This window comes from Ranitomeya imitator, chromosome 6, assembly GCF_032444005.1.
Source record: "Ranitomeya imitator isolate aRanImi1 chromosome 6, aRanImi1.pri, whole genome shotgun sequence".
Taxonomy (NCBI): domain Eukaryota; kingdom Metazoa; phylum Chordata; class Amphibia; order Anura; family Dendrobatidae; genus Ranitomeya; species Ranitomeya imitator.
Genome location: NC_091287.1, coordinates 405,592,488 through 405,664,576, shown reverse-complemented (window position 1 = coordinate 405,664,576; position 72,089 = coordinate 405,592,488). Strand labels below are relative to the sequence as shown.

Genomic DNA, 72,089 nt, shown 5'->3' with positions numbered 1-72,089 from the left:
GAAATAATAATCAAAACCTGTTGAATAGGATTACCAGAAGAATGAGGTTTCAAGGCCAAAAATAGCTTACAATTATTTCTGAAGCTCAGGAACTTAGTTCTGTCACCAAAAAACAAATCAGGAATCGGAATTCTTGGTTCTAGCATCGATTTCTGATCAATAGTATCTTGAATCTTTTGTACATTTACAACGAGATTATCCATTGAGGAGCACAGAGCCTGAATATCCATGTCCACAGCTGTGTCCTGAAGCACTCTAATGTCTAGGGGAAAAAAAAGACTGAAGACAGAGCTAAGAAAAAAAAATGATGTCAGGATTTCTTTTTTCCCTCTATTGGAAATCATTGAATGGCTCCTTGTACTGTTATGGCTGGCAATCAGGCAACACAGCGTGCAGTAATCAGCGCACATACAGAGATCTGGCAATAACCCAAAACAATAGGACGAGCTCTGAGACGTGGAATCTCTGTAGACTGCAGTACCTGATCTATCCTCACACAACTATAAGCAGCAGTGGATTGCGCCTAACAAGTACCTATGCAACTCGGCACTGCCTGAGGAGCTGACTAGCCTGAAGATAGAAATACAAGCCTGACTTACCTCAGAGAAAAACCCCAAAGGAATAGGCAGCCCCCCACATATAATGACTGTTAGCAAGATGAAAAGACAAACGTAGGAATGAAATAGATTCAGCAAAGTGAGGCCCGATATTCTAGACAGAGCGAGGATAGCAAAGAGAACTATGCAGTCTACAAAAAACCCTAAAACGAAAACCACGCAAAGGGGCAAAAAGACCCACCGTGCCAAACTAACAGCACGGCGGTGCCCCCTTTGCTTCTCAGAGCTTCCAGCAAAAGTTAATAGCAAGCTGGACAGAAAAAACAGAAAACAAACTAGAAGCACTTATCTAGCAGAGCAGCAGGCCCAAGGAAAGATGCAGTAGCTCAGATCCAACACTGGAACATTGACAAGGAGCAAGGAAGACAGACTCAGGTGGAGCTAAATAGCAAGGCAGCCAACGAGCTCACCAAAACACCTGAGGGAGGAAGCCCAGAGACTGCAATACCACTTGTGACCACAGAAGTGAACTCAGCCACAGAATTCACAACAGTCCTTGTCTGCATGTACTGAGCATGCCCAGCGTAAGGTCTCCCGTTGGAGATCGAGGGTCATGTGCTCAGGCTCTGCAGCACATTCCATTGGTCCTCTTGGCAGGTCCTAGAAGGGCAAAAGTGCTGTGGCCACTTCCTGGGCTGCTGCTATATAAACTGCGCATGACCGCACGGCCATGCGCTAGTATTGTTTTACAATTGCTTATGTGTGTATGTTGTGAGTGCAAGTCGTCCTTGGAAACCCCTACCCTATTGAATGTCTGTTCGCGGAAGGTGTATGGCTGCTACCTAGCGCCCGACTTAGCCTACAGCACTAACACACATCACAGCGTCCTGTAGCTGTGCCTGCCAGTACGGCGCCGTGCGCCTGCCTTGCGCTTTCCATACCCGAGTCTGGGTGGTTAGTGGCGTCCGTTAGTGCGGCATCGCTCGCACTCTTGTGCACATAGATTGCTTAAGGTTCTCTACACACCCAGTTGCGGTGTTACGCCAGCAAGGGTCTAATCGGGCTCCAATCCCTTCTGGGGTTAAGTCCGCTGACCACTTGCTCGTGCACTAGTGCGGTACTGCGGTCCTGTGAATTAACAGGATCGCTTTCTTCACGCTGGGTGAGGTTTAACCCACGCGTGTATACTTTAGTGTACCGCCATATTGTCTGCTAATTGCTAGCAGCAGGTTCTCACCTGCACGGTGGACCCCGGACTGCGAACCCACCTTTATCATCTGTCTTGGTGCGTTCCGCCAGTCCTAACACCCTGTGCCAGTGCCAATGCCAACGAGTGGGCCCCCCCTGCTTGCTCAGGTTCACAGCACTTGCAAAGTTGAAATACTTACCTCTCCCTGCTCCACTGCCGTGACGTGGTCCAGATTTCCTGGGCCCACTAATTACTTGAACCAGCCCTACCCACCACAACTTTAGCCAAATGACCCCCAATTTCAAATGCCTTCCAATTATTATAAGGTAAATTACGCTTGACAAGCTTCATTAAGAAGAATGGATGGTTTTGACATTAAAATGGGCACTCTAGGTGTTTTCCTGGCCCCCACTCACTGCCGACTATGCTGCCCCATTGACTTGCATTGGGTATCGTGTTTCGGTCGATCCCGACTTTACGTCATAATCGGCCGATTTCACTCGACCCGACTTTTGAGATAGTCGGGTTTCGCGAAATCCGGCTCGACTCTAAAAAGGTCAAGGTCGCTCAACTCTAGTCTTCGGGGTGAAGGGGTTAAAAACTACTTGGCCTGTTCCATTTTCCAAAAAATTATTGGTTCCAAAAATTGACTTATGTCATCCATACAGTTTAATGTGTTTTGGTTAAAATTACGTTGGTTTAAAACATTTAAAAACCACTTGACCTGCTACAGTTCATAAAATCTTTTGGTTTCAAAAATTGACTTATGTAATCCATACAGTTTTACGTGCTTTGTATAAAATTATTTTGATTTAACATTTTTAAAAAATTCTTGGCCTGTTCCAGTTCACAAAAATGTTTTGTTCCCAAAAATTGACTTATGTCATTCATACAGTTTAACATGCTTTGTGTAAAATTATTGTGGTTTAACATTTTTAAAAACAGCTTGGCCTGCTACAGTTCACAAAATCTTTTGGCCATCCATACAGTTTAACCCCTTCATGACCCAGCCTATTTTGACCTTAAAGACCTTGCCGTTTTTTGCAATTCTGACCAGTGTCCCATTATGAGGTAATAACTCAGGAACGCTTCAACGGATCCTAGCGGTTCTGAGATTGTTTTTTCGTGACATATTGGGCTTCATGTTAGTGGTAAATTTAGGTCAATAAATTCTGCATTTATTTGTGATAAAAACGGAAATTTGGCGAAAATTTTGAAAATTTCGCAATTTTCACATTTTGAATTTTTATTCTGTTAAACCAGAAAGATATGTGACACAAAATAGTTAATAAATAACATTTCCCACATGTTTATTTTACATCAGCACAATTTTGGAAACAAAATTTTTTTTTGTTAGGAAGTTATAAGGGTTAAAATTTGACCAACGATTTGTCATTTTTACAACGAAATTTACAAAACCATTTTTTTAGGGACCACCTCACATTTGAAGTCAGTTTGAGGGGTCTATATGGCTGAAAATACCCAAAAGTGACACCATTCTAAAAACTGCACCCCTCAAGGTACTCAAAACCACATTCAAGAAGTTTATTAACCCTTCAGGTGCTTCACAGCAGCAGAAGCAACATGGAAGGAAAAAATGAACATTTAACTTTTTAGTCACAAAAATTATCTTTTAGCAACAATTTTTTTATTTTCCCAATGGTAAAAGGAGAAACTGAACCACGAAAGTTGTTGCCTAATTTGTCCTGAGTACGCTGATACCTCATATGTGGGGGTTAACCACTGTTTGGGCGCACGGCAGGGCTTGGAAGGGAAGGAGCGCCATTTGACTTTTTGAATCAAAAATTGGCTCCACTCTTTAGCGGACACCATGTCACGTTTGGAGAGCCCCCGTGTGCCTAAAAATTGGAGCTCCCCCACAAGTGACCCCATTTTGGAAACTAGACGCCCCAAGGAACTTATCTAGATGCATAGTGAGCACTTTGAACCCCCAGGTGCTTCACAAATTAATCCGTAAAAATGAAAAAGTACTTTTTTTTCACAAAAAAATTCTTTTAGCCTCAATTTTTTCATTTTCACATGGGCAACAGGATAAAATGGATCCTAAAATGTGTTGGGCAATTTCTCCTGAGTACACCAATACCTCACATGTGGGGGTAAACCACTGTTTGGGCACATGGTAAGGCTCGGAAGGGAAGGAGCGCCATTTGACTTTTTGAATGAAAAATTATTTCAATCGTTAGCGGACACCATGTCGCGTTTGGAGAGCTCCTGTGTGCCTAAACATTGGCGCTCCCCCACAAGTGACCCCATTTTGGAAACTAGACCCCCCAAGGAACTTATTTAGATGCCTAGTGAGCACTTTAAACCCTCAGGTGCTTCACAAATTGATCTGTAAAAATGAAAAAGTACTTTTTTTTCACAAAAAAATTCTTTTCGCCTCAATTTTTTCATTTTCACATGGGCAGTAGGGTAAAATGGATCATCAAATTTGTTGGGCAATTTCTCCCGAGTACGTCGATACCTCATATGTGGGGGTAAACCACTGTTTGGGCACTCGGCAGGGCTCGGAAGGGAAGGCGCGCCATTTGACTTTTTGAATGGAAAATTAGCTCCAATTGTTAGCGGACACCATGTCGCGTTTGGATAGCCCCTGTGTGCCTAAACATTGGAGCTCCCCCACAAGTGACCCCATTTTGGAAACTAAACCCCCCAAGGAACTTATCTAGATGCATATTGAGCACTTTAAACCCCCAGGTGCTTCACAGAAGTTTATAACGCAGAGCCATGAAAATAAAAAATAATTTTTCTTTCCTCAAAAATGATTTTTTAGCCTGGAATTTCCTATTTTGCCAAGGATAATAGGAGAAATTGGACCCCAAATATTGTTGTCCTGTTTGTCCTGAGTACGCAGATACCCAATATGTGGGGGTAAACCACTGTTTGGGCGCACGGCAGGGCTTGGAAGGGATGGCACGCCATTTGGCTTTTTAAATGGAAAATTAGCTCCAATCATTAGCGGACACCATGTCACGTTTGGAGAGCCCCTGTGTGCCTAAACATTGGAGATCCCCCAGAAATGACACCATTTTGGAAACTAGACCCCCAAAGGAACTAATCTAGATGTGTGGTGAGGACTTTGAACCCCCAAGTGCTTCACAGAAGTTTATAACGCAGAGCCATGAAAAAAAAAAAAAATTATTTTATCAAAAATGATCTTTTAGCCTGCAATTTTTTATTTTCCCAAGGGTAACAGGAGAAATTTGACCCCAAAAGTTGTTGTCCAGTTTCTCCTGAGTACGATGATACCCCATATGTGGGGGTAAATCACTGTTTGGGCACATGCCGGGGCTCGGAAGTGAAGTAGTGACGTTTTGAAATGCAGACTTTGATGGAATGCTCTGTGGGCGTCACGTTGCGTTTGCAGAGCCCCTGATGTGGCTTAACAGTAGAAACCCCCCACAAGTGACCCCATTTTGGAAACTAGACCCCCAAAGGAACTTATCTAGATGTGTGGTGAGCACTTTGAACCCCCAAGTGCTTCATAGAAGTTTATAATGCAGAGCCGTGAAAATAATAAATACGTTTTCTTTCCTCAAAAATAATTATTTAGCCCAGAATTTTTTATTTTCCCAAGGGTTACAGAAGAAATTGGACCCCAAAAGTTGTTGTCCAGTTTCTCCTGAGTACGCTGATACCCCATATGTGGGGGTAAACCACTGTTTGGGCACATGCCGAGGGTCGGAAGTGAAGTAGTGACGTTTTGAAATGCAGACTTTGATGGAATGCTCTGTGGGCGTCACGTTGCGTTTGCAGAGCCCCTGATGTGGCTTAACAGTAGAAACCCCCCACAAGTGACCACATTTTGGAAACTAGACCCCGAAAGGAACTTATCTAGATGTGTGCTAAGCACTTTGAACCCCCAAGCGCTTCATAGAAGTTTATAATGCAGAGCCGTGAAAATAATAAATACGTTTTCTTTCCTCAAAAATAATTATTTAGCCCAGAATTTTTTAATTTTCCCAAGGGTAACAGGAGAAATTTGACCCCAATATTTGTTGTCCAGTTTCTCCTGAGTACGGTGATACCCCATATGTGGGGGTAAACTACTGTTTGGGCACATGCCGGGGCTTGGAATTGAAGTAGTGACGTTTTGAATTGCAGACTTTGATGGAATGCTCTGCGGGCGTCACGTTGCGTTTGCAGAGCCCCTGATGTGCCTAAACAGTAGAAACCCCCCACAAGTGACCCCATTTTGGAAACTAGACCCCGAAAGGAACTTATCTAGATGTGTGGTGAGCACTTTGAACCCCCAAGTGCTTCATAGAAGTTTATAATGCAGAGCCGTGAAAATAATAAATACGTTTTCTTTCCTCAAAAATAATTATTTAGCCCAGAATTTTTTATTTTCCCAAGGGTTACAGGAGAAATTTGACCCCAAAAGTTGTTGTCCAGTTTCTCCTGAGTACGCTGATACCCCATGAGTGGGGGTAAACCACTGTTTGGGCACACGTCGGGGCTCAGAAGGGAAGTAGTGACTTTTGAAATGCAGACTTTGATGGAATGGTCTGCGGGTGTCACGTTGCGTTTGCAGAGCCCCTGGTGTGCCTAAACAGTAGAAACCACCACAAGTGACCCCATTTTAGAAACTAGACCCCCCAAGGAACTTATCTAGATATGTGGTGAGCACTTTGAACCCCCAAGTGCTTCACAGACGTTTACAACGCAGAGCCGTGAAAATAAAAAATCATTTTTCTTTCCTCAAAAATTATGTTTTAGCAAGCATTTTTTTTGATTCACAAGGGTAACAGGAGAAATTGGACCCCAGTAATTGTTGCGCAGTTTGTCCTGAGTATGCTGGTACCCCATATGTGGGGGTAAACCACTGTTTGGGCACACGTCAGGGCTCGGAAGTGAGGGAGCACCATTTGACTTTTTGAATACGAGATTGGCTGGAATCAATGGTGGCGCCATGTTGCGTTTGGAGACCCCTGATGTGCCTAAACAGTGGTAACCCCTCAATTCTACCTCCAACACTAACCCCAACACACCCCTAACCCTAATCCCAACTGTAGCCATAACCCTAAACACAACCCTAACCGCAACACACCCCTAACCACAACCCTAACCCCAACACACCCCTAACCATAACCACAACCCTAATTCCAACCCTAACCCTAAGGCTATGTGCCCACGTTGCGGATTCGTGTGAGATATTTTCGCACCATTTTTGAAAAATCCGCGGGTAAAAGTCACTGCGATTTACCTGCGGATTTTCCGCGGATTTCCAGTGTTTTTAGTGCGGATTTCACCTGCGGATTCCTATTGAGGAACAGGTGTAAAACGCTGCGGAATCCGCACAAAGAATTGACATGCTGCGGAAAATACAACGCAGCGTTTCCGTGCGGTATTTTCCGCACCATGGGCACAGCGGATTTGGTTTTTCATATGTTTACATGGTACTGTAAACCTGATTGAACACTGCTGCGGATCCGCAGCCAAATCCGCACCGTGTGCACATAGCCTAATTCTAAAGGTATGTGCACACGCTGCGGAAAACGCTGCGGATCCGCAGCAGTTTCCCATGAGTTTACAGTTCAATGTAAACCTACGGGAAACAAAAATCGCTGTGCCCATGCTGCGGAAAAACTGCACGGAAACGCAGCGGTTTACATTCCGCAGCATGTCACTTCTTTGTGCGGATTCCGCAGCGGTTTTACAACTGCTCAAATAGAAAATCGCAGTTGTAAAACCGCAGTGAAATGCGCAGAAAAACCGCGGTAAATCCGCCATAAATCCGCAGCGGTTTAGCGGTTTAGCACTGCGGATTTATCAAATCCGCAGCGGAAAAATCCGCAGAGGACCAGAATACGTGTGCACATACCGAAACCCTAACCCTAGCCCTAACCCTACCCCTAGCCCTAACCCTAACCCTACCCCTAACCCTAACCCTACCCCTACCCCTACCCCTAACCCTACCCCTAACCCTACCCCTAACCCTAACCCTACCCCTAACCCTACCCTAACCCTACCCCTAGCCCTAACCCTAACCCTAACCCTACCCCTAACCCTAACCCTAACGATATTCTAACATTAGTGGAAAAAAAAAAATTTCTTTATTTTTTTATTGTCCCTACCTATGGGGGTGACAAAGGGGGGGGGTCATTTATTATTTTTTTTATTTTGATCACTGAGATATAATCTATCTCAGTGATCAAAATGCACTTTGGAACGAATCTGCCGGGTGGCAGATTCGGCGGGCGCACTGCGCATGCGCCCGCCATTTTGGAAGATGGCGGCGCCCAGGGAGAAGACGGACGGGACCCCGGCTGGATCGGTAAGTATGATGGGGTAGGGGGGGACCACGGGGGGGGATCGGAGCACGGGGGGGAATCGGAGTGCGGGAGGGGTGGAACGGAGCACGGGGGGCGTGGAACGGAGCATGGGGGGGCTGGAATGGAGCACGGGGGGGTGGAACGGAGCACCGGGGGGGTTGGATCGGAGTGCAGGGGGGGTGATTGGAGCACGGGGGGGTGATTGGAGCACGGGGGGAGCGGACAAGAGCACGGGGGGGAGCGGAGCACTGGACGGAGGGGAGCCGGAGCAGTGTACCGGCCAGATCGGAGGGCTGGGGGGGCGATCGGTGGGGTGGGGTGGGGGCACACTAGTATTTCCAGCCATGGCCGATGATATTTCAGCATCGGCCATGGCTGGATTGTAATATTTCACCCGTTATAATAGGTGAAATATTACAAATCGCTCTGATTGGCAGTTTCACTTTCAACAGCCAATCAGAGCGATCGTAGCCACGAGGGGGTGAAGCCACCCCCCCCTGGGCTAAACTACCACTCCCCCTGTCCCTGCAGATCGGGTGAAATGGGAGATAACCCTTTCACCCGATCTGCAGGGACGCATAGGCGTCATGGGTCGGAATGGCACCGACTTTCATGACGCCTACGTGGCGTCATGGGTCGGGAAGGGGTTAACATGTGTTCTGTAAAATTAAGGTGTTTAAAATTTTCAAAACCCACTTTGCCTGCTATAGTTAACTAATTTTTTTGTTGCAAAAATTTGCTATTGTCATCCATACAGTTTAATGTGCTTTGTGGAAAATTACAGTGGTTTAACCCCTTTCTGCCAGCTGACGGAATAGTACGTCAGCTGGCAGATCCCCTGCTTTGAGGTGGGCTCCGGCGGTGAGCCTACCTCAAAGCCGCGACATGTCAGCTGTTTTGTACAGCTGACATGTGCGCGCAATGAGCGCGAGCGGAATTGCGATCCGCCCACACCCATTAACTAGTTAACTAGCACTAACTAGCGATCCCGGCCGCGCGGCCGGGGTTACTCGCACCGCTGACCTCCGTCACATGATCGGGGTCAAAAGTGCATTGCCATAACAACCAGAGGTCTCCTTGAGACCTCTATGGTTGTTGATGGCTGATTGCTTTGAGCGCCACCCTGTGGTCGGCGTTCAAAGTAAACCTGCATTTCTGCTACATAGAGGTGATCTGTACTTCACCTCTATGTAGCAGAGGCGATCGTGTAGTACATTCTTCTAGCCTCCTATGGAGGCTATTGAAGCATGCCAAAATTTAAAAAAAAAAGTGTTTAAAAATATTAAAAAAATAAAAAATATATAAAAGTTCAAATCACCCCCCTTTCGCCCCAATCAAAATAAAACAATTAAAAAAAATCAAACATACACATATTTGGTATCGCCGCGTTCAGAATCGCCTGATATATCAATAAAAACAAAGGATTAACCTGACCGCTAAATGGCGTAGCGAGAATAAAAATCAAGACGCCAAAATTACTTTTTTTTGGTCGCCGCAACATTGCATTAAAATGCAATAACGGGCGATCAAAAGAACGTATCTACACCAAAATGGTATAATTAAAAATGCCAGCTCAGCACGCAAAAAATAAGCCCTCACCTGACCCCAGATCACGAAATTTGGAGACGCTACGGGTATCGGAAAATCACGCAATTTTTTTTTTTTTTTTAGCAAACTTTGGAATTTGTTTTTACCACTTAGATAAAAAATAACCTAGTCATGTTAGGTGTCGTAATGACCTGGAGAATCATAATGGCAGGTTAGTTTTAGCATTTGGTGAATCTAGCAAAAAAGCCAAACAAAAACAAGTGTGAGATTGCACTTTTTTGCAATTTCATCACACTTGGAATTTTTTTCCTGTTTTCTGTTACATGGCATGGTAAAACCAATGGTATCGTTCAAAAGTACATTTCATCCCGCAAAAAATAAGCCCACATATGGCCATATTGACGGAAAAATAAAAAAGTTATGGCTCTGGGAAGGAGAGGAGCCAAAAACGAAAATGAAAAAACGGAAAAGGTTCTGGGGTGAAGGGGTTAAAATTAAAAAACCACTTGGTATGATACAGTTTACAGAAAACAAAAATTGACTGTTATCATCCTTCCAGTTTAATATGCTTTGTGTAATCTTACGGTGGTTTAACATTTTTAAAACAAGGTTTGGCCTGCTACAGTTCAGAAATTTGTTTTGTTACAAAAATTAACTGTTATCATCCATACAGTTTAATGTGCTTTGTGTAAAATTAAGGTGGTTTTGACATTTTTAAAAACTCTTGGCCTGCTACAGTTCACAAACTTTTTTTCTCAAAAGTTGACTGATGTCATCCATACAGATTAATGTGTTTTGTATAAAATTACAGTGCTTCAAAATTTTTAAAAAACCAATTGGACTGCTACAGTTCACAAAAAATTTTGTTTAAAAAAATTTAATATTGTCATTTTTACATTTCAACCAGCTTTGTCTGAAATTAGAGTGTTTTGACATTTTTAAAAACCACTTAGCCTGCTACAGGTGAGCTATTTTTTGTTTACAAAATTGACTTTTGTTATCCATAGAGTTGAACATGCTTTGTGCAAAATTACGGTGGTTTCAAATTTTTTAAAATGCATTCTACAGGTGAACTATTTTTTTTTTTAATAAAATTTTTTAGTTTCAATTAGTCAAGGATACTTGTTTTCCAGAGAACTAGCAGAAAGAAAAGAGAAGGCGTGCGGTAAGGGATCGGAACATGGAAGTGCTGATGACGGTGTTCATAAATGGTGAGGACATGGGACAGGTGCGACTGCACCTGTTGCTGGAGCACAAGCAACACACCCATCTACGACATATAGCTTCCTGTAGCACTTTGCAGGGAGACACAGGACACAACTTCTGAAGCAACACTAGTGCAAAAAAGTGGTCGGTTGTATAGCAGATAATGCTTCCAGTATGCTTGCCAGCACCACCCAGTCTTCCACATGGTCCAGTCTCACCAACAAAGAGTCAGGATCACTTAATTCTCACCCTGATCCTCCTTCCTCCCACCATGTCCAGTCACAGTAGACCAATGATCCCAAACTAGGACACTCTGAGGAGCTCTTTACATCATCATTTCTTGATTGTGGCCTCTCACCCTGTATGATCCAAGAGGGACACAAGGACATGCTGTTTAGTGATGCACAAAACTTAGAGCAGCCACAGCCATAGGATGATGATGGTTGGGAACAGTGAATTTTGTCTATAGAGGTAGATCATAATGAGACCCAGTTGACAATAAGTCATGTTGTTATTAAGTCATCAAAAGTGGTGGGCAAGCCCTTGGATGTTCAGGTTCAGATGAACAACTAAAAAAAAGTTCAGTTCGGGTACCAGAACAGTACCAGAATCTGAACCAGGACACCATTCCAATAAATGCGAAGCCGGAATATATGTTGTTGGCCATGTTGTCATCTGCATGACAGCGTGGCAAACACTGCTTCTGATTGTTGATAAGATCATTACAGCCAGTCAGAGAGCTACGGTACCCATGCTGTCAGATAAAAGCATGAGCTAGCAGCTGTGACCGGCAGTAAAAAGGATTCCTCCAGTCACAGAGATAGAGAGTACAACTCCATTAGTCTACCTCTCCTGATACTAATAACAGTGAGAGCCACATGGGTGATGGGAGTATTCATCAGCCTGCACCTGGGCTATAAATAAATTTTAAAAAATTGACATAGGGTCTCTCTATTTTTTATAACCAGCATGGCAAAACTGACAGCTCTGGGCTGAAACACTCAGCTGTCAGTTTTATCATGGCTGGTTATCAGGAATAGAGGGGCCCCATGCTGTTTATTTTAATTACTTAAATAAATAATTAATAAAAATGGCCCACATTTTTTACAACCAGCCAAGCTAAAGCAGACAGTTTGGGGCTGGTATTCTCAGGCTGGAGAGGGGCCATGGATGTTGCCCCCCAGCCTAAAATAGCAGCCTGCAGCCACACCAATTCTGGTGCTTTGCACGGTTCTTCCCACTTGCCCTGTGGCAGTGGCAAATGGGGTTCATATTTGTGGGGTTGATGTCACCTTTGTATTGAAAGGTGACATCAAGCCCATCAGTTAGTAATGGAGAGGTGTCTAGAAGACATCTCTCCATTACTAACCCCATAGTAATATGGTCAATAAAAAACAGCCAGAATTAACTCATTTATTTGAAATAAAAACACACTGTTTTACAAATGTATTTAAAATTAACAAACAGTTATACTCACCATATGTCCATTCAATTCAAGCCCTGGTCCCCTGTAAACAAAACATAAAACAATAAACAACAAAAATGCTCACCTAATGCCCATTCCATCAAAGCTCTGGTCTCCTATAAAAGAAAAAACAATATCTCTCACCTGTCCAACATACTGTCCCATGCCGTAATCCATGTCTGCGATAATTGATTTTCAATCTGGATGTTGCCAAGATGCGACCATCCAGGCTGAAAAAGACAGAAGAATGAGTTGCCGCGAGCACAATGTCAATAACTATCGGTGACGTCATCGAGGTTACCGTAGGTCACTGAAACTGTGTTCCCAGCTCACTTCAGTGTGAGGCAGGCCGATCAGCTGTGGTGACCTCAGTGAGGTCACCAATAGCACCCTGAGAAAAGGTCTCAATGAGTTCATCGCAGTTCGCCATAAGAAATGTATTATTGTGCACTGCAGTAAACTCACTGAACTCAGCGCTGCATCGTGAGACTTTTTCTCATGATGCTAGCAGTGGTCTTGGGCTGGGTTCACATTTGCGTTTGCGGGCTTTGCGGAGGGCTGCGTATGTCCTCCGCTAAGCCCCACCTACTTCCGCACACTTCTGCATGTGTCCTGCATTCCTATCTTTAACATTGGGTATTCAGGACATGTGGATGTATGCGGATCTATGCGGCTGCATCATTTTTATGTGCCTGCCATCCACACAAAATGAAACTTGTTGCGTTCCCGTGTGGTCAGCGGGCACTTCAAAACAATGCATCCGCATACATCCGCTTACATCCGGATACATCCGTGTGTCCTGCGTACCCAATGTTAAAGGTAGGTACACAGGACACATGCAGAAGTATGCGGAAGTAGACGGCTTAGCGGAGGATGTATTCAGCCCTCCACAAAGCCCCCCGAATGCTAATGTGAACTTAGCCATACTGAGGTCACTTACTGATGTGAGCTGGGAACACAGCCTCAGTGATGCTGCGCTCTCAGCAGCTCATTCTCCAGGGTTTTCAGCCCGGACTATCGCATCTTGTCACTGTCCAGGCTGAAAACCAATTATCACAGACAGTATGTTTGAAAGGTGAGGAATATTGTTTTATTTTTATTACAGGCGACCAGGGTTTCAATGGAATTGCCGTTAATTGAGTATTTTTGTTGTTTATTATTTTATTTTCTTAAAGAGGTCCAGGGCTTCAATGGAATGGTAGTAAGATGAATGTAACTGTGTTTGTGATTTTCAAATAAATTTATAAAACGGTGTGTATTTGTATTCTTTTTTTTTACTGACAATATGACTATGGGTTTAGTAATGGAAAGGCATCCTGTAGATGCCTCTCCATTACTAACTGCTGGTCTTGATGTCGCCTGAAAATGCAAAAGGTGACATCAACCCCACAAATATGAACCCCACTTAAGAGTGAGAAGCGGTGGGATAAGCGCCAGTATTGACGCACCTAAAAGATGCGTCTTTTCTGGGGAGGCTGCGGCCTGCTGTTTTTAGTATGAGGAGGCTAATATCCATGTCCCCCTGAGAATACCAGCCCCCATCTGTTTTGCTTTAGCATTGCTGGGACCCCAGGATGTTTTTTAAATTATTTAAATAATTTTAAAAAATGGCGTGGGGAACCCTCTATTCTTGATAAGCAGCCATGATAAAGCTGACAGCTGAGGGTTTCAGCATGCAGCTGTTAGTTTTGCCATGCTGGTTATCAAAAAAAAAGATCCCAATTATTATTTTTATTATTTGTTTATAGCGCAGGCACCGACTGAATACTCCCATCAGCCACCCTTGCTCTAGCTGTCATTAGTGGCAGCAGGCACAGGCTGATGGGAGTAATACTCTCTCATCAGCCGATGCCTCTGTGATCAGAGGTAAACTTTTTACTGCCATTACAGCAGCTGGCACTCTGACCGGTGAAATAATCTTACCACCAATCAGAGCCGTCGCTGTATCTCATGCTATCATGCAGATGACAGCATGGGAAATACCCAATGTTCGGGGTGCCGAACCTGAACAGTAACACATACTTCCTGGAGAAGTCCATGTTTGAATTCCGTGCCTGAATAGTAGGTGTTTGGTACAGACCCCAAACTTTTACTGTTCAGGTTCGCACATCACTAGTCACCAAGTGAGAAGGACCAGGGTTTGGCGGTGGAAGACAAGGTGGTGGATGACAAAGGCACTGACCCAACCTGGGAAGCTGGCATGCAGAGCAAGGCCAGCAGCGCTGAGGGGGAGAGATTGGCAGCATCGAATCAGGCATGATAAGGTAGTGGAGTGAGAGAAGGCAGGCAAATGTTCCATGGAGTATGGACACTCGTGAATATCTTCGTCAAATAGTTAAGTAATTTTATCGCCGGTCAGAGCTGCTGTTTCCCATGCTGTCACATAGAGGACCACATGGGAACCGATGGCTGTTCAGGCCCTCCATCGACTTAAATGGGGTTCGGATTCGAGATCAAGTTCAGGTACCATTCTGGCACCCAAGCCAAACTTTTTTCTTAAGTTCGGCCGAACCAGACAGACCCGAACATCCACGGGTCTGTCTATGCCTATAAATGAGGTTTCCTCTGGAAACTACCTCCATAACTAAAGATACCTAATGCATTTCATGAGTCTTTGTTAATGATATTTCATTCATCTCCTCCTGTAATTAACAAAAGGCAACTTGGAGTATGAGGTACAGAAAATTCTTTGTTCTCACATCGTGATTGGATCATTACAATTTTTGGTGCATTGCAGAGGTTATAGTCCAGAGGAGTGGTCATGGATTTCAACCAGTTGCATCAATGCCAACAAGTAATCAGGATATTTTATCTGTTCCTGGATAAAGTTGGTGTTAAGGGTCCGGATATCGCACAATAGTGGGTGGGAATGTCACCTCTCTGCCTGGACCTACTCCAACAACATCTGCTTCTATCACAATATGGTGGGTGGTGCTGGTGATGGAGGAGATGTCCAAACAAAAGCTCAGTCCAGTCACACATGCTCAGTCAAGTCACAGATGCTAGTGTGAATTAAACCTGTTGTGTCATCTAGTCTAGCATTATTGTGTGTGGGCTTTCCAGAAGATGTATTTAGCTCCCTGCTTTGGTCAATATTTCAGCAAAAGACCTTACTACATCTCACAGCTCATAGCTGAGAGTTGACAATTATAGTTTTACCTTTGATTCAGTCCTGTTTTTTAACTTTATCTCAGCCATTTGGTTCCCGTTATTTTACCCTGGACTGTGTTTTGATTATACTTCAGTATGACAATTCTTTACCTGTCTCTGACTATTTCTGCCAGCCCGCTACACCTGCCAGCACCTACTCCAAGGAATCGACCAAAGGCCCCTGTGTAAGGCCACATGAGTGTGTAGGGGTTACAGGATGAAGGTCATGGCTCCACTGGGACAGACTCAAAAAAGCTGGTGAAAAGCCTTTTGGTAGAAGCCCTTTCTAAAGCAGCCAGGCGCCCACGAAGATAGCCACTTATGGAATCAAGATCAAGAGATGGAAATGTATTTTTATTTATTTACTTCACTTATGCAGATTACTTTAGTTAAATAGTTGTACAAATGCACAGCATTATCCATAATTTTTCATTCATACAAATATTTGACACATATATAGATTACATCTGGAGCAAATAGCAATGTAAATTTCCACCCCTAGTCTTGCAAAACCCAATCAGACAGCTTGCTGTAATTTGACTCCTTGTGTTCTTCTGGTGTGGGCTATTAGAACATTTTATTCTATCCTAAGGAGGAATGAGTGACAGATCTGACTCCAGAGTTCGAGGGTAAGTGCTTTAATCTACATGAAGTAGATCATTTATTTTATCTTCAATCAATTACCTGTCTGAATGGGTATTTTTATACAAGTGTACAAGTGTGCTCCTGAAAATTTATTTCACACAGTTTTATTATATGAAATATTTAATAATGACTAATTATTGCAGATCATATGTTATACTTTTCTGACACTAGCATTTTTCAAAATTAATCAACAAGGCGACAACTAATTGCAAGTAATCACAATTTTGTGTTAATTATGTTGCATTTATCATTCATTTATCCTAAAACATAAGCAGAAATGTCTTGTAAATACCCTGTAAAGTGTAACAAAAAATAACATTATCACCTATTCATTTTAGTGTAAATTTGCAGGAGCTGGTGAACATGTGTTATATTTATGTATGTTAATGGCCTTTAAATCAAGTAACAAGTTGTCGGTTTTGCTTTTTTCCCCACGTTATTCTATTTGTGGGCAGCTTCAGATTCAGAGACAAAGTCACTTTATATGATTTCATATAGAATTTCTTGTGGGTCCAAGGAGCCTTTACAAGCCACACATTTTCTTATACAAATTTGTACATAGAGCAGCTGTCAATCAGCTTATGAAGGCTGGGTAATGCAGGACTCACAAACTCGGATTAGGAATCCTGGCAATACCTAAGCAACTTTTTAGGGTATGTGCACACGTTACCGATTTCCTGCGGATCCGCAGTGTTTTTTGCGGTGCAGAACGCTGCAGATCCGCAAGTGATTTACAACACAATGTAAATCAATGCGAAAAAAAAAAAGCTGTGCTAATGGTGCGGAAAATTCCGTGCGTAAACACTGCTGATTAAAAGAATGAGCATGTCACTTATTTTTTGCAGATCTGCAGCGTTTTTGTACCCATTCCATTATAGAAATCCGCAGGGGTAAAAAACACATAGTTAATCCGCAAAAAATCCGCAGTAAATCTGCAGGAAATCCACACAAAATCCACACAAAAAAGCGTCAAATCTGCACCTGTGTTTTCTGCCAAGAGATGCAGAATCCGCACCAAAAATTCCTAAGCCTAATCCACAGCGTATGCACATAGCCTTAAATGAAGGTAATGAAAACTACAAATTCTCAAGCTCACTGTCTCCCTATTTGACACATAGAGACATGGAAGATCTAAACAATCTGATTTAATTTGCTTTACTTCTTCATGGTTATTTCTCAAAGTAATTTCATGTAATATCATTTCTACATTACATGAAATTTAATAGCTTGTTTAAAGTATACATGCTAATGTTGCTTGCGCCACAAACACATGTAATGGACATGACTCAAAACTCAGAACTAATTCAGCTTTTTATGATCTTTGATGCAAAACTAATTTAAATTTAATATTAGCAACACACATCATCTTTAACAAATCTAGTTTTATTAAGGCACAACTCAATCGCACTAATAGAAAAGTCCTCCGAGGGTATAAGCACAAAGAGTTTTTAAAGTGTTTCTCCAAGAGACTTTGTTCCAAAAAACAAATGAAAAATTGTGTAAAAAAAATGATTGTGAGACTACTAATTTATTTTCTAAAACCTCTTTGCTGTTCATATGTTTAGTGTTTTGGTTTTGAGACTGCTTCGGGCTTTGAAACATGCCTGGGTGACGCCTTTGAAGCAGCTCTTGAAGGAATATGCTCCAAACTAAGCACTGTCCAATCAAAAGGCGGCAAAAATTGGTCTTCAAAACACTCAAAAAATCGTTGAAAAACCACTTGAAAATCTTCAAGAAAATAAAACCTCCTGCAAATCTCTCCAAAGGAAAGTATTATGAAGTGGTTCTCACCTGTAGGGTAGTGCCCATGATGTATTTAAGATGCTGGAGCATCCACAGAGGCTTTCCTAGACAAAGCCGCTTCAGAAAAAAGCTAGCAGTCTTTTTTCTGAAGTGATTTCGCTAAAAGTTTTGCCCTGTCTAGGTGACTGACCTGCCGCATCTTTTTTTCACCATTTATACTATAACCAGTGAGCAACTTCTGCTAGGAAGAATGAACATGCTACTTCTTTTAAATACTTCACAGTTTATGAAATTTGAAGTTTTGCATTTCATCAGTGTTTTGAATCTGACTCTCATCAGTGTGTCAGTTTTTACCATCAGAGTTTCATTTATGTTTTTACATATGAAAAAGCATATCAATTATACAAATAAATAAATGGCAAAGCTTTTCATATCAATTGTAAAGTTAAAGGGACACTGTCACATGGATTTGGAGGGAACAATCTTCAGCCATGGAGGCGGGGTTTTGGGGTTTTTGATTCACCCTTTCCTTACCCACTGGCTGCATGCTGGCTGCAATATTGGATTGAAGTTCATTCTCTGTCCTCCGTAGTACACGCCTGCACAAGGTAATCTTGCCTTGTGCAGGCATGTACTATTTAAGACAGAGAATGAGCTTCAATCCAATATTGCAGCCAGCATGCAGCCAGTGGGTAAGGAAAGGGTGAATCAAAAACCCAAAAACCCCGCCTCCATGGCTGAAGATTGTTCCCTCCAAATCCAGGTGACAGTGTCCCTTTAATCAATGAAAGAAGACAGATTGCCCAAGGATGCATCTGGGTGCTGTCAATGATTTTGATGGACCCATAGACTTGAATTGGTAATTTTGATTTGTGGCTCCAATCAAAAACAGCCATGTCTACGTTATTTTTCTTTTGCGGACTCAAAACCATATGCAAAATTCTCAATTTTGTTTTCAGAAAAAAAATTATATTTCTGCATCCATAATGTGTTTTCCATATGTCCATTTTTCATACCAGTATTTCATCTGTATATGTTTTTTAAATCTTTGTGCATCAATATATCTATTTTTCACATGTTTATTTCATACAGTTTTTATATGAACAATGAAATGAATAATAAAGATCATCATATTTTCATATCATAATTGTTCTTTATCTATAGAATACACATTATGTATGAATGGCAATTTGTACTTGATCCATTTTTTTATGCAGCCTTTACTTGCGAGTCTGATCTGGAATACAGATGAAAGTAGTGCATGCTGCAATTTATTATACACGTAGACCATCAGGTAATGTATTAATATGTTAATGTGCATTAGCATACTGACTTGCATTGGCCCTTGTGCTGTCCATATGCTACCTGTTTTGTAACTGGACACAAGATGGGCGTTTAATACATTTATCTGCACAAGCTCTTATTCTGTTTCATTTGAAATCAAACACTGTGTATTGCCAGGACATGCCTGGCACTTCAAAAGGAAGACATTCATAGTATCTATCCATGGGTCTTCAAGGCTAACTCATGTTTCTGTAAATCAATTTTCTGAATATTAATATGTAAAGACATAGCCAAAGTTTCAAATTCAAAAAGCACATGGTAATTTAATAATTGTTTTTTTTCTATAACTCTAGAGTTACCTACATTGCATAGTTCTGTCACTACGCATAGTTAGGGTATGTTTCCACGTTTAGGAAATGCTGCGTGTTTGACGCTGCATAGAGACGCAGCGTCAAACACGCTGCGTCCAGATGTTACAGCATAGTGGAGGGGATTTAATGAAATCCCGTCTCCACTATGCTTGGTAACACGCATCCGGTGGCCCTGCGATTCCAGACATGTGGCGCATCTTTTTAGATTGCAGCATGTCCGTTTACCTTGCGGCGCACAGGGCGCTATGTGTGGGGCGCGATAATACCGGATGTGTGCAATGAACACATCCGGCATCATCGCCTCCCCAGAAGGGGGCGGAGCTTTGGGGGGAGCGATTTTGCCGCTCCGTCCAAACCGCCGGCCATCCTGAACGTGGACACGTACCCTAAGACAGCCTTGTTTTCTTGTCCAAGGTGCAAACATTCTCAAGTTATTTGATTGTTTTTAATAATTAGATATCTGCTGTCATTCTCCTGCAATTTTTTCATAGTGTACTGTAGGCTTCCATGGCGCTCAGACACCAGTCCTGCCGCATAGCAAAGTCGAGTATGTTCAGTGGCTGCATTACAGCAGAGGAGTTAACTCCTAAGATACCAGCCAGCTCTCTCTATCCCATTGATTTCTATACAGTAGTCTGCTCCTCATCTCTCTTCCTCTCATCTCCTGACAACCATCTGTTATTAATCAGAAGCCCAAAGCATTATCTTCCCCCCCACAGCAATTCTCCTAATCATGGCTCTCACTGTCAAGAGCAGTGTGTTTGTTCAAATGCCCTTTAAATATCTACATGTAAATATAGTGATAACAGTGTATACTCTAAAACGAACCAAAGATATTTGAATGTATTACATCAGTACTTGTGCTGAGCTCTATAGTTCTACTAAGGGCAGAGACAGACTGCCGTATTTCTCGTGCGAGAATCACATTGTAAAACTCGTACTGGCTTTTGGCTCTCCTGACCTGAGCTTGACAGCTGCATAGAAATATATCATGATGTCTTGCTCAGGTCAGGAGAGGTGCCAGGCCAGTCTGTGCAGGGCGATGCGATCCTTGCACGAGTTATACGACCGTCTGGCTCAGACCTAAGGCTGCAGCTCTGCTACTCACCAGAACTGTCAAAAGGAAGATAGTCCACCCTGCCAGAAATGAGAAAGTTAACTAGACTAGAAAGCAGAGTGCTTCTCATGAGATTTGATAATTATCTTTTGAGAAATGTCAATAGCATATAAATTTCTCTAAAGCTTAACACTATTATGGCTGAATCCTACATGAAAATAATAACAATGATAAAATGAAATGTTAATTTTATTTTTTTAATACAGGAAAGATTATTATTATTTTTTGCAATATTCATCTTACATGTATTGTTCACATCAATGCGACTGAAAAGTTTGTTCGCTTTTGCAATCACCTCTTTTTAGAAGGGTCCTTTGAAAACAAGCTGATTACCAAGTATCTACTGGAGCCAAGTAAAGGGAAATCTTTGCAGTAAATGTTCAATTTTCCTGTAGCACCATCACAGGTGAAATTAATTTTAAATTTCTTCTTTTATTTTTTAAACCACCCCCTTTACTTCTCCCCCCAAAGAAAATACCAACCACATAATCACTAATCCCTTCAGTTTGGTTTTTCATGTTTCATTGTATGAATATGAAAAAAATGTATTTTTCTTATAAATAATAGCATTACCCTCGAGCAGAAGGAGCTAGTCCGATATATGGATATTTATGATTTAATCTTAGAGAATAACCACTACAGAGTGTGCAGAGACAAGCTTTTTTGGCACATTGGACTGTTTACATTTGCCAAATTTGGTAGCTGCAAACAGCTGATCAGTGTACAAGCCAGGTGTCGACCTCAGGGTAAGGTCATCAATATCTAAGGTGTCGGACCCAAGTCATAAATATTAAAGTCCTGGAAACCCCTAGCAGCATGTGTTTTAACACATATTGAAAAAGAAGCTATGTATTTGAGAGCCAACTCTGCATATTACACCAGGCACATGGATGCACAAAACTGAGAAATTAAAAGTTAGCTGAGTCTGCACATTTATTAAATTCTTTTATACTGATCTTTGGCTTGTAGCGATCAGTGCAGTTATCAGCATGATTGTCTGTCATTGCTCAATCAATAGTAACAAATATTCCAGAGTTAAGCTGGCCATACACATTAAATGGCTAACAATGCTTCACAAAAGCATTCTGGCGACAGACATCTCAGCCATGGTTTCTATGAGAAAGCCACCAGCTGACACATCGGCCGGCAGCATACCTCAGGGAGAATAAAGCAGTCTTAAATCGGATATGCGCAGCAACTTGCCCGAACATCAGTTGATCTGCTCCGCAATATGCATTTAGACCGTTGACTGAACCCATCAATATCGGTTGGTCTATCCGACTTTAGTATAATATGAATGGGGAACTTTACTGAGACAGATCAAGATTCAAACTATCTCAAGACAAAATGTAAATGTCCATGCAGTATAGCATGTATAGCGCACAAGATCCTCTGCAGTACTGGTCATTATTACTTTTATTTATCTAGTGAAGGGAGAAAGTAGTGCAGAAGCATCAAGTAGCATAGATAGCTGGTTGTGCATAAGTCAGAGTACAGGGAGGCAGAGATTGTGTATTAGGTAGGGAGAGGTTAAAGTGTTCTTCCCGTGCCAATCTTAAATATATCTAACAAAAGTCAAATACACATTGTGTCAACTATTGTGAACCATATGTATTACTGGGAAGTGGATCTGGCAAAATGGAAGGACAGTCGGAAAAACCATATCAATACCAACAAGAAGAAGAAAAAAGACCAACCAGAAAGTCCAAAGAATATATATCAATATTGTTATCATATGATTTTATTGTTAAATAACAGGTTTAAAAACAATGAGATCAAAAAATATATATCCATAATAAGGGATGGTAGTATTTAGACACAATTTTCTGTATGATATTGCAGGAATGCCAATGTACAGTTTGTATATATATATATACTAGATGGTGGCCCGATTCGAACGCATCGGGTATTCTAGAATATGTATGTATGTATGTATATAGCAGCCACATAGTACATAGCAGAGGCCACGTAGTATATAGGAGCCACATAGTATATAGCACAGGCCACAAAGTATATAGGAGCCACGTAGTATAAAGCAGCCACGCAGTATATAACACAGCTACGTAGTTTATAACACAGCCCGCGTAATGTATAGCACAAGCCACGCAGTATATAACACAGCTCACACAGTATATAACACAGGCCACGCAGTATATAACACAGCCCACGCAGTATATAACACTGCGCACATAGTATATAACAGCCAACGTAGTGTATAACAGCCCACGTAGTATATAACACAGGCCACGCAGTATATAACACAGGCCACGTAGTATATAACACAGCCCACATAATATATAGCACAGCCCACGCAGTATATTACACAGGCCACGCAGTAAATAACACTGCCCATGTAGTATATAGCAGCCACGCAGTATATAACACAGCCCACGTAGTATATAGCAGTGTGGGCACCATATCCCTGTTAAAAAAATAATAAAAATAAAAAATAGATACATACTCACCCTCCGTCGTCCAGCAAAGCTGTCCCGATGCGCGCGTGGCTGCCGCCAGCTTCCGTTCCCAGAGATGCATTACGAAATTACACAGATGACTTTGCGGTCTCGCGAGACATCTAAGTCTTCTGGGTAATTTCACAATGCATCTCTGGGAATGGAAGCTGGCGGCAGCCACGCGCGCATCGGCGGACAACGGAAAGTGAGAATAGCAGGGTCTTTTTTAATTATTTTTAACATTAGATTTTTTTTACTATTGATGCTGCATAGGCATCAATCATCGAGCCCATCTACGCTGCACCTTACACACCAGATGCTGTGATCATTCTTTCGGTACATATGAATGGAGACTGAGGAATCATGTGACGTAAGTTCCTATGTCACGCGTCCCAGCAACCAGACACTCTGTAGAATGTAAGCCCGCAAGGGCAGGGTCCTCGCCCCTCGTACCAGTCTGTCATTGTTAGTTTGTTTACTGTAAGTGATATCTGTAACTTGTATGTAACCCCTTCTCATGTACAGCACCATGGAATCAATGGTGCTATATAAATAAATAATAATAATAATAATAACACACAGAGCAAAATCACCAAATGACACACAGATTGAAAGGGGCATCGATAAATACAAACTTTAGAATTAGCAGCGCTGGACTTGTAGGGCTGAAAACACAAAGGGCGCACAGGGTGCAGGGGCCACGGGCGAATCTGAGCCAGACGCGTCAGGTCTCCACGGCAACAAAGTGTAGTCACCAAGGTGACTGATGAGACGAGGCCAAGCACAGACCACTCGGACACCACCGCTAAGACAGATCTCATCCCAAAAAAGGGGAATTATATACATTGGTTATATAAAAATGGACAATCTACTTGTAAGTCAAAAACTCATCATGTCAATCTATCGATCACTAGATCACATAGATAAAACATATAAAATAATATAGGTGAAAAATGCAAAAATTACATATACTTATTGCTACCACAATTATATAAATTACTACACAATTCATACTATGATGACATTTTCTATGGATCATCAAAACTCCAAATTTGAATTGTCATTTTATGATTAATTATAAATTAATACACCAGTAGTGGTATGATGACATTCTCTGTGAATCTTCAGGGCTCAGATGAAACCATCATTTTGTGATCTCGTCAATCTTCATAAACATGAGCATTCACCGTAGTTATGAATACTTTATACTAAAATATTAAAAATACTGTTAGTACAAATTAAAAATAAGGACCATATGTTGCCCATATCAACACACAAATTGACTCAGAAGCCTCCTAAGGCTATGTGCACACGTTGCGGATTTTGCTGCGGATCCGCAGCGGATTGGCCGTTGTGGATTTGCAGCAGTTTTCAATGCATTTACAGTACAATGTAAACCTATGGGATAATGGGAGATACACGAACACCAGGTCCAACAGAGTTGTGGGAAAATGTGCACAAATTGGGCAATTTTCAATAAACCAGCACACAGCAAGGGCTACCTGTGCCTGTAACAATGCCAAGGAGGGAGAAGTTACAGAACATGGTCAAGGGGTACTTAAGTGACCATACGTGCTTCCTTTCTCACGCTTCAGTTCCCTTTAATTTTTGGGTGTCCAAGCTGAACCCGACCTCTCCTTATACGCATTGGAGATGCTGGCCTACCCGGCCGCTAGTGTGATGTCAGAGCATGTTTTCAGTTCTGCTGGGTCAATCATCACTTATAGGCACACACGCCTCTCCACAGAAAATGCAGACAGACTTACTCTGATTAAATTCAACAAGGACTAGATATCTCCACAGTTTGCAATCTCTCCAGATGACAGCAAGCCAATGTAAATTCACCAAAAATGCTGATTCATGCTACTGCTGTTAACGTCAATCCCTTCCCATAACAACCTGTTTCCTTTCTTAGTCAACCATAACTCAGCTCATAGAGGTAATTTTTACAAACCCTATCTGCATTGTGCAGTGGACGAACCAGGACAGTATTCCTACTCCATCCTAACTACTATTTGTGATTGGAGGCCCTATGCACATTGTGCAGTGGGCAAACCAGGGCAGTATTCCTACTCCAGTCTAACTACAGTACTATTTGTGATTGGAGGCCCTTGGGCTGGTGGTGTCCTGTGTCTGCCATGACTCAGCCCATAGAGCTAATTTTTACAAACCCTATGTACATTGTGCAGTGAACAAACCAGGACAGTATTCCTACTCCTGCTGCACATCTACTGTGCGCCCCAATAACTGGGATGTATAATTACGGTAGTTTACATTAATGGGGTTCTTTGGTTAAAACAAATTATCACTAATCCATGGGCTCCACAGGATAGGTGATCGCTTACATCCGACCATTAGAAACTGCTCCGATCGGAAGAATGGGGAAGATCTATCCCTGACAGGACACTTTTATCCCTATTTTAAAATGCAGTGGCAGGTGGGATGTCTGACCACAGCTCAATTCATTCTCTTTGGGGCTTCCAGAAAAAAACAAGTGCAGCCACTGAGGGAATGAATGGATCAGTGATCTAGTCGGACATGCCACTCCAGTCTAATGGGGATAAAAAGTTCCACATTTTGCTGAATGGGTCCAAGCAGTCAGACCCCCCCACCAATCAATACGTTATCAATTATCCTGTGGAGAGGTGATTACTTTTTTCCACAGGAAACCCCCTGTAAGTGCATCTCCGCCGCTGTGTACAAAGCATTAAAACTCTAATGGAAATAAAGAATCTTCTCCTAATTAACATCAGAGAGAACAAATGACCGCCATACACAGCACAATCCACTATACCAAGACCAATATTGCCACATGCAGGAAGAAATACCACCACACCATGACCAGACCCCATAGTGACCGAATAATACTACATACAAGGGACAAATACCGCCACATCATGACCAGATCACATATTACCACCACATAGTGACCAAATAATATGACATATTAGGGCAGCATGGTTCAGAGGTTAGCACTGCAACCTTGCAGCGCTGGGGTCCTGGGTTCAAATCCCACCAAGGAAAACATCTGCAAGGAGTTTGTATGTTCTCCCCGTGTTTGTGTGGGTTTCCTCCAGGTACTCTGGATTCCTCCCACATTTACAAAGACATACTGCTAGGGAATCTAGATTGTGAGCCCCATCGGGGACAGTGACAATAATGTCTGTAAAGCACTGTGAAATTAATAGCGCTATATAAATGAGTAAAAATAAATAAAAATAAATATTACCAGTATATAGGGATCAAATGATACCACATACAAGGAAATTACTGCCACGCCGTGACCAGACCACAAATTACCAACACATAGTGCCCGAATACTACAATATTGATTATGAATACAAACCACAATACTAACAACACTGTTATTACCGCCAGTGACAATATAAATAGTACCTCTGTATATAGTGTCAGTGTACAGGTAATACAGTGTTCACAGGTGTCATTATACACAGGAGATCTGTATATAGTGTCAGTGTACAGGTAATACAGTGACCACCAGTGACATTATACACAGTACCTCTGCATATGGTGTATAGTGTACAGGTAATACAGGGATCACCGGTAACATTATACACAGGAGCTCTGTATATAGTGTCAGTGTACAGGTAATACAGTGATCACTAATGACATTATACACAGGAGCTCTGTATATGATGTATAGTGTACAGGTAATACAGGGATCACCGGTGACTAGTGTTGAGCATTCCGATACCGCAAGTATCGGGTATCGGCCGATACAGTATTATGGTCAACACATAGTCCTCCATACAGTATTATGGGCACCTCATAGTCCTCCATACAGTATTATGGGCACCTCATAGTCCTCCATACAGTATTATGGGCAACCACATAGTGCTCCATACTGTATTACGGGCATCTCATTGTCCTCCATACAGTATTATTGGCCCCATATATTACTCCTCCATACAGTACAGGAACCACATAGTCCACCATACAGTATTTTAGGCAACCACATAGTCCGCCATACAGTATTATTGGCCCCATATAATGCTCCTCCACACAGTATTATGGGCACCTCATAGCCATCCATACAGTATTATGGGCAACCACATAGTGCTCCATAAAGTATTATGGGCACCACATAGTCCACCATACAGTATTATGGGCAACCACATAGTCCACCATACAGTTTTATGGGCAACCACATAGTCCTCCATACAGTATTATTGGCCCCATATAATGCTCCTCCATACAGTATTAATGGCCCCATATAATGCTCCTCCATACAGTATTATGGGCACCTCATAGTCCTCCATACAGTATTATGGCCAAACACATAGTCTGCCATACAGTATTATTGGCCCCATATAATGCTCCTCCATACAGTATTATGGGCACCGCATAGTCCTCCATACAGTATTATGGCCAACCACATAGTCCGCCATACAGTATTATTGGCCCCATATAATGCTCCTCCATAAAGTATTTTTGGCCCCATATAATGCTCCTCCATACAGTATTATTGGCCCCATATAATGCTCCTCCATACAGTATTATGGGCACCTCATAGTCCTCCATACAGTATTATGGCCAACCACATAGTCCCATATAAAGTATTAATGGCCCCATGTAATGCTCCTCCATACAGCACATCATGCTCCTACATACAGTATTGTGGGCCCCATGCTCCTCCACACAGTATTATGCCCCCCCAGCTCCTCCACACAGTATTATGGGACCCCACTCCTCCATACAGTATTATGCATCCCCGCTCCTCCATACAGTATTATGGGACCCCGTTCCTCCACACAGTATTATGCCCCCACCTGCTCCTCCATACAGTACAATGGGACCCCGCTCTCCTGCATATAGTATTATGCATCCCCACTCCTCCATACAGTATTGTGGGACACCACTCCTCCATACAATTTTATGCCCCCCGCTCCTCTACACAGTATTTCCCCCCCGCTACTCCACATAGTATTTTGCCACCCCGCTCCTCCATACAGTATTTTGGGCCCCCAGCTCCTTCACACAGTATTATGCCCCCCAGCTCCTCCACACAGTATTATGCCCCCAGCTCCTCCACACAGTATTATGCCCCCAGCTCCTCCACACAGTATTATGCCGCCCAGCTCCTCCACAAAGTATTATGACCCCCGCCAGCTCCTCCACACAGTATTATGCCCCCCGGCTCCTCCATACATTACAAAAAAAAGTAAAAGCCTCACCTCTCCTGTTCCCACCACAGGTCCTGTGCACTCAGCATCTCTCAAGCTCTGCAATGCTCAGGACAGATAGGCTGAGCACGCAGTGATGATGTCATCGCACCCTCTGCTCTGAGACGTCGCAGAGTCAGAGGGCGCCGAAGACACAGCAGATGCCGCCAGAACGAAGGATAGGTGGCACCGGAGGGGGGCCTGGTCATGGCGGCGCTGCCAGAAAATTTAAAGGGCCTGCGTCTTTTTTTTTCTTTCTTCCTCCTCCTCCTCTCTGGGGCAGGGCCAACTGGGCATTTCACCGGTGTCCCAGTGGGCCAGTCCGACCCTTTCTGTGAAAGTGACTTAAAACTGTGACATACTAATTCCTAGAAACCATATGTGAGTCAGCAATGCATGCAGGCATATTCTCAATGCTCTTCCCATTCTGTTTTATCACTTCATCACTTTCTCATCCATTTCAGCCTTTTCCTCAGGACCCAGACCCCTTTGTAGGGTGCAGCAGAAAATTACTTGCATTTCCCATTGACTTGCATTGTACTCGCTGTTTGGAACAAATACGCAATTTTTACAAAATACTCGTTACGAGTATAGCTATTACGAATATTACGGTACTCACTCATCACTAATCAAATACTTATTTCTCCCACTTTATGTCTCATCTGCTTGCAACGCTAAACTGAGGAAATCTAGTGGCTAAACATGTTTCTAGCTATTCGAAGAGCAAAGTAATATTGTATAACAGGAGAATAGGAATGTTAAAAAACTGCTTTATACAAATCTTTTATGTTGCAATTTACATATAGACATTTGTTTTGAAGTGAGACAACTGGATAGACCATGGAACACTTCATGCAACTCATAAATTACACCACACTTAACCCCTTAACGACCGCCAATATGCCTTTTAATGGCGGCAGTTAAGGGTACTTAACCCCTTCATGACCTTGGGATTTTTCATTTTTCCGTGTTCGTTTTTCACTCCCCTCCTTCCCAGAGCCATAACTTTTTTATTTTTCCGTCAATTTGGCCATGTGAGGGCTTATTTTTTGCGGGACGAGTTGTACTTTTGAACGTCATCATTGGTTTTAGCATGTCGTGTACTAGAAAACAGGAAAAAATTCTAAGTGCGGTGAAATTGCAAAAAAAGTGCAATCCCACACTTGTTTTTTGTTTGGCTTTTTTGCTAGGTTCACTAAATGCTAAAACTGACCTGACATTATGATTCTCTAGGTCAGTACGAGTTCATAGACACCTAACATGACTAGGTTATTTTTTACCTAAGTGGTGAAAAAAAATTCCAAACTTTGCTAAAAAAAAAAAAAAATTGTGCCATTTTCCGAAACTCGTAGCGTCTCCATTTTTCGTGATCTGGGGTCGGTTGAGGGCTTATTTTCTGCGTGCCGAGATGGCGTTTTTAATTATAGCATTTTGGTGCAGATACGTTCTTTTGATCGCCCGTTATTGCATTTTAATGCAATGTCGCGGCGACCTAAAAAACGTAATTCTGGCATTTCGAATTTTTTTCTCGCTACGCTGTTTAGCGATCAGGTTAATGCTTTTTTTAATTGATAGATCGGGCAATTCTTAGCACGGCGATACCAAATATGTGTAGATTTGTTGTTTTTTTATTGATTTATTTTGATTGGGGCGAAAGGGGGGTGATTTAAACTTTTATATTTTTTTTATTTTTTCACATTTTTTGTAACTTTTTTTTACTTTTGCCATGCTTCAATAGCCTCCATGGGAGGATAGAAGCAGGCACAATGCGATCGGCTCTGCTACATAGCAGCGATCTGCTGATCGCTGCTATGTAGCAGAATTGCAGGTGTGCTGTGAGCGCCGACCACAGGGTGGCGCTCACAGCCACCGGTGATCAGTAACCATAGAGGTCTCAAGGACCTCTATGGTTACAATGGAGACGCATCGCCGACCCCCGATCATGTGACGGGGGTCGGCGATGACGTCATTTCCGGCCGTCCGGCCGGAAGCGGTAGTTAAATGCCGCTGTCTGCGTTTGACAGCGGCATTTAACTAGTTAATAGGCACGGGCAGATCGCGATTCTGCCCGTGCCTATTATGGGCACATGTCAGCTGTTCAAAACAGCTGACATGTCCCGGCTTTGATGCGGGCTCACCGCGGAGCCCTGCATCAAAGCAGGGGATCTGACCTCGGACGTACTATCCCGTCCGAGGTCAGAAAAGGGTTAAACCAACGTGCTGTGGAAAAAGTGTATAGCGCCCCCCAGAGTCAGATTTTCTCTGAAGTCTAGGTTGCCAGGGGTAGCCGAGACCCCAGAGAACATGATTCGGGTTGGTTTTTACCAACCCCCGGGTTGCGATTACGGTAACTAAACGTTTACCGGCGGCCACAAAAAAAACAACGCAATTTCCCATTTAATTTCTCTGTCCTCCAATGTGATCGCACATCAGAGAACAGAGAAATGGGGTCCCTGATCGCTCCTTGATACTCACCTGTCTCCCCCTATGCTCCTCATGGCTCCCGATGGGCACCGCCATCTTTTTCCAGAAAAAAGCCGAGACCCCAAAGAACATGATCGGGGTCGGTTTTTACCGACCCCTGTTTTGCGATCGCCGGTAAAAAAAATAAAAAAAGCGGTGACATTCTCTGTCCTCTGATGTGATCGCACATCAGAGGACATAGAAATAGGGGGGATCAGGGACCCTGTTATACTTACCAGTGTCCCTGGGTCCTCCTGCATCCCCTCCTGGCCACCGACTTCTTCCTCTGGGAAGAAAATGGCGGGTGCATGCGCAGTGCGCCCGTCGTGATGTGCCGGCCAGTAGAGGAAGATTCTTCCTCTTGTTTTAGTTTGGTCACTGTGAGATCCTATCACAGTGATCAAAATAGAAAAAATAATAAATAACCCCCTCTTTATCACCCCCTTAGTTAGGAAAAAACAATAAAATAAAAAAAAGCATGTATCTCCATTTTTCCGGTTAGGGTTAGGGCTGGGGTTAGGGCTAGGGTTTGGGCTTGGGTTAGGGCTAGGGTTAGGGTTGGTGCTAAAGTTCGGGTTAGGGTTGGGGCTAAAGTTAGGGTTAGGGCTAGGGTTAGGGTTGGGGCTAAAGTTAGGGTTAGGGTTGGGGCTAAAGTTAGGGTTAGGGTTGGGGCTAAAGTTAGGGTTAGGGCTAGGGTTAGGGTTGGTGCTAAAGTTAGGGTTAGGGTTGGGTTAAAGTTAGGGTTAGGGTTGGTGCTAAAGTTAGGGTTAGGGCTCGGGTTAGGGCTAAAGTTAGAGTTGGGGCTAAAGTTAGTGATAGGGCTCGGGTTAGGGCTAAAGTTAGAGTTGGGGCTAAAGTTAGGGATAGGGCTCGGGTTAGGGCTAAAGTTAGGGTTGGAGCTAAAGTTAGGGTTAGAGTTGGGATTAGGGTTAGGGTTGGGATTAGGGTTTGGATCAGGGTTGGTATTAGGTTTAGGGTTGGCATTAGGGTTAGGGTTGGAATTAGGGTTACGTTTGGGATTAGGGTTAGGTTTGGGATTAGGGTTAAGGTGAGGGTTGGGATTAGGGTTAGGGGTATATTGGGATTAGGGTTGGGATTAGGGTTAGGTTTGAGGTTAGGGTTGAGATTATGATTAGAGGTGTGTTGGGCTTAGGGATTTGATTAGGGTTAGGGCTAGGATTAGGGTTGGGGTATTTTCACGTTAGGGTTGTGATTAGGGTTATGGTTAGGGTTGGGATTAGGGTTTAGGGTGTTTTGGGGTTAGGGTTTTGATTAGGGTTTTGGATTAGGTTGGGATTAGGGTTAGGGGTGTGTTGGGATTAGGGATGGAGTTAGAATTGGGGGGGTTTCCAAACGCGACAGCCAATATTATGCTCAAAAAGTCAAATGGTGCTAACTCCCTTCTGAGCTCTGCCGTGCACCCAAACAGTGGTTTACCCCCACATATGGGTACCAACGTACTCAGAACTAATTAGACAACAACCTTTGTTGTCCAGTTTCTCCTGTTACCCTTGCGAAAATAAAAAAAATTGGGGGCTAAAAAATCATTTTTGTGGAAAAAAATGATTTTTTATTTTCACGGCTCTGCGTCTAACTTCTGTGAAGCACTTGGGCATTCAAAATGCTCACCACATATCTAGATAAGTTCCTTGGGGGTCTAGTTTCCAAAATAGGGTCACTTGTGGGGGGTTTCTACTGTTTAGGTACATCAGGGGCTCTGAAAATGCAACATGACGCCCGCAGACCATTCCATCAAAGTCTGCATTTTAAAACGTCACTACTTCCCTTCTGAGCCCTGATGTGTGCCCAAACAGTGGTCCCCCCACATATAGGGTATCAGCGTTCTCAGGACAAATTGGACAACAAATTTTGGGGTCCAATTTCTCCTGTTACCCTTGAGAAAAAAAAATTGGGGTTTAAAAAATCATTTTTCTGGAAAAATTAATTATTTTCACGAATCTGCATTATAAACTTCTGTGAAGTACTTGGGCGTTCAAAGTGCTCACCACACATCTAGATAAGTTCCTTGGGGGTCTAGTTTCCAAAATGGGGTCACTTGTGGGGGGTTTCTACTGTTTAGGTACATCAGGGGCTCTGCAAACACAACTTAATGCCTGCAGACCATTCTATCAAAGTCTGCATTCCAAAACTGCGCTCCTTCCATTCCGAGCTCTTCCAAGTGCCCAAACAGTGGTCCCCCCACATATGGGATGTCAGCGTACTCAGCATAAATTGCACAATACATTTTTGGGCCAATTTCTCCTGTTACCTTTGCGAAAGTAAAAATTTGGGGGTGAAAAGATCATTTTTGTGGAAAAAATATGATTTTTTATTTTCATGGCTCTACATTATAAACTTCTGTGAAGCAGTTGGGGGTTCATAGTGCTCACCACACATCTAGATAAGCTCTTTGGGGGTCTATTTTCCAAAATGGGGTCACTTGTGGGGGGTTTCTACTGTTTAGTTACATCAGGAGCTCTGCAAATGCAACATGACGCCCGCAGACCAATGCATTAAAGTCTGCATTTTGAAACGTCACAACTTCCCTTCCAAGCTACGATGTGTGCCCAAACAGTGGCCCCTCCACATATTGGGTATCAGCGTACTCCGGACAAACTGGACAAAAAATTTTGGGGTCCAATTTCTCCTGTTACCCTTGAGAAAATAACAAATTGTGAGCTAAAAAATCTTTTTTGAGGAAAAAAAAAGGATTTTTTATTTTCACGTCTCTGCATTATAAAATTTTGTGAAGCACTTGGGCGTTCAAAGTGCTCACCACACATCTAGATAAATTCCTTGGGGGGTTTATTTTTCAAAATGGGGTCACTTGGAGGGGTTTCCACTGTTTAGGTACATCAGGAGCTCTGCAAATGCAACATGACTCCCGCAGACCATTCCATCAAAGTCTGCATTTTAAAACGTCACTACTTCCCTTCCGAGCCCTGTGAAGTACGCAAAGGGCTAATAAACTTCTTGAATGTGGTTTTGAGCACCTTGAGGGGTTTAGTTTTTAGAATGGTGTCAAGTTTGGGTATTTTCTGTCGTGTATACCCCTCAAAGTGACTTTAAATGTGAGATGGTCCCTAAAAAAAATGGTTTTGTAAATTTTGTTGTTAAAATGAGAAATCGCTGGTCAACTTTTAACCCTTATAACTTCTTAACAAAAGAAAATTATGTTTCCAAAATTGTGCTGATGTAAAGTGGACATGTGGGAAATGTTATTTATTAACTATTTTTAATGACATATCTCTCTGATTTAAGGGCATAAAAATTAAAAGTTTGAAAATTGCCAAATTTTAAACATTTTCGCCATATTTCCATTTTTTCATAAATAATCGCAAGTAATATCGCAGAAATATTACCACTAACATGAAGTACAATATATCACGAAAAAATATTCTCAGAATCCGTTAAAGCGTTCCAGAATTATAACCTCATAAAGTGACAGTGGTCAGAATTGTAAAAATTGACTCGGTCAATAAGTACCAAATTGGCTCTGTCACTAAGGGGTTAAATAGAAAGCATCACATTTATATCAATAAGGCTGGGTGCAGACGATCATACATTCTCTCATCCCAGAGAATTTGGCCGATTATGCAAATCACTGTGGTCAAACTCTGACCAGACTGTGATGATAGTGTGATCCAATTCTCTCGGAGGAGAAGATGGAGAAAGAAAGTCCATCTTCTCCATTTTATCAGTCCGTGGAAATCGGACAACACTCAGATATTATCCGAGTGCAGTCCGAAGGTTTCCACGCATTCATTGACTTGCATGATCGGATCAAACGCAGGCATGCTGCGTTGTCTAAGGATTAAAATCGGCTATGTGCATATCCCCATAGAATAAGATTGGTCCGAGTACGATAATATGATTGTCGGATCGCACTCGGACCAATAATACGGCCATCTGCGCCTGTCCTTACACTGCACATTTGAAAAAAGAAAAGAACAACAGAAAAAAATTGCATACAAACAATAGAAGGTAACAGACTGTCACATCAAAACAATAGACTGATAAATACAAGTTACTCAACTATTACAAATCAAATATCACTTCAGGTACTGTATATAAATTCGTAGAGAAATAAAATAAATAGGAATCGAAAAAGCTCTGAATTTAATGAAACATTGTTCAGTGTTACCACGGCAGTGAGTTTTTAACGCAAAAGCGCCCTCTATTGATGAATATATAGTATTAACATTATTTGAAGCTGGATAAGCAATATGAGATCAATGATAACGTTTACATTTCTGCCTTAATAAATTCTAACAAAATTAATATAAATGCAACTTGTAAATGCATGTACCTGTACATTTTAACTTTACTGTGCTGATATTGTCATCCTGCTGTTTGTGCTTTTGCATTATTACCTTATTAAATTGTTTTGCATGTTTTTAAGTTAATTGTTGTCATTACATAGAGACACCTAATGATGCCTTACGCCTTACACATGCTAAAAATGCCATCAATACTATTTGTTTGAAGAGCATATTTTCACAAACCAGATTCGTTGCAGAAAAGAAAAGATGGCATCCTTTTAACCCTTTCATCACTGGATAAACTTTTTTTGCTCTTTAGTTTTTCACTCATTTTTTTTTTCCAAAGTCATATTTTTTTTTACTGCCATTTGAGGGCTTATTTTCTGTGACCTGAGTTGTAGATTTGAATTACAGAATTCACGTACATTGTACTGAGGGGGAAAGAAAACTGGTAGAAGAAACCCCCAAATAATTCCTCCATTGTTTTTTTGTTTTTTTTTTGTGGTTTTGTTTTTACATTATTCATTATGCAGTAAAAATGGGTCCTTGATTCTTCAGGTCAATAGGATTCTGGCTGCTTTTATATTTTATTGCTTTGAAAATACGCAGACCTTTAAAGATAATTCAGTTTGTGTTGCTGTTTTCTAAGACCTACAAGTTTTCTTTTTTACTTTTCTGCAGATTACTTTTAATTGCCTTAAATTTCTTTTTGTTTTTCTTTGGGGGGGAGGGGGGAGGGCAAGATGAATAAACTCAACACTGGGAGTTTTATTTTATTTTCGCCATACAGTTTACTGTATGGGCTAAATAATTTCATATTTTCAAAGATTTGATTCTTTATTTTCAGATTGGGAAAAGTGATGTGATTTGAACTTTTAGACTTTATAAGCTTTTAAATATTTGTGACTATATTTTTCACATATTTATCGCCCTGTGGGGCTCTTGATCCTGCAATCATTTGATCACTGGCGCAATAAGACTTTTCCAGTAATGCAGTGTATTGTCAGTTTACCAAATTCCTATGAAGCCCATGTATGATTGTGGTGAATCCTGCGTTCCTCCATATATTTTATATGTCTTGTAGCATGAACCATGGTGCCTTATCACACACATTGCAGGATCTCTTCACCCTTTCTCCAGCATACTGTCACAACGATAGAAACTAGAAGCTGCTCTGTGTGTGCAGGGATGTGATGGAGGGGAGGTACCGTTGTTATTTGAAATGGTCAGAGAACCATGTGCTGTCAGCAACCTCCTAGAGAATAGGTAGATTCTGGTTCATCCCACATAGAATTGCAGTCGTCCTATACTGACCCAACCTTTTACTTCTGGTCATAGATTATTGGGATTGTTGTCTATCAGCCTGGTTTGGTGATTTATAGTACCTCAAGAACTCCTTGTCCTACCCTTTTTAATATTTTTTTATGTTTTATGGTCCACTGTTAGATGTTGGGGTAAACCTCTCACTCGGTAAGTAGATATTTAATTTGGCTCATGATGAGTTCATACTTACGGCTATGTAGTTTCCTTCGCAGGAAGCAATATGACTTGCGATAGTGAATCTGTCACTTGTTATAGAAGAAGTTTTGCATATTTCATATATATATGCTGTATATACATTTATGCAGATAGTAAAGATATGACTGTACTTACTGTCCATAAAATGACATTCTCATATATGAATGATATTTTATTCACCTCTATTTACATTTTTCTCATGGCAGAAACTATTGCAAAATGTCATTCAGATGTTAATCTATACCTTTATTTGATGCAGTAACTGCATGTTCAACTAACTTTTTTTTTACTTTTTGTTATTCACGTTTATTTCCTTTCGTGTGCATTGGAATAACACAAAAAAACTGAAAAAAAAGGCAAATTGGACAAAATTTCACACAAAACCCCAAAAATGGGCTGGACAAAATTGTTGACACCCTCAACTATAATTCCTATAATCATCAATAATCTTACATCTCTCAACAGGAATTTTGGTCCACTGTTCTTTTACAAACTACTCCATTTCTCTCATTTGAAGGATGCCTTGTCCCAACAGCAACTTTATGATCTCTCCACAGGTGTTCAATGAGATTTAGAGCTGGACTCATTGCTGGCCACTTTAGAACTCTCCAGCACTTTGTTTTCATTCATTTTTGGGGGCTTCTTAAAGTTTGTTTGGGGTCAATGTAATGCTAGAAGACTTATGACCTATGATGCAAACCCAGCTTTCTGACACTGGGCGCTGCATTGCAACCCAAAATCTTTTGGAATTCTTCACATTTCATGATATCTTGCACACAGCCAAGACACTCAATGCCAGAGACAGCAAAACAACCCCAAATATCTTTGAAGCACCACCATATTTTACTGTAGGTACTGTGTTCTTTTCTTTGTAGGCCTCATTCTGTTTTTGGTAAACAGTAGAATGATGTGTTTTGCCATTTTGGTCTCATCTGTCCACAAGATGCTCTCCCAAAAGAATTTTGACTTACTCATGTACATTTGAGCAAATGATAGTCTAGTTTTTTTTTGTCTCTATGTCAGCAGTGAAGTCTGGGTCTCCTACAGTAGCATTTAATTGAATTCAAGTGTTGATGCATACTTCACTCTGACACTGATACACACAGAGCCTGCAGGATAACTTGAATTTCTTTAGAACTTGATTGAGGATGCTTATTCACCATTTAGACTATCCTGCGTTGTAAATTTCTTGATTATTTTGCGCACTGCGGACAAGGAAACATCAAGGTCTCCGGATATTTATTTTTAACCTTGAGATTGTTGATATTGTTCAACAATTTTGTCTCTCAAGTCCTCAGACAGTTCTCTTCTCTTTCTGTTCTCCATGCTTATTGTGGCACGCAGAGACACAATGCAAAGATTGAGTCAACTTCTCCCCTTTTTATCTGGTTTAAGGTGTGATTTTCCATATTTCCCACATCTATTACTTGCCACAGGTGAGTTTGAAGGAGCATTAGATGCTTGAAACAAATTTGTTTACCCACTATTTTAGAAAGGTCCTAACAATTTTGCCAGGCCCATTTTGGGGATTTTGTGTGAAATTATGTCCAATTTGCATTTTTTACTCTTTTTTATGCTGTTACAATACGCACAAAAGAAATAAACATGTGTAGAACAAAACATGTGTAATTGCAATAATTTTCTGGGAGAATTACTTCATTTTCTGGAACAGTTTCAAGGGTACCAATACTTTTGGCCATGACTGTAAGTCAATAGTACAAGTGAATATGAACAACTTTGTACTATATCTTATTTCTCCACTTACAAGCCACTTCTTCCCCTCCTGAATTTACCATCCTCTCCGAAAAACAATTTAAATCTGCCTGTGTGAAAGTAAGACAGACTGAGAGCACAGGGAGGGTCAGTTACAAATCCTATTGCACTCTATAAACATGACAAGGGAGAGGTAAATAGTGAGAAAACAAGTAGATGGAGACACAGACAAATTATCTTGCTGAGTTTTCTAACAAGTCTTTTACCTTAATCCAGAGGGGGATTCAAATCTACACTGCTCAGTGATATTGTATAATATTCTCCCTGCTGTGTGCTAACTGATCAATGAAGGATCCCTCTCTATGTGCTGTACGTATTTTCTAATGTAGACAGTCTTTCATTGTAGAAAATTTTTGAATGACACTTTGGTATTAAGTACAAGCTTATGGAATTCATTGTCTCTGTTTCAGGAAGTGTGGTCCTCTGTGCAAGTGTGAATCAATCATGGTGGCATGCAAAGGAGTCTGGACACAACCATTTTGGAAAGGAGTGGTTGGTGAATTCCTAGCTATGCTCATATTTGTTCTTTTGAGTCTTGGTTCAACTATTAACTGGAGTCCAAAGGAAAATCGCCAACCAGCAGACCTGGTCCTTATCTCGCTCAGCTTTGGACTTAGCATTGCAACCCTAGTACAATGTTTTGGACATATTAGTGGGGGCCATATCAATCCAGCAGTCACTATTGCAATGGTATGCATGAGGAAAATCAGCATTGCAAAGGCAGCCTTTTATATTGTGGCACAGTGCTTGGGAGCTATTGCAGGAGCAGGAATTCTCTACATTGTTACTCCATTAGAAGTTGCTGGTGAACTGGGCGTTACTAAGGTAATTATCACAACCGTTTCTTCTGGTTCCTCGAATTCGTTTTAACCTCCTGGGCCCTGATTCATCATTTGTGACTTTTTTTTAAGTAATTTTCCTTTTTTGTGTGTTTGATGCCAACTTCTTCAAAATGGCATACCTGAATCATGAATTTTGCGCAAAGTAAAAAATGCCTTTTTTCTGTCTCAAACTGTTGCACGCTTAATCTCTTATGGACCGAACAACTTTATAGGGCAATGACCGGGCCTCATTTTTTAAATCTGACAAGTGTCATTTTAAGAGGTAATAACTCTGGAATGCTTCAATGTATCATACTGATTCTGAGATTGTTTATTCGTACCATTGTGTACTTTATGATAATGGTACAATTTGCTAAATATGAATTGTGTTAATTTGCAAAATGATCGAAATTTGGTGCCCTTAAACCAGAGAGCTAAATCACACAAAATAGTTAATGCATAACATTTCCCACATGTCTAATTTACATCAGCACAATTTTTTTTAAAGAAAATCTTTTTTGTTAGGAAATTAGAAGGGTTAAAAGTTGATCAGCAATTGCTCATTTTTCCAACAAAATTTACAAAACCATTTTTTAGGGACCGCATCACATTTGAAGTGATTTTGGGGTGCCTGTATGATGGAAAATACCCAAAATTGACACCATTCTAAAAACTGCTCCACTCAGGGTACTCAAAACCACATTCAGGACATATATTAACCCTTAAAGTGCTTTACAGAAATTAATGCAATATGAAAGCAAAAAATGAGCATTTTAATTTTTTTCAAAAAAAAAATTATATTATCCTCTATTTTTTTAGCTTCACAATCGTAAAAGGAGAAATTGAGCCAAACAATTTGTTGTTAAGTTTGGAAAAACTACTGTTTTGTGCACGGCAGGGCTTGGGAGGGAAGGAGCACTGTTTGACTTTTTGAATGCAAAAATGTCTGGAATCAAGTGGGAATGCCATGCCACGTCTGTAGAGCCCTTGATGTGACTAAACAGTGGAAACCCCACAGGAGTGACCCCATTATGGAAACTAGACCCCTCAATGAATGCATCTAGATTTGTGGTGAGTACCTTGATCCCTCAGGTGCTTCACAGAAATTTATAACATAGAGCCATGAAAATAAAAAATCAAACTTGTGTCACAAAATTGTTATTTTAGCCCCAATTTTTTATTTTCAGAAGGGTAACAGGACAAAATACAGCATACAATTTTTGTGCAATTTCTCCTGAGAGTGCCAATATCCCATATGTGGTTGAAAACTAGGCAAGGGAAAATGCGCCATATTGACATTCACATTTGCTGAAATGGTTTGAGGGTGCCATGTCACATTGGCAGAGCCCAAGATGCCAGAACAGCAGAAACCCCACATAATTGACATCATTTTACAAACTACACCTCTCAATTAATTCATCTAGGTTTGCAGTGAGCATGTTGACACCACATGTGCCTCACAGAAATTTATACCTTTGGGTAATCAAGAAAGAATAATTACATTTTTACAGCTAAAATGTTGTTTTAGCCCCAATTTTTATTTTTATGAGGGTTAATTAGAAAAAATAGACCATACAGTTTATTGTACAATTTCTTCTGAGTGCGCCAATACCCTACCTTTGGGTACTACATTTCATGAAGGGAAGGAGCGCCATATTATAGTGTAGATTTCACTGTTATGGTTTGCAGGTGCTGTTACCTGGGGCGCCAGAACAGCAGATTCCCCCCCCCCAAAAGTGACCCCATTTTACAAACTACACCTCAAAATGAATTCACTTAGGGGCGCAGTGATCATATTGACACCACTGTTATATTACAGAATTTTATACCTGTGGGCAGTGAAGAAAAAATTTTTAAAAATTAAAAATAATTATTTTTTTTTCCACAAAATGGGGAAATGGGTGAAAATGGCACCAACATTTGTCACACAATTTCTGCTGAAAGTGTCAGTACCCCATATGTGGTTGTACAGTACTGCTTAGGCTAAGTTCACACTTGCGTTGTGCAGTCCGTTCAACACATCCGTTAAACGGACTGCACTAGTGCAAGTGCCGACGTTTGCACTGCGCTAGCACAGATGGAGCATCTGCTAGCTCCATCTGCGCTAGCAGTGCGCTAGTAGTGATGGACCCGGAAACGCTGCAGCCCGCGTCTCGGGTCCGTCACTCAATGACGGCACATCGCTAGTGATGTGTCCGCCATTGAAAGTAATGGCGGCATTAACAGACTGTGTTATGCCGCGGTGTAATGTAGTCCGTTAAATGGGTCACACTAATGCAGTGTGAACCCAGCCTTAGCCAGACGTCGAGACTAGGAAGGGGCAGATCACTATTTGCTTCCTGATGTGCAAATTTTCCGAAAATAGTTTGTGAACTACATATACAGAGCCCTGAATTGCTGAAAGAGCAGAATTCCCTCCCTCAAGTGACCCCATTTTAGAAATGATACTCCTGACAAACATGTGGTTGCTAAATGTGGTTTAGCTAAACTGTAAGGCTCAGAAAAGAGAGGAGGCATTTGGATTTAGGAGTGCAGAATTCACTGAAGCCTTTGTGCTACCAGTAACATTGAACTCCCCCTATATTTTTATTAACAGATGACGTACCTGAGTGGGGACTTGCTTTTTTTGCAGTTTGATATGAAGCTTTTATTGGGAACATTTTACATAACATTTGGGATCACATTTATTCTGTGCTCTATGATGAGCACTTACTTTGGGGTTTATATCTAAATCTCCGAATGACGTGATTCAGATCAAACATCCAAGTGATTTATTCACTATAATGAGGCAGTAGGGTTACTCTAGACTCCATCTGGCTTCTGTTCAGTCTTGTCCTTCTTTTCAAAGGTGCACAAAACTGTGGTAGACTGCTCTTTTATTCATGTCTACAAAGACAGACACCACCGGATCGCAGGCCAGACGGGGTCCACAGTGCCTCCATCTACCTCATAATAGGCGATCTGTCTGAATCACTTATTTCATAGATTTACATGGAAGCCCCGGGGTAAGCACTCAGTGCAATGCACAGGATAAATAAGAACAAAGCCTTACTGTGATTTTTGGGAGGCATAATGAACAAATCAACCTGTAGGTGAAGAATTGGGTCTACTTTTTTTTACGCCGCTTCTCGTGCGGTATACGTGATTAGACTACTTTATTTTTCGGGTTGGTGCAATTACACCAATACTAGCTTTATATAGTTTTTTTATATTTGGATGCTGTCACACACTAAGGCTGGTTTCACACTTGCGTTTCAAAACGCATGCGTTTAAAAAAAAACACATGGTGAAAAAACGCATGTAAATGCGTGCAAACGCTGTGTTTTTTTGACGCATGCATTTTTGCATGTGGTGAAAAAACGCGGCGTTTTGACGCGTTTACATGCGTTTTTTCATGCGTTTGCGTTTTTTAAACGCATGCTGAGAAATGTGTGACAGCTGCCAATCATCAAAATAAAGTAAAAAACCCACTATAAACAGAAATAGTTAGGGTTAGGGTTAGGGATCATAACCTAACCTTAAAGGGTTCCTAACCCTAACCCTAACCCTACCCCTAACCCTAAGCCTAAAGGGATCCTAACCCTAACCCTAACCCTAAAGGGGTTAGGGCTAGGGGTAGGGTTAGGGTTAGGGTTAGGATCCCTTTAGGGTTAGGGGTAGGGGTAGGGTTAGGGTTAGGGTTAGGATCCCTTTAGGGTTAGGGTTAGGGGTAGGGTTAGGGTTAGGGGTAGGGTTAGGGTTAGGATCCCTTTAGGGTTAGGGTTAGGGGTAGGGTTAGGGGTAGGGTTAGGGTTAGGGATAGGGTTAGGGATAGGGTTAGGATCCCTTTAGGGTTAGGGTTAGGATCCCTTTAGGGTTAGGATTAGGATCCCATTAGGGTTAGGGTTAGGATCCCTTTATCACCTTTATGGTGGGGGGTGGCATATCAGTGTGTTTTCTGTTTTTTTTTAATAAAAACGCATGCAATTTTTAAAGCAAACAAATGCATGTGCTTAAAAACGCATGCGTTTCCATTGACTCCAATGTATTTTTTGACACAAAAAAACGCATGAAAACGCATGCGTTTTTATGTGTCAAAAAACGCCTTTCAAAAATACTACAAGTTGCATTTCTGAAAAAGAACGCATGCAGCAAAAAAACGCATTCGTTTCAAAACGCGGCCAAACGCGTACAACAAAAAACGCATGCGTTTTCAATGTTAAATATAGGAAAAAAAACGCATGCGTTTTTTTGTGCAAAAAACACTGCAGACAAAAACGCAAGTGTGAAACCACCCTAAATGATGCTTTTTTTTCAAAAACTAGTTTTTGTATCACCATATTTTGAGAGCTATAATTTTTCTATATTTCTGCAGACAGTCATTTGAGGGCTTATTTTTTGTGGGAAGAGTTCACATTTTTATTGGTACCATTTTCAGGCACATAACATTTTTTGATTGTTTTCAATATTGATTTTAGGGAAGCAGAATGAACAAAAAACAGCAATTCACGATTTTTTGCCATTTTGCATGTGGTAAAATTTATAAGGCAGCTTAATTCTTTGGGTCAGTATGATTACATTGAAACCAAATTTATATTTTTTTATGTTTTGGCACTTTTACACAATGAAAATTTTCATATAAAGAAAAATTATTTTTGCATCGCTATTTTCCGAGTCTTTAAATTACACCAGCTCATGACATGCTATGTCCATCATTGGTTGTAAAGGGGTTAACAAAATAGGGCAAAAATTACACTAAAATACTGAAGTACTCAAAAGTACCCCCGGGGTGCCTGGAGTGGTATTGCTCCAAATTTTTCAACTTTTTAAAATGTTGCAATTGATGAATCAGGCAAAAAACGTATGGAATATCTAGTCTACATTCACAAACTGGACAACAACAAAAATAAACACAGGCAATCACACATAAAATAGACAAAAAAGGTGCAAAAAGACTAATGATTTGGTTAAAGAAAGATGCACAAAACACACAAAACCTAGACAAAAAACAGGAGCAGAGGCAACTATGAATCGAGGCCATAATGATTTTTGTTTTTTGGCAGAATGTTGCCTTTGGATCAGTATATAAAATAGCAGCTGGCCATACTGTCTAAATCTTTGTATTAAACACAATAGCTTAAGAGCTAGAATACAAAGCCCAAACTATGAAGCTCCTATAGCATGAAGCAATTTTGAGCAAATGGATAACCTGTGAAAGTTTTTCACTATTTATAATAAACATGAATTCAATCATTTATAGATTATTTCAGTTTTTACAACTCATGTCATTAAATAATTCTAGATGCCAAATTCATAGAGAATAGAAAATACTTGGCTTACTCTTGCATTACATTTTTCTAGAATCTGTCCAGTCATCATGATATGAATTCCTAATGCAACACTTTACCTTCTTTATAGTTTATTTGCAGCAGATTGACCCTACTTTGATATCCACAGGTAAATAAGATGCTTTCCCCTGGCCATGGGATCCTTGTTGAATTGGTAATAACCTTCCAACTGTTATTTACGATCTGTGCGAGCTGTGATGCGAAGCGCAATGACATTACTGGGGCTGTAGCATTGGCCATTGGATTTTCTGTGGCCATAGGACATTTATTTGCTGTAAGTATAATATCTTATGAATTTCTTTTAATATTTACGAATGTTTTAACACTTTGTGATTTAAACAACGGACAATCTGCTTTAGGTCATACGGATGTCAAATAGAAAAGTCTCTGTTAGCAGGAAAAGATAGGAAGTCCTCTTATATCATTGGAAAAGCGCAAATAAAACAGAAAATAATAGGAGTGCACCTTGGCAGCAATAAAGCTATATCATTTTTTATCTCAGTCCAGGCTGAAAGTGTAATTCTCCAAAAATACAGATGAGTAACTCAAATTGATGAAAATATAATTGATGTTGAATTTTGGGAAATTTGCTAATCCTGGCAAATTCAAACAACTTGCGATTTCTTTCACTCGAATCACAAAAAATGGCCACAGCCATTTTTTGCACTTGGGAATATAATAATAACCAGAGAAGGCTCAGGTAACATTGGGCATGGCGGGCCGGTCTTCTGTATAATGACTTGCAGCTACCACATTACATTGTATACCAAAGTAAGTTAAGATGAATTACCTTATAAAGCAGAAGCAGGATATGCAGCAGCCAATTTTATAGGGAATCTGAATGGTTCATATCTTACCCACAGGGATAGCGTGAAAAAGCCATAAAACATAAAAAAAAACCAGTAAGGCTTTTACATATTGTGGCCAGTTCAGTTTTTTGGTAAAGAAGAATAGTGTGAGAGGAAAGAGAATAGTGTTATACACATTTTTAAGGGCAATTGGACATTTTGGAGTACCTTTAATAGTGTCTAAAGTGCTCACCTACAAAGTGAACAGCAAGAGTAAAGCAGTGTACAGTGTAGTCCAAATTGAAAGTATTTCTGTCCATAAACAGCTCGGTTTGCATTTTGAGGATAAGGTGAAAACTTCTGAAACTTCCTTTGAGTGATCATTGGAATCAAATAGAATTCAAACTATGAACAGAGGCTATACCATATCAAAAATAATTTTACAAGTTTACCATTTAATTTTTTTGAATAGTTGATCGTTCAATAAGATGTTCCTGGAAAAGTATTTTTTTTTATACCACATTAGCCAGTAGATAGAGAAATTATAAATTGAGAATGAGTACCAAACACTAATGACTCTCAATTTACATTTTTTACTAGACACAGACGTGGTCAAAATTGTTGGTACCCCTCGTTTAATGACAGAAAAACCCACAGTGGTCACAAAAATAACTAGAATCTGACGAAAGTAATAATAAATAAAAGATCTATGAAAATGAACAAATGAAAGTCAGACATTGTTTTTCAACCATGCTTCCACAGAATTTGAAAAAAATAAAACTCATGAAATAGGCCTGGACAGAAATGGTGGTGCCCTTGAAAATAATGTGACAAAAGGGACATGTTAAATCAAGGTGTGTCCACTAACTAGCATCACAGGTGTCTACAATCTTGGAATCAGTGAGTGGCCCTGTATATAGGGCTTCAGATACTCACTGAACAGTTTGGTAACATGGTGTGTATCACTCAACATGAACCAGAGGAAGTGAAGGAAAAAGTTGTCTCAGGAGATTAGAAAGAAAATTATAAACAAACATGGTAAAGGTAAAAGTTAAAAGACCATCTCCAACAGCTTGCTGTTCCTGTGACTATAGTTGCAAATATTATTCAGAAATTTTAGATCCATGGGACTGTAGCCAACCTCCCTAGATGTGGCCGCAGGAGGAAAATTGATGACAAATCAAAGAGACGGGTAATAGGAATGGTATCAAAAGAGCTCAGAAAAATTTCTAAACAGATTAAAGGTGAACTTCAAGCTCAAGGAACATCAGTGTCAGATCGCAACATCTGCGGTTGCATGAGCCAAAGTGGACCTCATAGGAGATGACCAAGGAGGACGCCATTGTTGAAAAAAAATCATAAAAAAGCCAGACTGGAATTTGCCAAACTACATGTTAACACGTCACAAAGCGTCTGGGAGAATGTCCTATGGACAGATGAGACAAAAATGGAACTTTTTGGCAAGGCACATCACCTCTATGTTCACAGACGGAAAAATGAAGCATATCAAGATAAGAACACTGTCCCTACTGTGAAACATGGTGGAGGCTCTGTTATGTTCTGGGCTGCTTTGCTGCATCTGGCACAGGGTGTCTAGAATCTGTGCAAGGTACAATAAAATCTCAAGACAATCAAGGGATTGTAGAGCGAGAAATATGCTGCCCAGTGTCAGAAAGCTTGGTATTAGTCACATCACAGGTCATGGGTCTTGCAACAGGATAATGACCCAAAACACACAGCTAAAAACATCCAAGAATGGCTAAGAGGAAAACATTAGACTATTCTGAAGTGGCCTTCTATGAGCCCTGATCTAAATCTTATTGAGCATCTTTGGAAAGAACTGAAACATACCGTCTGGGAACGTCAGCCTTCAAACACGAGATATCGGGAGCAGTTTACTCTTGAGGAGTGAGCCAAAATACCTGTCGAGAGGTGCAGAAGTCTCATTGACAGTTACAGGAATCGTTTGATTGCAGTGATTGCCTCAAAAGGTTGTGCAACAAAATATTAAATTAAGGGTACCTTCATTTCTGTCCAGGTCTATTTCATGAGTTGTTTTTTTTAATTCTGTGGAAGCATGGTTGAAAAGCAATGTCTGGCTTTCATTTATTCATTTTCATAGATCTTTTGTTTATTATTACTTTTGTCAGATTCAAGTTATTTCTGTGACCATTGTGGGTTTTTCTGTCATTAAATGAGGGGTACCAACAGCTTTGACCATGTGTGTATTCTGAATATGGTTATAACATTTTTATACATATGCCCATCTTTTATTAGATCAATTATACCGGAGCCAGCATGAATCCAGCTAGATCTTTTGGACCAGCTGTCATTATGAACATATGGGAGAACCACTGGGTAATATCCGCTATATTGTGTATATGATTTTTTGTTGACTTACATGTAACTATAGTCTCTATTTCAGAGTTATGTGTCCAACTTCCTGGATACAGAAATTTCTGTGGTTTAATATAATTCAACGATAAGCATTTTGTGGGATACTGTATACTAGGACTTCTCATTTTTTTCCACTTTATTGTAATGCCAGGGCCTTACCAGAGAACAAATACTACAGGCAGTGACTATGTGTCCTCTGTAATAACACCAACTACCACCATGCATCATAAATGACCTTCCCAGAATGATCACATACAAAAGTGCAAAAAAACAGTAATTCTGGATCCTGTCAATCAAAATGTATGAGGTCAGAGTTTCCTTTGATTTCACTCATCAGAAAATGAAAGAGGGTTATGTTGATAACCATAATTCTGTGCAATCTAAAAGTATCATATTTGGAATCAAACTCATAGAAGTTTAATTCCCAAAGGGAAATGAAGGGATGTATACTGACAGTGCCTCATCCTCCAAACCCAATAATCAAATTATTGATAAAAGTAGGAAAGCAGCAGGAGCCACTGTGTCCTAGAAGATACAGTCAGCTTTGTTGTGCAGCCTTGAAGCTGAATTTCTCCTGTAACTGGGGTTATTATATCTGCCCTAGTTACAGGGTAAATGCCCCATGAAGTTCTTTTAAGACTTCACTTGGAGCACAGTGTATGAATAAATAAATAAAGCAAAAAAGTACACAAAATTAAACCAAAAAAAGGAAACACCCCCAATTTAGTTCACTGTTTATTTTCCTGAGCCCGAGGAAAAAGAAAATATATCCAATACATAAACATAATATCTACAGAAAAAAGGAATGCAATTTAAAAATGTTTTTTAGTAAGCCTTTAATAAAAGAATGTGAAAAAAGACACATTTCTTATTTTTCCTAACATTTTCCCGAAATATGAGCAAAAAAAGAATATAAAAAATAGAATAAAATTAAATCCAACATACCACGAAATATAGAGGCAAAAATTATTTTAATATCCGAATGAGAAACTTTTATTGAGCCTATAAATGCACATGTACAATAAAATTAGAAAATGTGAAATGCCAGGAACAGGGTAAACAGCCTGGTCTTTAACTGGTTGAATAAGTTTCTATGCCCTACTAGTCAGTGTTAATACTAATAATCTATTTATCTTTTCCTAGGTTTACTGGGTTGGCCCAGTTATAGGAGCGGTTATGGCAGGATTGCTCTATGAATATATCTTCTGTCCAGATATTGAACTCAAGAGTCGCTTAAAGGAGGTCTTAAATAAGGCAACACAATCCAAAGGAAAATACAGTGAAGTGGAAGAAAGCAAAAGTCAGATAGAATCAGATGACCAATTACTGAAACCTGGAATTGTCCATGTATTCGATGACAAAAAAGGAAAGGATACCTCTGGTGAGGTGTTGTCATCTGTATGACTAGCACCGGATGCCAGAGAAAAGCCTAAACCATCACCAACATTTGTTCCAATCAAAGAAACCGATATAATTTAAAGCAGCTGTATTATCTAAAAATACTTATATCATTCACTAAACAGTACTATCAAAGCTTGAATCCACCACAATATAGAAACAAATACTATATGAGACATGCACGTATTCTTAGGACACTGTCCTTTTGGCAAATCTAAGGTAAATAACAGTGATCCTTAATTTAACAAGAAGTCAATACTGAGCCTCAAATCTGCCCATTTAGCATCTAGATTGACAGTGCACATTAGTTTAAAGTGCCCACTGGCAAATTCAAACAAATGGTTTTTCCTCTGGCAAATAATTGGTTGCTGTCAGTGCTGATTAAGATATCCCCCTATTTAATCACTATCAGGAGAGCAGCAAATGCACAACAGAACTATCATTTAAGATGAAATATAATTATTACAATCTTTTTTTGTATTTTGAAAAAATATCTCTTTTTTGCACTTTGTTTTGTTTAATAGTAAACTTTTGAGAAAGTACTTTACAAATGAAGAAGCAGCCACAGAAAACATCAAATGGCTCGAGGAGAAGAAAAATCTTTAAGCACCATTTTTTTCCTGTCTATGTATTTTTCCCTTTGTTTGATCTGTTGAGTGGCTAGCTATTTATGAGGACCATGCAAAAAAGGTGTGAATAACAGTCTGAAAATAGGCAAAGGCCTTTCTCTTAGTTTTATGCACCTTTATTGTATGATTCTTTAATTATTTGAGTGTTTGGTTTAAAATGTTTAGATGTAAGATATAATCGAAGATGTTGGCATTTTTTTTTCTCAATACCACTGTCATACCTTCATACATCCAATAATTGGCATCTTCTGTACAGTACTCTAGACTCATAAGTTATGTCATAACTTAACAACTTTTTAGTCAAAGTAGATATTTAGATATGGAAGATATTATTTTATAGCCTTGTAAAAAAATATTGTCATGCTCACTTCTGCTCCTATTTGCTTTAAAATGGAAATCCTGTCAGCACCAATTTAATTTCCACCAAACTGTCATAATAAAAGGGATGTTCCTGTTATTTTCATTTTTATCTACCAAAAAAGAAAGATTGCTAGATTGGTGGGGATCTGAACTCTGGGACCCTCCAATGTCCAGTGCCCTTAATGTCAAAGTGAATGAAACTGATGGAGATAGCCAACAGCTCTACATCTCCTTCTCAGGTGAAGAAATTAAGAGAATAAAGAATAGACCTTGTCCTGTGAAGGAATTAGATAATAGACCTCATCAACAGTTAACATGTGTTATCATTTAAATCATGTTTGTATTCCCATTAGGCTTTTATTTAATTTCTTCTGGAGTTTAAAGATGAGAGCATTATACTGCCTCTGTACAAATCCCTAGTTAGACCGCACATGGAGTACTGTGTCCAGTTTTGGGCACCGGTGCTCAGGAAGGATATAATGGAACTAGAGAGAGTACAAAGGAGGGCAACAAAATTAATAAAGGGGATGGGAGAACTACAATACCCAGATAGATTAGCGAAATTAGGATTATTTAGTCTAGAAAAAAGACGACTGAGGGGCGATCTAATAACCATGTATAAGTATATAAGGGGACAATACAAATATCTCGCTGAGGATCTGTTTATACCAAGGAAGGTGACGGGCACAAGGGGGCATTCTTTGCGTCTGGAGGAGAGAAGGTTTTTCCACCAACATAGAAGAGGATTCTTTACTGTTAGGGCAGTGAGAATCTGGAATTGCTTGCCTGAGGAGGTGGTGATGGCGAACTCAGTCGAGGGGTTCAAGAGAGGCCTGGATGTCTTCCTGGAGCAGAACAATATTGTATCATACAATTATTAGGTTCTGTAGAAGGACGTAGATCTGAGGATTTATTATGATGGAATATAGGCTGAACTGGATGGACAAATGTCTTTTTTCGGCCTTACTAACTATGTTACTATGTTACTATGTTAAAGAGAACCTAACAGCAGATACTTGCTGCATGATCTACATGCAGCATCCATCAGACACTGGTTGCATGATTTCAACCATTTATAGCTTCAAACTCAATGTGGACAAATCTAAACTCATCATCTTTCCTCGAACTCATAGATCTTCCTTACCTGACCTATCGATCACAATTAACGACATCACACTTTCCCCGGTACCAGAAGTCTGCTGCCTCGGAGTAACCCTTGACTCTGCCCTGTCCTTCAAACCGCACATCCAAACTCTTTCCACCTCCTGTTGCCTCCAGCTAAAAAAATATTTCCAGAATCCGTCCTTTCCTCAACCGTCAATCTACTAAAATGCTTGTGCATGCCCTCATCATCTCCCACCTCGACTACTGCAACATCCTTTTCTGTGGCCTCCCTGCTAACACCCTTGCACCTCTCCAGTCCATCCTTAACTCTGCTGCCTAATTCATCTCTCTCCTTGCTACTCCTCTGCTACCCCCCTCAGGAAATCTCTTCACTGGCTCCCATTCCCTCAGCGTATCCAGTTGAAATTACTAATACTAACCTACAAAGCCATCCATAACCTGTCTCCTCCATACATCTCTGAACTAATCTCCTGATATCTTCCCTCACGTAATCTCCGGTCCCCCCAAGACCTCCTTCTCTCCTCCACACTTATTCGCTCCTCACCCAACCGCCTCCAAGACTTCTCCCGAATATCCCCCATCCTCTGGAATTCTTTGCCCAACATGTCCGACTATCAACCACATTCGGATCCTTCAGATGGAAACGTAAAAACCCATCTCTTCAGGAAAGCCTACAGCCTACCCTGACCCCGCTGCCTCCTCATCACTACCGGAGCTACTGCCTCACCAACACTGGCGCTCCTGCAACCGTCGACCTACTGTCTGTCTCCTTCCCCACCATCCTGTACAATGTAAGCCCGCAAGGGCAGGGTCCTCGCCCCTCTGTATCAGTCTGTAATTGTTAGTTTGCTTACTGTAATTGATATCTGTAATTTGCATGTAACCCCTTCTCATGTACAGCACCATGGAATCAATGGTGCCATATAAATAAATAATAATTATAATAATAATAATAATAATATATGTTTAACTCTGAAACGCTGCAGCGTTTCAGAGAAAACACAGTTCAATAGCCGCTGGGGACCGAGCCACATGGGAGACTAGTCAGACAGGCAGATTCCTGGCAGCTTTTATCCACCACTGGCCTGGAGTGATGGGTCTCTCCCTGCATGCGTTTGTAGCGAGAGACATTTCACTCAAGGGCAGTCAGCAAGGAGAAGCCACCAGGAACTGAGCTGTACAAGAGAATAGTCAAACAGGCAGCTATTAAAGTATGTTGTTCTCTAAAACACCACAGCCTTTCAGAGTTACACATATATGGCTGAGATCATGTAGTCAGTATCTGATACATCTACTGACTGGCCCATGGATGGAGCAACATACTTCTACTGTCAGGTTCTCTTTAACTTAATTATTCATACATAAAATAAGAAATATTCCATTAGCAACTAGAACACAAATAATATGCAGAGATATACTTTTTTCTACAGCTTACCTTCCAGCTTTGCTGTGTAGACTAGGAAAGATGCAATAGAGAGCAGATAATTCCAGATAACCTTATTCTGTTCTGAGGCCTAGTCTAGCCAAGATAAGAATCTTTTACACACAGATAAGATCTTGTACACAGCACCTATGACACTCCCTGGGTCATGGTCTGTATTCCAGCTTTGCCTAATAAACATATAAGCCTGTTGATATTTTCTTTGTCCATGGAAACAAGCCTTAAAGCATCCATACCATGTCATAAAGGAATACGTAACTACAGCATGAAACTGAATCATAATTATATTATTTTATCATACAGAATTGAATTTAATTACTGAAACCTAACTTAAATATATGAGACAGTTTCTTAAAACCAAATATACAGATGAGACAAATAATAAGTCGCACACTATTATTAAAACATGTGCAATACAATTCCATTACCTAAGTCTCTTACCATGATTCTGTTTCAGAGAAAACATGAAAGTTGAGCAGCTTCTTTTTAAAAATGATCAGTTTATTATAAATCAAACCAGTTGGCACAATATACTTGATAGTCACAAGTTAAGTAATGTTCACATCATGTGGCACCCTCTCATCAGTGGCTCCATCGGGGCTTACATCTGAAGCCCTGGAAAACTGGATTCAAATGATTATGCTGATGGGGCTAATTACTGTAATGATCCAGAAAGAGTCAAATTTTGCTCTGCTGGACATCATTTTCGACCATATTTGCCCTTTTGAGGCAGATTTCAAAACACGGTCAAACAAGTCTTGGAGCTGTCCTCAAATAGGCGTATATTGCCAAAAGTGATGTCCAACAGACCACTCAGTGGTTCTGTTTCTATTATGACAGTCAATGGCCCTGTCAGCACATACACCCAAATCCCATTTTCCAGGGCTTCAAACATAAGCCCCAACAAAGTAGCTAATGTGCGGGTAAAACACAATTTGAATTTGGCCTTAGCAGTACAAAATAATTATAGCTTGCAAACTGTAACATTATGTCAAAATATGAGTGATTCTTTACTGGATGTGGGAGTCTGTTCATTGTTCCTGAGGTTCACCAAGAACCTATTTTTCACATGATTATCTCTCAACTAATCATGGCTGTGAACATTCAACTGTGCACAATGCCCAAAACTCTGCACATGAAAAATATAATGCCAGTAAAATGCCATGGTAAAAATCGTATCAGTCCAAGTCCTTCCTTATTAGGGATGGCACTGGCTAGTCAATGACTGTCCTCCAGCAACAGTACAATTGTAGCAGTAGTTCACATGCTGCCATTAAATATTTTTTTTTTTTTGCTGGCATAAATAATCTGATCACGCAATGAACGAGTGTTATGCTCATTTGTTGGGTTTGCTCTGGCATGTTTACACCAGGATATCATCAGGAATGACTGTTCCTATTAAAGATCTTTTTCCCATTATCTACTGTTGAAAATGCACCTCAACTTTGCACAAGTTATCTTAGGCTGGTTTCACATTTGCGTTTTTTGCCGCAGCGTTTGTACCGCATATAGACGCATGCGTCGTGTTTTTCTATATTTAACATTAAGAACGCATGCGTTTTTTTTGTTTGCGTTTTGCCGCGTTTGACGACGCATGCGTCTTTTTGTCGCTTGCGGCTTGGTGCGGAAATGCAACATGTAGTAATTTTAGAGGCGTCTATTTGCCGTCAGGAAACGCATGCGTTTTTAAGCAAATGCGTTTGGTTGCGTTTTTGAACGCATGCGTTTCAATAGAGAAAAACAAGTCTAGACACTGATAAGCCACCCCCCACCATTAAAGGGAACCTGTCACCTGAATTTGGCGGGACCAGTTTTGGGTCATATGGGCAGAGTTTTCAGGTGTTTGATTCACCCTTTCCTTACCCGCTGGCTGCATGCTGGCCGCAATATTGGATTGAAGTTCATTCTCTGTCCTCCGTAGTACACGCCTGTGCAAGGTAATCTTGCTTTGCGCAGGCGTGTACTACGGAGGACAGAGGATGAACTTCAATCCAATATTTCGGCCAGCATGCAGCCAGCGGGTAAGGAAAGGGTGAATCAAACACCTGAAAACTCCGCCCATATGACCCAAAACTGGTCCCGCCAAATTCAGGTGACAGGTTCCCTTTAAGGTGATAAAGGGATCCAAACCCTAACCCTAGCCCTAACCCTAACCCTAACCCTAAGCCACCATCAAGGTCATAAAGGGATCCAAACCATAACTCTAAACCTAACCCTAGCCCTAGCCCTAACCCTAACCCTAACCCTAGCCCTAACCCTAGCCCTCACCCTCACCCTAACCCTAACCCTAGCCCTAACCCTAACCCTAACCCTAACCCTAACCCTAGCCCTAACCCTAACCCTAGCCCTAACCCTAGTGGGAAAAAGGAAATAAATACATTTTTTTTATTTTTATATTTTTCCCTAACTAAGGAGTTGATGAAGAGGGTTTGATTTCTATTTATAAGGGGTTTTCTAGTGGATTTTTATGATTGGCAGCTGTTACACACTGAAAGACGCTTTTTATTCCAAAAAATATTTTTTGCGTTACCACATTTTGAGAGCTACAATTTTTCCATATTTTGGACCACAGAGTCATGTGAGGTCTTGTTTTTTGCGGGACGAGTTGACATTTTTATTGGTAACTTTTTCGGGCATTTGACATTTTTGATTGCTTTTTATTCCGATTTTTGTGAAGCAGAATGAACAAAAACCAGCTTGTGAAATTTCTCATCATGCGTACCAAAAGCGCAAACGCAGGAAAAAACACATGTAAACGCATACAAACGCAGCCTTTTTTTAACCGCATGCGACAACGCATGCGTCTAAAAAACGCAGCGTTTGTACGCATTTACACGCGTTTTTTTCACCACTTGCGGATGCGCTTTAAACGCTGTGGATTTAAACGCAAATGTGAAACCAGCCTTAAAGCATACCTGTGATCAAGATTTTGCTCAGTAAACTACAGACACTATGAGTTTGGTGCTGTTATACTGATTAAAATGATACCTTGGTTGATTAAATCAATCTTGTGGTTGTTTAATCTGTAATTGCAGTTTTCAGTTAATGAGATTCTGATGTTTTGGGGCGATCTGTGGGCAGGGCTGTGAGGTGGGGGACTTTATGTGGTGGTCTGCTGACATATTCATCTGAATGGGTTTCTGACAGATCACTGATCCTTCATAATAGTGTTGATATTACTGTTGATAATATTTATGCTATGTAATTTTGTTGTATAGTGGCTATTTTAAGGCTTAGAAAAAGAAAGTTACACCCAGAAAAATGGCACCAGTGGTGGCTCCTGTGCTTCTATCTCTTAAGGATAGATTCCACTGCACAAGTGATGATGGTGGCGCCATTTCATTGAAGGAAAAAAAATTGTCTGCAGCAAAGTGGCAGCGGCGATTGCGTAGTAGCATCTACTGGCAAGCAGTAGGTGCTACTACGCATGCGCCTGTGCCATTTTTCTACAGCCACATTTTCTTTCTCCAATTAAATGGAGCCAGCGGCGGCATATGTGCAGTAGCATCTATCATCAAGAGATAGGTGCTACTGTGCAGGCAATCTCGCCTGTGCCATTTTTCTGGATATAATTTTTTTTTCCATGCCTCAAAATAGCCACAATATTATAGGTATTATCAACAATATTACATAGCAAAAATATTATGAACAGTCTTATCAACATGTATATGCAGTATGTAAAATAGGAGAGAGGTCACTGAAGGATTAGTGACCTGTCAGAAGCCTATAAAGATGAATATATACAACCCCTGGCAAAAACTATGGAATCACCGGCCTTGGAGGATGTTCATTCAGCTGTTTAATTTTGTAGAAAAAAAGCAGATCACAGACATGGCACAAAACTAAAGTCATTTCAAATGGCAACTTTCTGGCTTTAAGAAACACCAAAAGAAATCAAGAGCAAAAAATGTGCTAGTCAGTAATTGTTACTTTTTTTAACCAAGCAAAAAAAAAAAAGTTATGGAATCACCCCATAGATTTTCAAACCCAAAAATAACACCTGCATCAAATTAGATCTGCTCGTTAGTCTGCATCTAAAATGGAGTGATCACACCTTGGAGAGCTGTTGCACCAAGTGGGCCGACATGAATCATGGCTTCAACATGAGAGATGTCAATTGAAACAAAGGAGAGGATTATCAAACTCTTAAAAGAGGGTAAATCATCATGCAATGTTGCAAAAGATGTTGGTTGTTCACAGTCAGCTGTGTCTAAAATCTAAACCAAATACAAACATGGGAAGGTTGTTAAAGGCAAATATACTGGTAGACCAAAGAAGACATGAAAGAGTCAAGACCAGAAACTTAAAGCAATGTCTCCAAAACAGGAAATGCACAACAAAACAAATGAGGAACGAATGAGTGGAAACTGGAGTCAATGTCGGTGACCGAACTGTAAGAAACCGCCTAAAGGAAATGGAATTTACATACAGAAAAGCTAAAGAAAAGCCATCATTAACACCTAAACAGAAAAAAACAAGGTTACAGTGGGCTAAGGAAAAGCAATCGTGGACTGTGGATGACTGGATGAAAGTCATATTCAGTGATGAATCGCGAATCTGCACTGGGCAAGGTGATGATGCTGGAACTTTTGTTTGGTGCCATTCCAATGAGATTTCTAAAGATGACTGCCTGAAGAGAACATGCAAATTTCCACAGTCATTGATGATATGGGGCTGCATGTCAGGTAAAGGCACTGGGGAGATGGCTGTCATTACATCTTCAATAAATGCACAAGTTTATGTTGATATTTTGGACACTTTTCTTATCCCATCAATTGAAAGGATGTTTGGGAATGATGAAATCATTTTTCAAGATGATAATGCATCCTGCCACAGAGCAAAAACTGAAAACATTCCTTGAATTGAAAATCTTTGGTGGAAGTTGAAGAAAATGGTCCATGACAAGGCTCCAACCTGCAAAGCTGATCTGGCAACATCAATCAGAAAAAGTTGGAGCCAGATTGATGGAGAGTACTGTTTGACACTCATTAAGTCCATGCCTCAGAGACTGCAAGCTGTTATAAAAACCAGAGGTGGTGCAACAAAATACTAGTGATGTTTTGGAGGGTTTTTTTGTTTGCTTGTTTTTCATGATTCCATAATATTTTCCTCAGAATTGAGTGATTCCATAATTTTTCCCATATGCTCGGTTAAAAAAAGTTAACAATACTGACTACCACATTTTTTGTTCTTGATTTCTTTTAGTGTTTCTTAACCCTGCTGTTCTGTTCGCATTTGCTATACACTTGTACTGTTCCCAGGTCAATATGACCCGACCTATTAATTCTTGATTTTTAGCTACTCTAAGTGTTTTATTTGAATACTTTTTTCATTATTATACTGTATGTGAACATGGTTGATCATAAACAAATGAAAAATTTAAATTTAAACTTAATATTTTTTTTTTTTCATAAAAAGGTTACACAGGCTTTTTACAATTATCTTTGATTGTTGGCTTTCTGCACACAAATAACAAAGAAGCTTTACATTACTATTACTAAAACATGAAATTTAACTTTTTGAAAACAATATTTATAAATCAACAAATGAAAAAGCATAAAAACGTTAACCTTTTTAGAAAGAAAAAAGAAAAACTGAACATGTTCATGTGTTTTTACACTGAACACAATAATAAGACACTTCCTTTACACAGATATTTTGAACATCCAGCACATTTCAAATTAGTCTTATTGTCACAGGAAGATGGACAGAAGCTACATCTCTTCCTTTTTTGCTGGTAGCTGTGCTGCTGGTAGCTGTGCTGGTGGAGGCCGTGGATGTGGAGTCTCTTTCTTGAGCATGCTGGACACTTTTTTCAATGGCTGTTGCTCCTTCACTTCTGGGGGTCACTTTTCTGCTCTCAATATATGGCCTAACCAGGGATTTGCCCAATTCCTCAAGAAATAATCTTCTTTTATGCAGCTTATTCCGGTTCCAATCGGGGTCGATTTCTCTCCATAAGACAAATGCATTGTATGCAGAAACATCCAGTATGTTATAAAATAAAATCATTGGCCACCGATTGGTTTTGGGTTTGCATGTATATGTTGATATTGCTTGGTCTAAAGTATCAACTGCTCCCTTTGTGGCATTATAATCCAAAATAATGTCAGGCTTTCTGTCTTCTCTATCACTTACAGCATTGTCATGGTGCATTGTGCTCATTAGAATTACCTGCTTGTTTTTTTGGAACATAAGAAACAACAGTTGTATTTCCAGAAAAAAAAGTAGAACTGTACACCTCTCTCTTTCTAAGGATACCTTGCAGTAGTTCAGGTTTGTTTTTTCTTATAGTACCCAGCATGGTAAGTTGTTTTTTCTTCAACATCTGGCCTAGTTGATAGGATGTAAAAAAGTTGTCACATGTGAAATTTTGTCCTTTTAGTCCATGAGTCAAATTGAGAACAACACGCATACCCTGATTTTTTTCAGGTCTTTTCCAGGGGTTTTTCCTGTATACACTTGAACATTTAGAGCATATGAACTTTTGCTGTCACAAAGTGTCCAAATCTTGATGCCGTATTTTGCTGGCTTACTTGGTATATATTGTCTGAATGAGCACCTACCTCGGAATGCCACCAGTTGCATTTTCACCACTATTATACAATTTTAGTAGAATCTCTACCCATTGATTCCAAACATTACTTGTTTACTGATAAAAACAGTGAAACCACCACCATTTTGAGATGAAGTACACATAAAAAAACATAACTTTTGCATAAAAAAACATAACTTTTGCAGTCAGAAATAATCAGAGACCTGTAGAACAGTATAAAATGCTATCGGGTCATATTGACCCGAACAGTACAAGTGTAACAATCAGCATGTAGCAAAAAGTAAACAAAAAAAACAAAACAAAAACAAAAAAAATATATAGAGCTCCACAAATGAGAAGTCAAGATACCACTAGTTTCAAATCCTCATATAAAAAAATGTACAGGGTCTCAAAAATCATTTCGGGTCATATTGACCAGAACAGTACAGCAGGGTTAAAGCCAGAAAGTTGCCATTTGAAATTACTTTAATTTTGTGTCATGTCTGTGATCTGCTTTTTTTCTAGAAAATTAAACAACTGAATGAACATCCTCCAAGGCCGGTGATTCCATAATTTTTGCCGGGAGTTGTATAAGCAGAGTAACACATACAGTCCCCCACAGCCCTGCCCACAGACTGCCCCAGAGCGTTAAAATCTCATTAACTCAAAACTGCAATTACAGATTAAACAACAACCACAAGACAGATTTCATCAACTAAGGTATTTTAGTCAGTATAACAGCGCCGACCTGACAGTGTCTGAAGTTTACAGAGCAAAATTCTGCTTGACAGGTTTGCTTTCAACTTGCAAACTATCACATAACAATTTGTACAGTTGAAGAGTTATTCTCCAGCAAATTCACAGCCAGAAAACTATCTTTTCTGCTGCCTAGCTTACCTGACCAGATATTGTGGACCTGCTGTGCATAGTAACCAGCCAATCTATTGCACCACGGAATACTTTGAGTGCTACCACCACAGCATATTGTAGCACAACACATACATAAAATATATTATATGGTATAAACAGTATCTCAATTATAAAAAAAATTCTCAAAGTGGTAGGCTGCAGTGCTCACATGACATAATAATGTCATGTGAGTGCCCACAGACATATAGCCTACTTCTTTGAAACACTGGTCCAAGAGGTTAGTGTATTCCATTTTAATTTTACTAGTAGGGGACAACATCTTTAAGTAAGTAAGTGGGGAACATGTGAGTTTCTTTCACTTACAAAAATACGTAAGTTCCAATTCTTGAAGACTGGCATCATATGCGCCATTCTTGGCTCAATGGGCCTTACAATGAATTTGGTACAACTTTCTGCTGTCATGCACCTCCACAAGAAATGTATGCTAGTCAGAGACTGATGTACATTTCTGTCATACCTTATGCTTCTTTTCTGTCAAAAATTATTATAACTGTTTCATGCGCATTCGGCCGCACCACACATATCCGAGCTCTGCTAATTTTCAACAGTTTGGTAGAGCTAGCTAGGACAGGTATAAAAACATTCAGTGTATGTGCACACGCTGTAGATTACTCTGCAGATTTTTCAGGACTGATTTTGGTAAATCCGCACTGCGGATTTTCTGCGGAATTACCGTGGATTTGCCACAATTTTTTGCAGATTTTGTGTTGATACCACCTGCGGTTTTACACCTGCGGATTCCTATTATGGAGCAGGTGTAAACCGCTGCGGAATCCGCACAAAGAATTGACATGCTGCGGAATAAACAACGCTTCGTTTCCCCGCGTTTTTTTCCGCAGCATGTGCACTGCAGATTTTGTTTTCCATAGGTTTACATGGTACTGTAAACGCATTGAAAACTGCCGCGAATCCGCAACAGCCAATCCGCTGCGGATCCGCAGCAAAATCCACAATGTGTGCACGTAGCCTTAAAGTTGCAAAATTTTAATAACTACGCAAATATGTTGCGACATTTCAAGCAGAAAACTGGCATAAACTGCTTGATGAATCCTCCCTTTAGTATTTTGCATTTAAAATGACAGAGGGTTTGAGTCAGGTGTCTATGACCCATCATCTCAACCCTTCCACATGTAAGACGAGACACGATGCTGAGTATGTAGTGTACTGTGGAAATTAAACCCCAACTCTAAACTCACTCAGTCCAATTTGTGCACCTACTCAGAAATTATGCACTCATTCTGAAAGATACCACAGTAAGATACCCCTTTCCAATACAGTATGATGCCTTCCCTTGCAATACAATGACTTCCCAATGCTTCTCCTCACAGTTTGAAGGCCTCATAATGCATTTCCTTTACACACCTAGTAGTGTCCTTGTAGTGCATTCTCCCACACATAAGGCTACACACACAGTGATATACCCAAAAGATACCACACATACTATATAGTACCCTCCATTGCACCCCACTCAGCATAGTGTGCTGGCTAATAAAAACAAACTACTTACCTAGTTCCAGTCTCAAAATAAGTGGAGCCAACCTGAGCTTTGGATGGCGCAGTGGAACAAGCACAATCCAATGACATCAGACCGATGTATTCCTCAGAACATTGATACAGTTGACATCAGGATAGCTTCCCAAATTTTTGATTTTGGCCAGATTGCTGGTGTTCAGTTGGAAAAAAAAATATTTTTCTTCATTTTTAGTTATGTATTCATATATAACATTTCGTTATATTCAAGTCTACTTCAGTTTATTTTCCCAAGGTCTCAGAAAGACTAACTAATGGTTTAGCGAAGACTTGTAAGCAGATGAAAGGAGTTTTCTATTTAAGGTAGTGTTTTGTGAATCGGATCTAAACTACTATTAATCAGCTTTTAGTTTGCTTTTTTATAAGCAATAGTCTAACGTGGAAAAAAATGACCGAACGTGGAGAACAATTGAAATGTCACTTTAGAGTAGAAATAATATTTATTTTCTGTGTTGCAGCTATTGTACAATAATCATACATTACTATATATGTACAGTATAAAATCCAGTAAACTTGCAATTTATTTATTCACTAAATTACTATTATTATGCAGCTCATTAAGTTTAATAAAACTAAATGGAAAACACTGGCAGAAAAATTTGGTGCCTTTATTATAATTTACCGTATAACATCCCTATATAAACAACTTATTGCATATCAGAACAAATAACTGCAATGGCTTACTGTATAATATATTAACTCATCTTATCCACATTAAAGGGTTTTTCTTATCTTGTTTCTTCATTACTACAGCACTCCTCTTCCTCCTGTCTGAATATACCTGTATGTATCAGTGGTAAGAAGAGATCCGGGTGAGTCTGGTCCGTAATGCGGTCCAGACTCACCCGGATCTCTACTTACCACTGATACATATACAGGTATCTCTTGAAAAACGCTCACAAGCCGAAAGGTTGAAATAATTACCTGTGAAGTCACTACTTGGAGATAATTACTTGATTTTTTGTCTTATACTTCGTATGCGGCAAAAGTTTATAGTTTTTGGATGAAGAATATTACCAAGACTTCTAATAAATCATATTATGCTTGAACTGCCTTCTTTGTGTGCCGGAGTTACTTTTGATGTTACTATTTTTTCTCCTGAGCACCCATTTTAGTATAGTGAGCACCCCATTCTCTTCATATTGATTTCAAAGTTTATGTCACACACTGCAGAGTTTGGAGGAGGAGAAGGATGATCATCAGCCACTGAATGTGAAAGGAAATGTAGACCTTGCGCAGGCAGGAGATGAGGCAGTCAGAGAGAAAATGATGATGATAATGACGATGGCCTTTACAATCAACCACGGCAGGGGGGTGATCACAATGAAACAATGGCCCTTGGTCATGCTGGTGAGCATGGTAAACTGTATGTTACAATGCTTATGGTAGGACAAGCATATTTTTAACATAAACCAGAGTGATGTCTATTGGTTAGCTACACTTTTAGATCCTTACCATGAAAGCGAAATTGGGACATTTTTTCCAGCTTGCGCATGAGGGTACAATATGGATTATTACCAAGATAAGTTGTGTTACCTGCTTTGCAAACTTTTTCTGGGAAAACGCCTGCTACCTACAAAAGAGACCAGCAGTCTGCTCTGCAATCCATGTAGAATCAGCTTTCCCCCACATGTGCCAGCGTTATGGTTACAACAGTAAAACCTACAGTACATTTAACATGATGGATGAGATGTTTTATCTGCCATTGCAATATCTCTGCATACTTCTGCAAACACAAACGCATCATCTAAACAGCCAAGATCAGTGGTACATAGATTCTGTTGGGGCAGCACGGTGGCGCAGTGGTTAGCACAGCAGCCTTGCAGCGCTGGGGTCCTGTGTTCCAGCCTCACTAAGGACATCTGCAAAGAGTTTGTAGGTTCTCTCCGTGTTTGCATGGGTTTCCTCCGGGTACTCTGGTTTCCTCCCACATTCCAAAGACATACTGATAGGGAATTTAGATTGTGAGCCCCATCGGGGACAGCAACGATAATGTGTGCAACCTGTAAAGTGCTGCGGAATATGTTAGCGCTATATAAAAATAAAGATTATTATTTTTCTGTTTTTTCAACCAGAGGCTAGAGCAGGCCCAGTTTGCTATAGGTATACTGTCATATCCAGACTCCAGTGTAATGCCAGAGGGAGTATTCAGTGTTGCCAGTGGATTTGTCACACCGATCTCAATTATGTTATCTGCCACGAGCGTGGAAAACCTATAATTTGTCAAAATGAATCAGGCATGGATCAAAGCAGAATTTCATGCACCGATTGCTGATGTGAATGATTAAATCAGCTATACCATCTGTCTGGCTATCTATTGAATATCTTCTACACTGTTCTGTTGGCATCAGTGAAAATGGACCACATTCAGCCAGACATGTACTCACTATCTATCATGTTATCTATGCTGCAGTATTCCACCTGCACGGGCTGCTGTTCCCGGACCTAAATTGTCAAGCATCTCCTTGCCTACTCTGACTCTCTATTGTGCTGCTGCTTCTACCGCAGCAACTGCTCAGCCATGCCAACCACAAATCTCCTAGGTGTACTAGGCTAAATTGCTGCTTACAGGGCTGCTGTTGGCCCTCAAATGGCAAAACATGTCCTTTCTTGCCATGTCCTTACTCTCTATTGTGCTGTTCTTGCCGCATCCACTGCAAAGCTAAGTCAGCCACACATCTCCTGGCTGCTCATTGTGTTTCACTGTAAAACTAATGCTGCTAAAAGATCTCCATTGGGGGCACACAAACATGAAACACCTTCCAAAGAGGGCTAATTTTTAAAAGGATGTCAGGGACAAGATCATAGACCTGCACAAAGCTGGAATGGGCTACAAAACCATATGTAACCAATATAGCGTATGGATAAAAATTAACCTTTAATAGGTATGTATTAAAATGGCCCTATAAGGCACATCAATTGAAAACAATGAAAAAGAAAAAGAAAAAAAGGACAAAACGAACAAAAGAAAATGGTAGTGCTCAGTGCCTTAATACCTACACAGAGGGAAAACTCAACAAAAACAAACAACAGATAACACAAACAGCACTGTAGTATGCTAAATCCTAGCCAAAACCTATTACAGTCTCTCCATGTGGACCAAGGATATATCCATTGGGATCATACACAATATAAGCTAGCAATAATATAATCAGGTGAATATATCAAAAAGGGATCTCACTACAACCCAGATCTAGTTCACCTTTTGTCGCTGCTAAATATTGTTAAGGAGGACTGAAAGGGTGGCTTATATCCAAAAGACTCTCAAAGTTACTTACTATGGATACTACAAATGGGATAAGCAACAGTGCAGTGTACAAACATTCCTGGACATCAAAAAAGCCTTCTTTTATAAGTCACCAACATATTACGGGATAGCCATAGCTCATTGCCATATATGAGCATCCCTGCAGCAGCACCTCTCCCCTGATGAATCTTGGATGAAGAAACGCGTCGGGAGACGCCGCTTCACAATCTAACATTCCGACATGAGGGTCTAGTATGATATGTGCGAAGGGAAGAGAACGGCGGGCGATGGCAGTGATTTACAAGCGGTGAGATCCACCCATATATTGGGCTCTTTACACATTGTATTGTTTGCATCGCAGCGTTCATGTCTCTGAAAGACTCACAATCATTAACCCTTTAAGAAGCCATTATTTAACCCAGCAGGGATGGGTTAAATAATGGTTGAACCTGTATGGGTTGATAAAACTTCTGGTTCTGGCTGGACAACTTCTGGCTCTTTCAATGCTTCCGGACATAATTTAAGATTGTCTCTTGACACTAATACAGATGTTAAGCCTCCGTTTTTGCTAATGAGACACATTTTAGGATTATCCATTCTTGTTGGTAAAACTGTGTAGGGTACGGCTTCCCACTGATTGTCTAGTTTATTGGTTCGACGGTTTCTCTTGAGCACTTGGTCACCCGGTCTTAATGGGGTCGCTAGAGCATTCTGGTTGAAAGTTCGCTCTTGTCTTTCTCTAGTTTGCTGAAGGCTTCTTTCCACACTCTCTTGCACTTGGCGATACTGCTTTTGCCGTATGATATCCCAATTGGAGTCTTGAACTTCTGCGTCTGGTTTCAGAATTCCCATTTCTAGATCGATTGGTAATTGGCCGGGTCTTGCACGCATGGCCATTGATTCCTTTCTGTCTCAGGTAAAGTCTTTAGTAGGTCTATTACAATATGGTTCATCTTCTCGCATAAGCCGTTTGTTTGTGGATGATAGGCCGTCGTCCGGATCTTTTTGCAACCATACATATTACAGAATTCTCTGAAGATCTCTGATTCAAAGGCTGTACCTTGGTCGGTGAGAACCTGTTCCGGATCTCCATGGGGTCTACAAAAGTACGTTTGGAACGCTTTGGCTGCTGTTTTTGCTGTCAGATCTTTTACGGGTACTACTACCAAGAAGCGTGAATAATGGTCCACGATGGTCAAGGCATAGACATAGCCGGAACGGCTTGGTGTCAACTTCACGTGGTCTAGGGCTACAAGTTCAAGTGGTTGTTTGGTGATTATGGGCTGCAGTGGTGCTCTTTGGTTCTTTTGATCGTTTCTTCTGAGGTTGCACGGGCCACAATTTCTGCACCACTGTTCGATTGATTTTCTCATCCCGACCCAATAAAATCTTTCTCTTAGAAGTACTTCTAACTTTTTCCAACCGAAGTGACCAGCACCATTATGGTAAGCTTCAAGGATCATCTTGACATCTTGTTTAGGCACGATAATCTGCCAAACCAATTCATGTGTTTTCGGATTGGTGTACCTTCTACAGAGCTTCCCTTGATACAGGAACATTTTGCCTCTCTCTTTCCAGAGTTGATGCGTCTCTTCTGGGGCATCCTCATCGGGATATGCACTTTGCTCAGTTAACAGTTCCTTCACCAACTTCACAGCCGGATTGCTGTCTTGGGTGTCAGCCCATCTATGGTGTGCTAACGGATTAAAATTCACCTCTTGTTGTTTCTGATAGGTACTTGACTGATGATGTTTTGCCTTGGGATGATGGAAGGCTGGTAGTTCAATTTCTTCAAGCTCCCCCGTCCGTCAAGCATCCGGGATAGGGCATCAGCATTTCCATTCTTGCGACCTGCTCTATACTTGATCTTGAAGTTGTAATTAGATAACCGGGCTATCCATCGCTGTTCTAACGCACCTAATTTGGCTGTGTCCAGGTGGGTCAACGGATTGTTGTCAGTATAGACAATAAATTCTGCAGCGGCCAGATAGTGTTTGAAACGTTCAGTCACAGCCCAAACTACTGCCAGTAGTTCCAATTTGAAGGAGCTATAATTTTCTGGATTTCTTTCAGTAGGCCGGAGCTTTCTACTTGCAAAGGCGATGACTTTCTCCCGACCTTCTTGCTTTTGTGACAGCACCGCTCCTAGTCCCACATTACTGGCATCGGTGTAGAGGATGAAAGGTTGATGGTAATCTGGGTATGCCAGAACCTCTTCACCGGTTAGTGCCTTCTTTAGTTGTTCAAAGGAGTCTTCCCTTTCGTCGTTCCACTGGAAAGGAGGGTTTCGGTTTGAAGGTTTCTTCGTCTGCCCTACCAAGGCATCTTGCAAGGGTGCTGCCAACTTGGTAAATCCTTTTATAAATCTGCGATAGTAACCCACCAATCCCAGGAATTGCCTCACTTCTTTTGCGCTGGTAGGTCTCGGCCAATCCCTTATGGCGGTTATTTTCTCGGGATCCGGTGCTACTCCCTCCGAACTCACGATGTGTCCCAGGTACTGTACCTTTGGCTTGAGAAGGTGACATTTGGATGGCTTGATTTTCATGCCATACCTGGATAAGGCTTCGAACACTTCTGCCAGGTCTTTTAAGTGTTGTTCGTAAGTCTTTGAGTAGACGATCACATCATCTAGGTACAGGAGGACAGTCTCGAAGTTCTTGTGTCTGAGGCAGCATTCCATCAGCCGCTGGAAGGTACCGGATGCATTGCAGAGTCCGAACGGCATGCGATTAAATTCACTTAGACCCATTGGTGTGGTGAATGCCGTCTTTTCCTTATCTCTCTCAGCCACAGGGACTTGCCAATACCCGCTTGTTAAGTCTAAGGTGGAAAAATAATTAGCAGATTTCAAAGCGGTCAAGGACTCTTCTATCCTAGACAAGGGGTAGGCGTCTTTATGGGTGATGTTATTAATCTGCCGGTAGTCTACGCACATTCTCATGGTTCCATCTTTTTTTTTGACAATCACTAGAGGGGCCGCCCAGGGGCTACAGCTGTCTCTTATTACCCCGGCCTGTTTCATCTCCCTCAGCATATCTTTTGCACATTGATAGTGAGCGGGCGGTATGGGTCTATATATTTCTTTTATTGGGGGATGGTCACCGGTGGGGATAGTGTGTTCTACCCCTTCAATCCGTCCGAAGTCCAATGGGTGTTTACTGAAGACTTGTTCATATTCCGTCACTAGCCTATACACCCCTTGTTTTTGATGGGTAGGTGTTGAATTTATGCCCACGTGTAGCTGTTGACACCAATCCTCCAATTCTCCATCTGAGCCATTGACTTCCACCTGACAGGTTGGTTCTAAGGGCTCAATGGTTGTGATGGCATTGTTGTCAACAGTATATAGCTTTGCCACTGTAGCATACCTTGGCAAAGTGACCTCTTCCTCTCCACAGTTCAAAAGTCGTACCGGCACTCGTCCCCGGTGTACCTCGACTACCCCTCGTGCTGTGAGTATAGTGGGCCTGCTGTCGGTGTACACTGGTTCTATTAAGGCTTGATAATCTCGTCCCTTAGTACCAATGGCTGCTCTACACCATACCAGCATTTCTGTTTTTGGTGGGATTACAATAGACGTTGGATCACTTACCCTCACACTGCCGATTTCTCCACCTGCAACTTCTACCTGTTGCCTTAACATCAATACTTTTATTTCCCTGCGGAGAACTCTCTGCTGGCAGGATTGGGCAGTTTCAGCAATTTGCTGTAAGACAGAAATAACTTCGGAAAAGCAGTTCTCTAACACATTCATTCCTATCAATACAGTTGGTTCACAGTTCCGCCGGTCAACATCAACAACAATTATACCCTGTTTCTTCAATTCTACTTTACCAATCTTTATCGTCATCTCCTTGAATCCTAGTTTCGGTACCAACTTACCATTACTGGCCCATATATCTAGTTCAACATCAGAGGGCCCTTTATCAATATCTGCATCAGCCCAGTACCTCTTATAAAGGATATACGGTATAGATGAAATCTGGGAACCTGTGTCCAGCAAAGCGTTGAGGGGAATTCCGTCCAGCACGATAGGGATAATGGGTCGTCCTCCGATGTACCTGTCGTGCCAGGGTGTTGGGCCTTGAAAGTTCATTCCTGCGAAGCGGCCCGCATTCCCAGGGGATTCCCGTTTAAATCACAATCTCGTGCAAAGTGGCCTGGCTGCTGGCAACGGCGGCAAATGGGCTGTCCATCCGGTTGGTAGCGGTCGCGGGGTCATCCTCTCCATGTCGGGTATCTCCGGGGTCTCATCCATGGAACATCCTCTCTACGGTTTGCCAACTCCATCTTGGGTCCTCTCATCTCCTGCATGGTTTTAGCCATTGAAGCAACAACATCAGTTAAAGAGTCAAGCTTTTGTTGAAGAGCCTCATTAGTACTGGGCCCCAGGGGCTTAGCAATGGCCCCGGACATAGCTGATGTCACTGGCACTCCCTGTTGTTGAGGTGCCTCTGCCATGGGTTGCGCAGGCTCCTGATCCCGAGGTGCCTCTGCCAGCTGGAGACGTATAGCGCTCTCCTTTAATTGGGCAAATGTCAATTCAGGGTTCTTAAAAACAAGCATGCTCACATGCCCCCGGTGAGAAGGGGTGTAGAGTCCCTCAATAAATTGATCTCTTAGCAGTTTATCCGCTCCGGTGTTAAAAATGGGTTCAGCCAGTGTAAGTGATTTAAGGGCTTCCTGCAGGTTTAAGGCAAAGTCTCGCACGCCCTCATTAGCTTTTTGTTTGCAATTAAAGAATCGTATTTTAGCTTTGCTGCTGGCAGTGGTTTCAAATGTAGCTTTTAATCCAGCAAATATGCGTTCAACAGTGCCTTTTAGATCAGCTGCCCATGCTGTGACTTCTCGCTTAGCATGGCCACTTAACTGCATCATCAGGAGACTAACACGCTGAACTTCACCCACGGGGAACATATCAAAATGGGCCAGCATCTTTTCTCTGAAATTGTCAAGGGTATTAGGCTCACCTTCATACATTGGAAGCCACGGGCCACCCGGGGTATATGGCATCAGCACCGGCATGATGGGCGCCACTCCTTGCACCGCTGTGCTGCTGGACTCTCTATTGACACTCTGTCTTTCAGCTGCATTAGCGTTGCCGGGTGCTGCGACGTCTCCGTGCTGCGACATACTGTGCCCCCTTAGTTAATCCGGACCCTTCCGGTCCTCCGCTTCCGTTGGGATAGTGTAGATTCATTCTGCTGTGCAGCAGGATTGGTTTTCCCCTTGCTCTGACGTCAGAGCGCTCAGCTTGGTGCCGCCCACAATGACACGCCCCCTGCTGCTCCCGCCCGCTGCGCGCTCTGTAATGGCGGATTCTGAAGTTTTTCAGTCAGACTGGGGCTCAGGTAATGGCGTAGCTCAATTAACAGTCTCGTGCCTAACGGTTATGAGGCGATTACCTCAGGGGATGGCGGCCATCTTTGCTCCATTATAACCAATGGGGAAAAGTCACTTTCAATAGTTTTTAATGGGAAATGGAATTTTCTTTAATAAAGTCAATTTTCAAGATTTTTCATCCAAGTTTTTACAGTTTTGGGCTCCAATCACGGCACACAATACCCGGTATACGGGCTGGCTGAATCCTGTTCGTGACGCCAATTGTGACGCCCAGGAGACCGGGGTACCCAGCACCGGACCAATGGGGTCTGTCTCTTGAGGGGTATGTCACAGGTGGCTTGACCCGGTGCTGTGGCCTCAGGCAATGCACAGTGTAAGGGTATCGTGAGGGAACAGGCACTTACTTGATCAGCAGCAGGTTCTCCCAGCGGTGATGATCCCGATCCTGGATAGATGGCTATTGTCCAAATGAAAGACTGAGGCACTGAAACATTTAACCAGTTTACTTCAAAATAAAGGGATTTACAACCAGTCCTGTCACCAGAGTCTGTATGGGAACTCTGAGTTACTTTGACCCTGCCGGGGTCTTCGCCTCTTATTGTACGCAGTTTCTGTATGGCCCTGCTGCTGTATGTGAACTGGCTGCCGGCCCAATCTGTCCCCTCCGGGTCCTGGTTCGACAGGCAACCCGAGTCCTTTTATCGGCTTACCCTCTCCGGGAGTACCGCTGAACTCTGTGACTGTTGCTGCGTCCGGCCCTAGTGAAGCTGATATCACCTCACGTTTTTCCGGTTGCTGTATTATATATAATAAATACAGCCACGGATCCGGTATCCGTCTTTGCGCCTGTTCTGGGTAGTGATTAATGCTACCCGGTTCTCACAATGTCCTTTTTCTCTGTCCCTCTTCTCCTCAGGCCGGTGATTTAGGCCTGGAAACAGTCACAGGGCTGTTAGAAATTCAGCTGTATGACCTCTCACTTTCAGCTCCTTAGCCCAACTGCCCAACTGCCAGTTCTTCTCTCAGACCAGAATGGATCAAGGGGAGTCTCTGGAGCTCCCCCTTCTGGCCGGAGGTGGTAGTGCAGTTTTGCTATCTTAGTACTTGTATTTAGTGTCAGTAACTATTTTTGTGGCAAATACCCCTAGGGGTGCCACATTAGCAACGTAGTGAATTAGTAGTACAGTGAATTGCTAGTGAGTTGTGAGCTCCCCTGGTCTTGGTGTGACCAGAACCTGAACGTTATCTCTTAGTCCCGGTGTCGCCAGTCCTGTATCCCTATCCTGTGGTCCCGGAGCCGCCAGTGTCTGAAACTCATTCCCTGGTCCTGGAGCAGCTAGTGCATGAACCTCGTCCCCTGGCCCAGGAGCGGACAGTGCTTGAACCTTGTCCCCAGGTCCTGGAGCGGCCAGTGCCTGAACTTCATGCTCTGGTCCTGGATCAGGCAGTGCCTGAACTTCATCCTCTGGTCCTGGATCAGGCAGTGCTTGAACTTTGTTCCCTGGCCCTGGATCAGGCAGTGCCTTATCCTTGTCCCCTGGTCCTGGAGCAGCCAGTTCCTGAACCTTGTCCCCTGGTCCCAGAACGGCCAGTGCCAGAACCCTGTCCCCTCATCCAAGAGCAGTCAATTCCTGAACGTTTTCCCTTCGTCCCGGAGCTGCCATCCTGTTCCCAAAGTCCCCTGGTCTCAGTGTGGCCAGTACATGAACCCTATTCCCTGGTCCATGAGTGGCCTAATGCTAATAAGGAATAGTAACTGGAGTGTCTGAACTTAGCCCTATAGTAGTGTTAGCAGCTGCAGTACTGGGTTCTGCCCAGGAGTGGTACCAGGTGGATACCAACTACATAAGCCTGACCTCACCACTAGAGGCTCCACTGAACGCCAAGGTAGCTGCTTAGTTAAGTCCCTGTCTGGGTAAGCCCAATCATCTGGCATAGTGGGTCCACAAATACACGTGCGCCACGGCTGGGCGCAACAGTTTTATCGGTCTA

The 72,089-nt window shown here is 41.3% G+C and overlaps 1 protein-coding gene across 2 annotated transcripts; it reads left to right on the top strand.

The window, feature by feature from the left end:
* Window positions 1–15,982: 15,982 nt before the first annotated feature.
* AQP4 (aquaporin 4) lies at window positions 15,983–50,250 on the top strand. 2 transcript variants are annotated; one of them, XM_069731239.1, is made up of 5 exons: window positions 15,983–16,040; window positions 38,634–39,048; window positions 44,481–44,645; window positions 47,437–47,517; window positions 48,700–50,250. In XM_069731239.1, the coding sequence occupies exons 1-5, from the start codon at window positions 16,009–16,011 to the stop codon at window positions 48,958–48,960; spliced, it is 954 nt and encodes a 317-aa protein (XP_069587340.1). In that variant the 5' UTR covers window positions 15,983–16,008; the 3' UTR covers window positions 48,961–50,250. The 2 variants fall into 2 exon arrangements, with proteins under 2 accessions (XP_069587340.1, XP_069587341.1); XM_069731240.1 differs by lacking the exon at window positions 15,983–16,040 and adding an exon at window positions 36,348–36,402.
* The last annotated feature ends 21,839 nt before the right edge of the window (window positions 50,251–72,089 follow it).

Bases quoted from the DNA above. Each gene is read 5' to 3' on its own strand.
- AQP4 (XM_069731239.1), top strand. From the start codon at position 16,009: ATGAGTGACAGATCTGACTCCAGAGTTCGAGG. The intron at 16,041-38,633 runs GTAAGTGCTTTA...TCTCTGTTTCAG, and splicing joins TCTGACTCCAGAGTTCGAGG to GAAGTGTGGTCCTCTGTGCA. The intron at 44,646-47,436 runs GTAAGTATAATA...ATCTTTTATTAG, and splicing joins CCATAGGACATTTATTTGCT to ATCAATTATACCGGAGCCAG.